The sequence below is a fragment of the Mixophyes fleayi genome, chromosome 3, assembly GCF_038048845.1.
Source record: "Mixophyes fleayi isolate aMixFle1 chromosome 3, aMixFle1.hap1, whole genome shotgun sequence".
Classification (NCBI taxonomy): Eukaryota; Metazoa; Chordata; class Amphibia; order Anura; family Limnodynastidae; genus Mixophyes; species Mixophyes fleayi.
In genome coordinates, this window is record NC_134404.1 from 302108197 (window position 1) to 302180285 (window position 72089).

A 72089-nucleotide genomic window follows, 5' to 3' on the forward strand; every position below is an offset into this window, starting at 1 on the left:
TCTGTTTATATTTTGTTGACACTGCAGATTCTCTGGTGCCAAATAATAAAATATGATGATGATCCAAACACTTACATTTCCACGTCTGTATTTTGAATTCTAGGCATCTAGCATATAGATGTGAATATAATGCAATTGTTATCAGTATCTCAAACCTGCATCTGTCTTGTGTGCGGACAAAAGGTATGCTTTACAAGCAACGTATTTCAAAAGTACGTGTAACACAAAATAATATGCATCATAAAGCAGGGGGGGTTTCCAGTTGTACTGAACCCCCTTCCCCCCTCCAGCCAGGAAAGTTGTCAGTCTGGTCCCCTTCCTCAGGACTAGCCATGGATCTACAGATCTATTCCGATCTGTTCTGTTCCCTGTCGACAGTATGCGCTCCGCCCCCCTCTTTCACAGGGTGGGCAGCGTGTCGAACTGCAGGAAGTAGGAGACAGAAGAGTTTATTGGTGACGGTGGGTAGTAATCATTTAATAATGGGTGGGAAATATTAATTTGTTGGTGGGAAAGCTAATTAATGATGAGGAATATTTAATTTAATAGTGGGGTCATAGTAATTAATTTAAGGTGGGACTGAGTTTAGGTAGAAGGAGCGCTATTTATTATGAATACCAATTATTTAATTTTGAGGCAATTTGCAAGGAGATAAGTTTAATTATTAAATAGGAACACTAATTATTTCATGTTGGAGCTGTTAGGGGGGAAATACGAGTATTTAATAAATGTAAACTCCATTTATGTTTGTTGGTCGGATGAAATTAGGTCCATTTATTAAATGTAAATACTATTAATTTATAGTTGGGATGGTTTTTGGGTAGGGAGGCCTGATTATAAAATGTAGGTGCTATTGATTTAACATCTAGTGTGGATGGGGGAAGGAGGCCTAAATGGGCTCACTCACTGCTAGACTATCCATATTTTATGTATCTCCCTTTTTATCAAACAGGGCCTCCAACATTCCAGACAAGCAGCAACCAAACAGCTTAAGAGACCAGCAGCCGCAGGTAGTGAAAAAGACAAGAACAGGTAGGAGAGCGCAGCACCATCTGCTAACTGTTCTGATTCTGGTGGGACATTCCTGATTTTGTGAGACTGTCCCACTCAGTCAGTATCTTGTCCCGATTGCAACGATAGTTGGGAAGTATGTTCCGCTCTTAACAAGCAACATGCACTACAGTTAGATTAAAGCAGCTCGCCCTTAATAAGCAGTACAGTGTGAAGCAGGACATATATCACAACTATCCTTGCAGTTGGAACAAAGTCCTGATTGAGCGGGACAGTCACATAAAATTGGGACTGCTCCACTAGAATCAGGACAGTTGGCTACCATTGCATGTGTATTTGAAGGTGATGGAAAGAGATGGAGCGCAGTCTAGCTCTGTTTCAAATGATCGCCAACTCCCCTTTCATACACTGGAAGTGTGAAATGGAAACCAGTGAAACCCTTCTGGTCTGGTGTTGTGCAATCATTTACTTGGGGTGTCGTGTTGTTGCATATTACCCCACTCATTGTCGCCCTCCTTTATTGCACATCATGGCACCTGCGACCATCCTGCTGGGGACCTGGGACCATCCTCCTCCTTTTCGGGTCCCAACTTACTAAAGACGGCTGCCCCTCTTTGAACGTAGGAAGTCAGAGTTTTTATATACACTGGCTCCCACCTGACCACTCTGTACTGTTGGTCACCCCCCCGCGATGACGTGGATGCCTGTGTTATCATATAGGGCTGCTTACCTGTGATGCAACTACTCGTATCATCAGAGCCAGCCCCACAGTATGAGGCACGCGCCTCTCTTGTAGACATCCCCACTCCATGACTTTTTCTGCCGTCAGACAAAGCTGCAAGCATTACACTGCATCTCCAAGTGCAAGAAGCTACAGATGGCGTTAGTTTTTAAGGGCAAGCAACAAAAAGTTAACCTATTCTTTGCTTGAATTGTGTTGGTTCGTAGTCTTCATAGAGGTTTATGTAGACTTCTTTAAACAACGTAAAGTAGAATAAGGCAGGAGAAATTTCTCCTGCGTTAAGCCCTTGGTAAATTAACAGAAGAGCTGCGAAAGACCTCTAAGGTGTCTATTTATGAAACTGCGATAGAAAAAAAATCGGGATAAAACAATTTCTGCAGTCGGGCTATCGCAGCACCTCTTTTAATTTATCAAAGGGTTAATTTCTGTTAGTTTATCAGAGATTTCTCCTGCCTTAATCCAATTACCTTATGTTAGTGCAGTCCCAATAGACCTCTATCCCATACTTGCCAACTTTATAAAGTTGGCTTCCGGGAGCCTGCCGAAGGTGGTGGGCGTGAGGGGGGCAGGGCTACAAAATTTGCGTCATTTTGGCCCCAGGAATCGCGGCATTTGGCCCCGCCCCCTACTGTCAAATGACGCGTTTGCATCATTACATCACGGGAGTTGGGCCAAACGCCGCAATTCCCGGTGAATCGCGGCGTTTTGGACCTAATTCTGCCCACTTCACTAGGAAGTGGGCAGAATTCTGCCACATGCGGGAGATTGCCACACTCTCCCGGGAGACCGTGAGACTCTCGCAAAATGCGGGAGTCTCCCAGACATTTCGGGAGAGTTGGCAAGTATGGTCTATCCCAATTCATCAAGCGGAGAAAAACAAAGCTTTTTCCGTCAGCCTTTAAAAACTAACAACCCAGCATGGAGTTAGTAAGGTTTTTCAGCCACAACAGAGGAGAAACAGTGAAGAGACAGCTTGCCTGTTCCTGAATCCTCCTCCATCGGCTGCCTGCACCTCCACTCCTGTCAATCATGGTTAGCTGAGCAGGCACAGGAATGTTCGGGGCTAGTAATTGGTACAGCAAGTAGTAAAAGGTTTAAACAGGAGACTCAAATTTAAACCCTTTAAAAGCAGAAATCAATACAGGTGCAAAAATAAAAAATCTTTAATGTTAAAGGCTGAAGGGGTTAAAATTCCCTTCCTGTCTCTCCCTCTGCATGAAATAGCTATTTCTGATCACTTGCCTGTTCTCTGCTTCCCACACTGAAGAAATTCCCTGTTTGCTGCATTGTAACAGTGCAGAGTTAGGCAGATATGATAAATACTTCGCTGGGATAGGTTGTTTTCACTGCCACTATCCCTACCAGATATTCTTGTTGAATACTGGAGGAAGCTTATTTTTCTTTGCTGCGATGAGCAGCGATAGAAATAACAGTTCTCCAGTGATGGGCAACACAATATTTATAAAACACATTGTTCATTGAAATCCCCTGAAAACTGCATATTTAAGTATTCTCTTAATTTATGATTAGGGCATTGCAGTAGATATCAGAGGTACCTGCTGCTCTCCCTATCACTTCGAACGCAAAAGCAATCCCCATATGTTTCTATGGGGCATATTTAACAACTACCGATGGCAAAGTATCGTACACTTACTGTTAAAAACACATCCCTCTGTGTGTCCTGAATATTTAAGAAGGGTGCATCGCAGCAGATATCGTGGATATCTGCTGCTTTGCATTGCTTTTCGTTTTTGGGAGCAGTCACCATTCTACGGTATGGTGACTGCTCCCAACCGCAATCTAGCAAGTTACGAATACAAGTTTTTTTCAGTAACTTGTCATGATAATGTACGTAAGCTAGGGATGAGCGCGCTCGGATTTCTGAAATCCGAGCCCACCCGAACGTTGCGGATCCGAGTCGGATCCGAGACAGATCCGGGTATTGGCGCCAAATTCAAAAGTGAAACTGAGGCTCTGACTCATAATCCCGTTGTCGGATCTCGCGATACTCGGATCCTATAAATTCCCCGCTAGTCGCCGCCATCTTCACTCGGGCATTGATCAGGGTAGAGGGAGGGTGTGTTAGGTGGTCCTCTGTGCTGTTTAGTTCTGTGCTGTTTAGTGCTGTGCTGTTTAGTGCTGTGCTGTTTAGTGCTGTGCTGTGCTGTGCTGTGTTCTGCAGTATCAGTCCAGTGGTGCTGTGTGCTGTGCTCTGTCCTTCTGAGGTCAGTGGTGCTGCTGGGTCCTGTGCTGTGTCCTGTTCAGTCCAGTGGTGCTGTGTCCTGTGCTCTGTGCTTCTAAGGGCATAGTTATTTCCCCAATATTCCCCTGTGTTTAAAAAAATAAAAAAAAGTTTTTTTTATAAAATACCAAAAACTACTTTAATATTTTTTAATTACCACAAAATTTTCACAACCAATCCTGCAGTATAAGCCCATTGGTACTGCAATATTACCAAGTTCACACATTCAGCAGTAAAAGTCCAGTGGTACTGCAATATTACAAAGTTTACACATTCTGCAGTATCAGTCCAGTGGTGCTGTGTCCTGTGCTCTGTCCTGCTGAGTTCCGTAGTGCTGCTGGGTCCTGTGACGTGTCCTGTTCAGTCCAGTGGTGCTGTGTCCTGTGCTCTGTGCTTCTAAGGGCATAGTTATTTCCCCATTATTCCCAAGTTTGTAAAAAATAAAAAAAAAGTAAAAAAAAATAAAAAATTTTAAAAAAAAAAAAATATATAATAATTATAACCAAATTTGCAAAACCAATCCAGCATTATAAGTCCATTGGTACTGCAATATTACCAAGTTCACACATTCAGCAGTAAAAGTCCAGTGGTACTGCAATATTACAAAGTTTACACATTCTGCAGTATCAGTCCAGTGGTGCTGTGTCCTGTGCTCTGTCCTGCTGAGTTCCGTAGTGCTGCTGGGTCCTGTGCCGTGTCCTGTTCAGTCCAGTGGTGCTGTGTCCTGTGCTCTGTGCTTCTAAGGGCATAGTTATTTCCCCATTATTCCCAAGTTTGTAAAAAATAAAAAAAAAGTAAAAAAAAATAAAAAATTTAAAAAAAAAAAAAATATATAATAATTATAACCAAATTTGCAAAACCAATCCAGCATTATAAGTCCATTGGTACTGCAATATTACCAAGTTCACACATTCTGCAGTATCTTGTGCTACATATAATGGAGACCAAAAATTTGGAGGATAAAGTAGGGAAAGATCAAGACCCACTTCCTCCTAATGCTGAAGCTGCTGCCACTAGTCATGACATAGACGATGAAATGCCATCAACGTCGTCTTCCAAGCCCGATGCCCAATCTCGTAGTACCGGGCATGTAAAATCCAAAAAGACCAAGTTAAGAAAAAGTAGCAAAAAGAGAAACTTAAAATCATCTGAGGAGAAACGTAAAGTTGCCAATATGCCATTTACGACACGGAGTGGCAAGGAACGGCTTAGGCCCTGGCCCGTGTTCATGACTAGTGGTTCAGCTTCACCCACGGATCTTAGCCCTCCTCCTCCTCCCCCCCCCTACAAAAAATTGAAGAGAGTTATGCTGTCAGCAACAAAACAGCAAACAACTCTGCCTTCTAAAGAGAAATTATCACAAATCCCCAAGGCGAGTCCAAGCGTGTTGGTGGTTGTCAAGCCTGACCTTCCCATCACTGTACGGGAAGAGGTGGCTCGGGAGGAGGCTATTGATGATGTAGCTGGCGCTGTGGAGGAACTTGATGATGAGGATGGTGATGTGGTTATTGTAAATGAGGCACCAGGGGGGGAAACAGCTGATGTCCATGGGATGAAAAAGCCCATCGTCATGCCTGGTCAGAAGACCAAAAAATGCACCTCTTCGGTCTGGAGTTATTTTTATCCAAATCCAGACAACCAATGTATGGCAATATGTAGCTTATGTAAAGCTCAAATAAGCAGGGGTAAGGATCTTGCCCACCTAGGAACATCCTCCCTTATACGTCACCTGAATAACCTTCATAGTTCAGTGGTTAGTTCAGGAACTGGGGCTAGGACCCTCATCGGTACAGGGACACCTAAATCCCGTGGTCCATTTGGATACACACCAGCAACACCCTCCTCGTCAACTTCCTCCACAATCTCCATCAGATTCAGTCCTGCAGCCCAAGTCACCAGCCAGACTGAGTCCTCCTCAATACGGGATTCATCCGAGGAATCCTGCAGCGGTACGCCTACTACTGCCACTGCTGCTGTTGCTGCTGTTAGTCGGTCATCTTCCCAGAGGGGAAGTCGTAAGACCGCTAAGTCTTTCACCAAACAATTGACCGTCCAACAGTCGTTTGCCATGACCACCAAATACGATAGTAGTCACCCTATTGCAAAGCGTATAACTGCGGCTGTAACTGCAATGTTGGTGTTAGACGTGCGCCCGGTGTCCGCCATCAGTGGAGTGGGATTTAGAGGGTTGATGGAGGTATTGTGTCCCCGGTACCAAATCCCCTCGAGATACCACTTCACTAGGCAGGCGATACCAAAAATGTACAGAGAAGTACGATCAAGTGTCCTCAGTGCTCTTAAAAATGCGGTTGTACCCACTGTCCACTTAACCACGGACATGTGGACAAGTGGTTCTGGGCAAACGAAGGACTATATGACTGTGACAGCCCACTGGGTAGATGCATCCCCTTCCGCAGCAACAGCAACAGCTGCATCAGTAGCAGCATCTACAAAATGGCTGCTCATGCAAAGGCAGGCAACATTGTGCATTACAGGCTTTAATAAGAGGCACAACGCTGCCAACATATTAGAGAAAATGAGGGAAATTATCTCCCAGTGGCTTACCCCACTTAGACTCTCATGGGGATTTGTGGTGTCAGACAATGCCAGTAACATTGTGCGGGCATTAAATATGGGCAATTTCCAGCACGTCCCATGTTTTGCCCACACCATTAATTTGGTGGTGCAGCATTACCTCAAGAGTGACAGGGGTGTGCAGGAGATGCTTGCGGTGGCCCGCAAAATTGCTGGACACTTTCGGCATTCAGCCAGTGCCTACCGCAGACTAGAGGCACATCAGAAAAGCTTGAACCTGCCCTGCCATCACCTCAAACAAGAGGTTGTGACGCGCTGGAACTCCACCCTCTATATGCTGCAGAGGATGGAGGAGCAGCAAAAGGCCATTCAGGCCTACACAGCCACCTACGACATAGGCAAAGGAGTGGGGATGCGCCTGAGTCAAGCGCAGTGGAGACTGATTTCCGTGTTGTGCAAGGTTCTGCAGCCATTTGAACTTGCCACACGAGAAGTCAGTTCCGACACTGCCAGCTTGAGTCAGGTCATTCCCCTGATCAGGCTGTTGCAGAAGCAGCTGGAGAAAGTGAGGGAGGAGCTGGTAAGCCATTGCGATTACAGCAAGCATGTAGCTCTTGTGGATGTAGCCCTTCGTACGCTTTGCCAGGATCCGAGGGTGGTCACTCTTTTAAAGTCAGAGGAATACATTCTGGCCACCGTGCTCGATCCTCGGTTTAAAGCGTATGTTGTGTCTCTGTTTCCGGCGGACACAAATCTACAGCGGTGCAAAGACCTGCTGGTCAGGAGATTGTCCTCTGAAGAGGACCGTGACATGCCAACAGCTCCACCCTCATTTTCTTCCACATCTATGGCTGCGAGGAAAAAGCTCAGTTTTCCCAAAAGAGGCACTGGCGGGGATGCTGATAACATCTGGTCCGGACTGAAGGACCTGCCAACCATTGCAGACATGTCTACTCTCGCTGCATTGGATGCTGTCACAATAGAAAAAATTGTGGATGATTACTTTGCTGACACCATCCAAGTAGACATGTCAGACAGTCCATATTGTTACTGGCAGGAAAAAAAGGCAGTTTGGAAGCCCCTGTACAAACTGGCTCTATTTTACCTGAGTTGTCCCCCCTCCAGTGTGTACTCGGAAAGAGTTTTTAGTGCAGCGGGGAACCTGGTCAGTGAGCGGCGAAGGAGGTTGCTTCCTCACAACGTTGAAAAAATGATGTTTATAAAAATGAATAATCAATTCCTCAATGAAGTACAGCACTGCCCTCCAGATACTACAGAGGGACCTGTGGTTGTGGAGTCCAGCGGGGACGAATTGATAATGTGTGATGAGGAGGAAGTACACACTGTAGGGGGAGAGGAATCAGAGGTTGAGGATGAGGACGACATCTTGCCTCAGTAGAGCCTGTTTAGTCTGTACAGGGAGAGATGAATAGCTTTTTTGGTGTGGGGGCCCAAACAAACCAATCATTTCAGTCAAAGTTGTTTGGTAGGCCCTGTCGCTGAAATGATTGGTTTGTTAAAGTGTGCATGTCCTATTTCAACAGCAGACCTCTCAACTGCAGCTCATCCCTCCTCTGCGGGGATAATGTCTCCTGTGCTCTGACACGTCACTCTGTGTACTCTCAGCCTCAGGATCTGACACTACAGCTACCATGCCTCTTGTAGCAGCCCTCACTCCAGGGCCTCTTCCATGTGCAGTGTCCCCCTCTCTCTTGGGTTCACTATAGTGGCATGGAGTTCTCCCCCTCATCCAGGGCACACATTCCTTGCCCTGGCTCAGTCACCACGCTCAGACTTCCAGGCAATGCTGGGGGAGCCTGGGAGCTTCCACCCCAGGTCCCCAGCTACAACTCTCCTCTCCTGTGTCTTCTCTCTCTTTCTGACACTTGAAAGATCGTGCCTTTAAATGAAAAAGTCAGTCTTGATTGCACGACTATGTGCAAGTGCAACAGGGACATTTTTTTGGGTTTACAAAGTCAAACAGTAACACTACGACCCTGTCTGTCTGGGGTCTGTCAATGACGAATTGTCTGGAGCATGTTTTGAGGAGGTATTGTGGCCCCGGTATCAAATTGGGTACCGGGGCCACCCCACTATGCAGTCCAGATACTTGTTTGGTGGAATTCCGACACGTGGAGGGTTTTTTAATTATATTGTGGCCTCGGTACCAAATTGTGTACCGGGGCCACCACACTACGCAGTCAAGATACTTGTTTGGTGCAATTCAGACCAGTTGAGAGTTTTATTATTATATTGTGTGGACCACTCTATCTATACCACACTACAACTCTATACCACTCTATTTCCTACTTTAATTCTATTTAATTCTATTTCCTACTTTAATTCTATTACTAATTAATTACCATAAAGAGGAACCAAAAAAAACAATTTTACCAAAAGTATAATATGACTTAGACTTACAAACACTACACTTGAAAGATCGTGCCTTTAAATGAAAAAGTCAGTCTTGATTGCACGACTATGTGCAAGTGCAACAGGGACATTTTTTTGGGTTTACAAAGTCAAACAGTAACACTACGACCCTGTCTGTCTGGGGTCTGTCAATGACGAATTGTCTGGAGCATGTTTTGAGGAGGTATTGTGGCCCCGGTATCAAATTGGGTACCGGGGCCACCCCACTATGCAGTCCAGATACTTGTTTGGTGGAATTCCGACACGTGGAGGGTTTTTTAATTATATTGTGGCCTCGGTACCAAATTGTGTACCGGGGCCACCACACTACGCAGTCAAGATACTTGTTTGGTGCAATTCAGACCAGTTGAGGGTTTTATTATTATATTGTGTGGACCACTCTATCTATACCACACTACAACTCTATACCACTCTATTTCCTACTTTAATTCTATTTAATTCTATTTTCTACTTTAATTCTATTACTAATTAATTACCATAAAGAGGAACCAAAAAAACCAATTTTACCAAAAGTATAATATGACTTAGACTTACAAACACTACACTTGAAAGATCGTGCCTTTAAATGAAAAAGTAAGTCTTCATTGCACGACTATGTGCAACAGGGACAGTTTTTTTCTTTACAAAGTCAACTAATAACACTTGGACCCTGTCTGTCTTTAACATACTTAATGGGATCTCAATGACGAATTGTCTGTAGCATGTTTGGAGGAGGTATTGTGGCCCCGGTATCAAGTTGGGTACCGGGGCCACCCCACTACGCAGTCCAGATACTTGTTTGGTGGAATTCTGACACGTGGAGGGTGTATTTATTTTATTGTGGCCCCGGTATCAAGTTGGGTACCGGGGCCACCCCACTACGCAGTCCAGATACTTGTTTGGTGGAATTCTGACACGTGGAGGGTGTATTTATTTTATTGTGGCCCCGGTATCAAGTTGGGTACCAGGGCCACCCCACTACGCAGTCCAGATACTTGTTTGGTGGAATTCTGACACGTGGAGGGTGTATTTATTTTATTGTGGCCCCGGTATCAAGTTGGGTACCGGGGCCACCCCACTACGCAGTCCAGATACTTGTTTGGTGGAATTCTGACACGTGGAGGGTGTATTTATTTTATTGTGGCCCCGGTATCAAGTTGGGTACCGGGGCCACCCCACTACGCAGTCCAGATACTTGTTTGGTGGAATTCTGACACGTGGAGGGTGTATTTATTTTATTGTGGCCCCGGTATCAAGTTGGGTACCGGGGCCACCCCACTACGCAGTCCAGATACTTGTTTGGTGGAATTCTGACACGTGGAGGGTGTATTTATTTTATTGTGGCCCCGGTATCAAGTTGGGTACCGGGGCCACCCCACTACGCAGTCCAGATACTTGTTTGGTGGAATTCTGACACGTGGAGGGTGTATTTATTTTATTGTGGCCCCGGTACCAAATTGTGTACCGGGGCCACCACACTACGCAGTCAAGATAGATAGATGCGTATCATAGATAAAGTACATTCAGTGGTGTGGGGCAAATTGAAAAATATTCAAAATGCACTGACATTATCAAAAACAAGAGGTTGTCACACGCTAAAACTCCAACATGTATATGATGGAGAGGATGGAGGAGCAGCCGTATGTGTAGTGTAATGCAGACCTGTTGAAGGTTTTTTATATATTTTATTGTGGTGCCCAGTGCCCACTCCTCTACGCAGTCCAGGTACATTTATTGGTGCGAATCAAACAAGTTGATGGTTTTCTTATTATATATATTGTGGTGACCCACTCCTCTACGCAGTCCAGGTACATTTATTGGTGCGAATCAAACAAGTTGATGGTTTTCTTATTATATATATTGTGGTGACCCACTCCTCTACGCAGTCCAGGTACATTTATTGGTGCGATTCATAAAAGTTCAGGGTTTTTAAGATATTGTGGTGACCCACTCCTCTACGCAGTCCAGGTACATTTATTGGTGCGATTCATAAAAGTTCAGGGTTTTTAATATATTGTGGTGACCCACTCCTCTACGCAGTCCAGGTACATTTATTGGTGCGAATCAAACAAGTTGATGGTTTTCTTATTATATATATTGTGGTGACCCACTCCTCTACGCAGTCCAGGTACATTTATTGGTGCGATTCATAAAAGTTCAGGGTTTTTAAGATATTGTGGTGACCCACTCCTCTACGCAGTCCAGGTACATTTATTGGTGCGAATCAAACAAGTTGATGGTTTTCTTATTATATATATTGTGGTGACCCACTCCTCTACGCAGTCCAGGTACATTTATTGGTGCGATTCATAAAAGTTCAGGGTTTTTAATATATTGTGGTGACCCACTCCTCTACGCAGTCCAGGTACATTTATTGGTGCGAATCAAACCAGTTGATGGTTTTCTTATTATATATATTGTGGTGACCCACTCCTCTACGCAGTCCAGGTACATTTATTGGTGCGATTCATAAAAGTTCAGGGTTTTTAATATATTGTGGTGACCCACTCCTCTACGCAGTCCAGGTACAATTATTGGTGCGAATCATAAAAGTTCAGGGTTTTTAATATATATTGTGGTGACCCACTCCTCTACGCAGTCCAGAAAGATACCTTGTTGCAACGTTTTGGACTAATAACTATATTGTGAGGTGTTCAGAATACACTGTAAATTAGTGGAAATGCTTGTTATTGAATGTTATTGAGGTTAATAATAGCCTAGGAGTGAAAATAAGCCCAAAAACTTGATTTTTAAACTTTTTATGTTTTTTTCAAAAAAAATCCGAATCCAATACCTTAAATCCGAACCGAGACCTTTCGTCAAGTGTTTTGCGAGACAAATCCGAACCTCAAAAATAACGAAAATCCGGATCCAAAACACAAAACACGAGACCTCAAAAGTCGCCGGTGCACATCCCTAACGTAAGCTGGCGCTAGCGTACATTATCATGATTGAAAGATTTCAGTGCTCTCAGCTCTGCTCCGAAGAGCAGAGCTGGACAGCGCATGTGTGGAGGGATCCAATGATCCCTCCCTGTCACTCACCGCTCACTCTCTGCAATTATAGTTGCAGAGACAGAGCGGAGATGTTTGTTCTTCAAACTGCACATGCACAATTCCAGTGTGAAGAAAAATGAAGAGGACCAGGAGGAGATCCGGAGACAGCGCATTCCGAAGAGGCGGGGTAAGTATGTTTTTTTATCACAGAAACAGCAGTTTATCGGAACTGCTGTTTCTGTGTTGCGTTTTTCATAAATTTGAGATATAGTTCAATCCTTATCAATGTGATAAGGATTGGAAACTATTTTTCACTGTATGAGAAGATTGATAAATGTGCCCTAATAGGGACTGCTATTTTGCACCATTCAACAAGTTCCGAAAATCGTGACTGCTGTTCCTAGTGAAGATTTTTAATAAATAGTCACAATATCTCAATACTTATCTTTGCGATAAGGATTGAAATGGATTGTGTTAAAAAAGCAGTTAATAATAAATATGCCCCCCAGTGAGGTGACCGAGAGCCAGATAGGGAAGAGATAAACTGAGGGTTGATGAGGGAGACTTGGCATAGACAGTGGGCAGGAGGGAGGGATATTCTGACACAGTAGGGTGGGAGGGAAAGAGGGAAACTCTGTTGCATCAGCTTCAGCTGCAGCTCTTAGTGATTGTGAGAGCCTTATGAGTTGAGCATAGTGTCTAGAGCCGGCAGCAGCAGCACAAAGAGCTGAGAGCAGCTCGCTCCTTGTCATTGTGTGAAGCCTCGCACGCCCATCTGTGCACCCAGCTGGAACTGCTGCAATCACTCTTCATTTCTACCACGCAAAAAAAGTGTGACTCTGACAAATCATGGAGAAATCCTGCGAAACTAACGGGCACATTGACAAGTACCCTGATTATACTGCATGCCAGGTGGATGATGGCAAATCTGCAAAGAAAGGAGTAGGGCAAAGATGTGCCCAGTTCCTCAGGAAGAATGTCATAGTGATCCTCACAGTGTCCGGGGTGCTGGTAGGGGTTGGCATGGGCACGGCAGTGAGGAGCATGAACTTGACCAAGGCTCAGATGACCTACTTTGCCTTCCCTGGAGAAATGCTCCTGAGGATGCTGAAGATGATTATCCTCCCATTGGTAGTGTGCAGCTTGATCTCTGGTGCTGCTAGTCTAGACACCAGGTCACTGGGTAAGCTGGGTGCTATCGCTGTAGCCTACTTTTTGGTGACCACCCTTATGGCCTCGGGTTTAGCCATTGCCCTGGGCTTCATCATTAAACCAGGGGCTGGGGCAGGTGCCTTGAACTCCAACGCACTGGGAATAGAAGACACCATCACTACAAATAAGGAGACAGTGGACTCTTTTCTTGATCTCGCAAGGTAATTTTTTTCACTTTTATCCTGCCAGTGCATATTGATAGATTAAACTATGTTACTGCAGACCCTCTTAGAAGTAGCTATTGAAGTAGCAAGTGTTGAATGTTTTTACAGTCTTATAGGGAGACAAAAGACCACCCTGTAGCATTCCAACTGTACTTAAATTACATGCCCTTCCATACAAAACCAGGTAAGGCATGCTGGATCTTGTAGTTCCTTAAAACCTATAGCAAGACAGGAAGCCTGCTTTAATCAAATCGGCAGTTGCCAGTCGACCAGCTTTTCCTAGTTATACTGCATGCCTAGAGGTTGATAAACTTCATCATTTAGCTATTGTTCTTTATGAAGAAACATGGAGAAGACATGCAGAGGGCTTTACTAAGATATAAGTCTCATATAGATCACCTAAGTCACTTTAGGTGTTCTTATATTGTCAGCAAATTACCTGTTGGCCCATAACAGCTCTTCGTATAACCTCTACTAATATAATGAGTTACTGATTCAAATCTACCTACTTTGTAACTTAAATTATATTTTGCCTTATACAGCATTGCACCACTGAATGGTATGCTGCTTCATTTAGTACTGCTATATAAAGAACATTATCTTAGCTGGCATGTGTAAGTCGCTCTCATATGATGCAATCCCACCATAGATTTACATGCCTACTGTGTGGCTACAGTCTGCATTGTTATTAGTAAGTACCATTTATGGAACAGGCAATAGACCACGTGGAATCAGTCCCTGTGCTTTAATATAGTAATAACATTTAAAGGTTCTGATCTCCACTAACCATATGTTGAAAATATATTTGTTGTTTCTTTCGTATGGGCTACATTCCTTATTCCTGCATATATCATACCATCATTGAGGCTATGACTAACAATGAGCACATTTCCAGCAGGATAATCTGCAATACAGGTCCACTCGTTCTATTTTCAGAGAATACAATAAAAATATTTATTTTTAACATTTTGAGTTATTTTTAATATTATTTGTTGTTACAAAACAACATTTTCCAAAGATATTTTTGTTCAAACTTTCTCTATATGTTGTGAGGTGAAGGAGTAAACTTCATGCACGTTTGTTGCTTATTGAATTCTAGCCAACAAGTGTAACTATTTATCAATGAAGAAACATTTTAATACTGCCAGACAGGCATTCCGTTATTGGCACCGAGTTGGCCACACCTGCAAGCTAGGAGGTCCAGCCATTTGGCCGTTTGGGCCAAGAGGTCCGGTCACTTCTGGAATCACTGCAGATGCTGATAGCTGTCATCTTCAACTGCTTTATCCAACATGTCCATAATGATCAATTTTTCATATTCAGTCCATACACTTCTGTAACATGTGCCATCAGCATTAGGACACAAATATATATGCATATTTACATAATGACATCTATACTGGCTGGGCTACCATCAGATACTACCATTGATATGTGTGACATATACATAGCTCCCAGAATATGACCAATAGACCCACAGTGGGTTGAGTTCCACAAATATTAAAAAGTGTAAATGTACAGTAACTTATTGCAAGAAACTGAATTTAGGACTACTCAAGGCAGTTATATAAGAATATTGCCTCTGTCAGAGAAGAATGTCATCAGATTACAAGCTTTACATACTTTCTTTTATCGCTAAAACTGGGCATCTCCTTTTTGGGACCGTTACAGGTTAATGAACTTTCACATAAAAACTAGTTGGATCGGTAATTGTAATGTTGATGGGGTTTTATTCATGGTCATAGCTCAGTGCACAGTACTGTGTAGTAATTGATTTTATAAGTGAACCTACACTAGAGTCTCGGAATGGAGGTAGGAATCCCAGGAAGATTGTCACATTCAGTAGCATTAAATTATTAATCTGCTTCCTGCAGTCAGTGGCCAGCTATCCCATGAAGCGTTTCTTACATCAGAAATGAACTTTTTCATTAAGTGGAAATGGTTTAATATTTTTGGTTTAAAAGATCGTTAAAGCTAAAAATGTATTTTAGAGTAAATATACTGTATATGAAAATAGTCCTGTTTAACACCACAGGAACAAATATTATGATGTCACAAAATATCCATATACAGGGGAAAACGCAAGATTTGCAGAAGGGGGTTTCCACACCACGCCACCAGTGGGTGTGACCAGCATGCATGGGGGCGGGGCTATAATTTTAGAGAGTGCTTGGCTGCTTTCCAAATCTCCCTATCCCCATAATATACATGGGCAATGCTGTGTGCATTACTGTTAGGTGCATGCAGGTCTCTCTTTTTGAGCAGAGTTATGTGAAGCGGGGGCAGGGTCCAGCCCCCTCAATTATACAGTGCCCCAGGCTTGGAGGGGGTTTCCAGGAACCCCCCCCCCCCTTCTCGGTTTGCCTATGATATAGACAGTCAATTGGGATATGTATTTAACTATTTTCATTGCGGTTAGGCACATTATACTAAGATTTCAGTGCCTATTGTAACACTATGGCAATTATGATGTCTGAATTAGACCATTTTTTATTCCAGCCCAGGCTGCTTAGCGCAGCTGCTGGGTATAACAGGTCTGAATGGTTGGCCTATTTGCACTATGTTGAACTAATAAGGGGCCAGAGCTTCTCTAATCTACAGGTAATAGAGGAGTTGGCATAGTTGGTATAGTATAATTATCCTCGTCACTGCTGCAGTAGTGCCACTTTAGACTGCTTTACAATTATCAGACAACATGAATCATTAAAATGATTAACAATACTCGTCTAAAGCACCACTATTGTTTTTTCCATATTGGTTATTGCTAGTAAGAGTTTGAGCTTAGATCAGCAAACCTGCATTAATTGTGACCCAACTGTGGTGCTGATTGCAGCAGGGGCGCACGGAGGATTGTCGGGGGGGGGGGGTTTTCTCCCCGCTGAACCAAAAAAAAACTGAGAGAGAGCTGCTGCGCATGCACCGGCGCAGCAGCTCCGTTTCGCCAGAGCTGTCCTATACAGCAGCCACGGCGCTGTCTAAGAAGCGTCACCGCCGCGGACGCTTCTTTGACAGTGCCGCGGCTGCTGTATAGGACAGTGGCCACTTAGTTAGCGCAGGGGGGGGGGTTCTAGAGACTCAGAAACCCCCCCTGCGTGCGCTACTGTGCAGGGAAGCAAAATTTTCCACCTTCTGATAGGCAGGAAGAAATGCAGGATTTCTAGAGGGGGTGTTTCCTCCATGCCACGCCTCCAGAGTGTGCATGACCAGCATGCAAGGGGCGTGGCTATCATTTTAGACAGTGCTAGCTCACTCTCCACTCTTCAAATACAAGGGCAGTGGCTCCTGGAAAGTCTAGCAATGAGTGAACCCTCATAATTTAATCTTATGACATTGATCAGACACCAATGACCATTATTTCTAAGTAATTTACTTGTCAACAGTCTCAATTTTTGGTGGATAGTACTGATTTATGGCAGATTGCATGGGTGTGGCATTTTGGAAAAGGGCATGGCCTTGTATGACATGGGCATGGTTTGGGTGGAGCAGGACGTGGTTTGGGCAGGTTGAGGGTGTGGTTTGAATGGATCTTGGTCATAGCCTAATTTGTTCCAATTTTACAATTGGGAATTGTGGCAGGAATTTATTAAATAAGGGGGTGGTCCAAAAGTGTTAACAGGCAGTCATAGGGTTATATTTACTAAACTGCGGGTTTGAAAACGTGAAGATGTTGCCTATAGCAACCAATCAGATTCTAGTTATCATTTATTTAGTACGTTTTACAAAATGACAGCTAGACTCTGATTGGTTGCTATAGGCAACATCTTCACTTTTTCAAACCCGCAGTTTAATAAATATACCCCATAGTGTGTGGGTGGCTGGTTTTTTTGCAAGAGGTTTTCCCCATTTCAATTATGACCAATCAAGAAAAGGTAAAATATGTTATTTTCTAGTTGGATTATGATGACTAAGAAGGAAGACATCTTTTTTATTTATTGAAGTGGTTAGCAAAGGTTTTGGGGAGTCTTTAATTTCATTAAATGTTATTTGAAAGCTATGTATGTGTTTTTATTCTTTTTTTCTTACTCTTTTGGTGTAATGGACAGGGTTTGTATGGACTCCTGCCCATTATACTGGGACCACTGGGGAAGCAAAGTTAAATTAATCTGCTATATTCAAACAGAAACCTATTTTAAAACACCCAATGTGCTAGTCACAGTATGTCAGTAAAGAGCTTTAATATATATACTGTAACTTGCCAGGGCACGGACCAGCTACATTTATCATATAAAAATGAATATTTGCTATGTGTGAATTTGCAAATAATACACCCCTAACGTCATAAGGAAAAATATAAAAAAAAAAAAACAATCCATTGAGTCGCTAACAATGGCAAAAACTGTTGCATTCCAATACCTGGTAGTACAAATTTCTCACAACTTTGCTGAATGATTTTAAAATGTCCAACATGTTGTGGCAGATATCCCTTACGGTATATGAGTATCACTGGTTGTTTGGGCTAACTAGCCAGAAATGTGCTGATACACATTTCATCAGATGGATTTCACAAGATTGCAGCAGACTGTCAGTGTGTCACCCCCATAACCTGTAGTCACATGCAGAGAGTGTTTCTCTGACACCAGCAGCAACATATATATATATATATATATATATATATATATATATATATATATATACATATATATATATATATATATATATATATATATATATCTAATATATAAATGCTTAGTGGCGTCTGTCTGTGTGTGTGTGGAAAAAAAAAACAATTTGCAGCGCCACCTGCTGGGCAGAGTTATACACTGACCTACTAAATTCTTAGTGTGTGTGGGAAAAAAATTCAAAAAGGGCTGAAATTTGGTAGGGCTCAAACTCATTTTCGTGAGGTTATTTTACCTCATAAACACACATGTGTAGAGGCGTGCGTTAGTGTGTGTGTGTGTGTGGAAAAAACTATTTTCTCAGAAAGGGCTCATCCAATTGACCTAAAATTTGGTATACTGACATTATTTGACAAAAAAATTAGATTAGTCAAGTCAGTTAACTTCCATCATCCCCCCTTATCCCCGTGGGAGGGGTAGTAAAGGCTAAATTTACGAGTTGAGGGGTCAAACTCATTTTCGTGAGGTATTTTACCTCATGAACACACATTAAAAAGGGCGCTTGCGTCGGGAAGTAACGATCTTCCCCTGAGGAGGCCTGGGCTAGGCCCAAATGCATGACAAGAACCTTTTTAAGACCTTAAGTATCTTGATTTGACTAGAATGCATGAGTATCATGCACGGGTTAACTTGTGTATATGTATATATATATATATATATATATATAAAGAGAGAGAGATAGATAGATAGATAGATAGATCCTCTGAGGGCTGTATATGGACTACAGCCAACTTTTCTTGCAGCCATCTTTGGTGATATATATATATATATATATATATATATATATACACCAGTTAGCTGACAGTCCATATACAGCCCTCAGAGGATTTATTTGCTCCTGACAACTCCCACACACTCTGCAGTCGGTGACCCTGTGATCCCTTCTCTTGGAGATACTTGAACTGTACTCTGGAAATACTCTTAGTTCATGACTTCATGATCTCATCCAGGGGAGGGCTGGCATATTTTAGGGGGGCAAGACTCGACTCAGCAGCCTATTATGATGATTTTAAAGAGAAAAAAATGCAGGTGGCCCAGTGACCCGGCCCATGGTAGCCCACTATGGGACCGGGGGCAGATGCCCCCATGCCCCCAGCCCAGCCTCTCCCTGATCTCATCACATGAACATTGCATAACCCTGAAGCGAAAAACATTTCTAGTACACATATGTAAATTGTAAATGTGACGATTATTTTGTTATTATTAGAGCTGAAAACATTGACCTATAACTGTTTATTAACTTTCTGTGCTACTAATAAGCATATATTTAACTTGGTAAACTCCGAAGAGACCTACAGATTGTTGCCCTCTTCTACCATATATGACTAGTCATAAAAAGAATCTTTGCAATATCATCATCATCATCACAAAACCACATTTTTAACACTATTTGCTTTTAATACTTATGCTTCATATATGCAAATCAGATTTTGACACAAGTCCTTTCCCTCTCCAATTATATGTCTGCTTGTGGAATAGATTCCTTTCCAATAGTTTTTTTTATGTATTTTGTTCACTGCAGAAAGAAAGTAGATGTAAGAGTCTCATGTTATGACCAAACTGTAGCATCCTCGAAAAAAAAAGAAATGAAAAACTAACCAAAATTTTTCATGTTGAATACATTTTGCCATTCAAAAACTTCTTACAACCATATACACTAAAGAACATAAATAAAATGGAGCATATATCTATTAAAAGGGTAGGAAACATTTATCACTATGAAGGACCGGACAGTAACAGAATGTAACTGGCTGAAGGGATCATCCCAGGATTGGATGGGAGCATCACATGACCGGCTCATAACCTACCCTGGGGCACATATATCCCAACAATCATATTCACAAAGGTTGTGTGATGCGGGATTTCCGACCCACGTGTGGTTTGTCAAACTAAATCAACATTTTTACATGCAGCAAGAAAACCTGTAAAAAAGTAAAGTTTAAGTAACATTGAACATTTTTATTTCATACCAGAGTCACTGTCTCTATTGCTGTGTGAGTCAGTGTCTAATTCATTCATATATCTGGACCCAACGGCATTGATCTTTTAATGTCGGCACTGTGATAGGCGACATTGTCAACGACTAACCCTGTCTGCATAATGTAAGTGTCGTCATTTAGCTGTCTGCATTACCTCAATCCGAATTACGTGCTCTACCCAAAAATAGATTGATACAGTCCCATAAACAAGTGCAATATTTTCTGTATCCTGTATTGATATATTTTTGTGACCTGTATTGATTCAAATATCAGCATAAGGAAGCCATGACCTGTGCAGCGTTGAGAGGAGAAAATGTGTTTAAAGGAGGCTCCAATGAAAACTGCTGCATGGTGCCACAAATGGTTCCAAGTTATAACACAGCAAGAGCCAGGCAACCGAGAGAAAGCCTCAAAGAATGGGATTCATGCCAGATTTCTCCCGAGCTTCTGTTCTTTGTTCTCTAGAAAGCAAACTGCTACTGTATGACTAGACTTCCAAAATCCTGCTGGGGACTGTTGAGAGCTTTACTTAACCAAGGGAACACTACATTCACGTTGACACAGATTTGTGATGACAAAGAACAAATGAAGAAGAAACAAGAAACACTTTTTTTTCTTTAGTATTTTCAAATAAAATAATAGAAAAGTTTTATCTAATTCTTTTAATTTTGCCACTGGATTGCACCAGCAAATCTAACGTACTGGTCTCTTGTTTCTCTTCTGTTCTAGCTGCATCCAACAAGGACTAAATGTTTGAGGGCCCCGATATTGAATAAGACAAGTACCGTTCATGTCCTGCTTTATTTCTCAGGGCTTTTTTGTTTGTCACCAGAGGGACACAAAAGAACACTCCCTATCTTCTATCTGAAAAGGGGGTTTATTATTTTTGAAGTTACCAACCAGTAACAGGAAGTCAAGGTAAAATATACGCAGGACACATGATGCAAATGTGCCACATATAGAAGTTGTATATTAAATTACCCTTCAATGGGTGGATACGACTATGCACAACTGAACATAACTGAGATTCAGACAAAAGTGACCTATTTACCCAATATTCAACTACTATGAAAGAAATATTTAGCATATTCCCAACCATTTCATATGGGTGGCACATTGTATAGCATTGCTGCCTCACAGTGCTGGGACCATGACTTCCATTCTGAACAGAGCACCAGCTATATGGGGCAGCACAGTGGCTTAGTGGTTAGCACTTCTGCCTCACAGCACTGGGGTCATGAGTTCAATTCCCAACCATGGCCTTATCTGTGTGGAGTTTGTATGTTCTCCCCATGTTTGCGTGGGTTTCCTCCAGGTGCTCCGGTTACCTCCCACACTCCAAAAACATACTAGTAGGTTAATTGATTGCTATCAAATTGAACCTAGTTTGTGTCTGTCTGTCTATCTGTGTGTGTGTATATTAGGGAATTTAGACTGTAAGCTCCAATGGGGCAGGGATTGATGTGAGTGAATTCTCTGTACAGCGCTGCAGAATTAGGTAGGTTAATGCTACAGGTGGGTTAATGCTACAGAATGTAGACTGCAAGCTCCACAGGTGCAGAGATTGATGTGCGTATTTGGACATTTTCTGTAAAGAACTGTTTAACGTGTGGCCTTTATATAAATATCAATAACATTCATTGCATAAATATATGCGCCATAAGGGTTACATTGTATCTTCCCAATCCTTGCCAAGGGTCCCTCCTTTTGGACTCATTAATTTGTGCACTGGAATAATGCATCAGAAACTGGGGACAGCCTTGAGAACCTGGTAAAACTGAGAGACAACCCTGAACCCCATTGCTTCATCTTACAGATGTAAGCCGGTTTAAAGTTCCAGTAAGATATTTGCTCGGACTTTGAAGTCTATTGGCTGAATGATGACGTCAGTAGCATATCACTGCACCAAATCATGATTTGGACTAATGCTTAGGGTGCCCATGACTGAAAAATGTTAGGGCCTCTCCCATGCAGAAAATGAGAAGTTGCCAGGTAGGGTCATCCAGCTTGGCAGATTTAAAACAAATTGTTCCAAGATCACTTCTTTGTGTATTGATAACCACTGTCTCGTAAAGTTGGCTAAGACCAATTAATATCCATTCTGAATATTCTGTACCTGGCTTAAAATGAAGTTGGGCAGTGACCACAGATTCTATATTTACGGTCATAGGCCAACTGCACTAATTTGGCCTTATGGCATTCAGCTTTATGTTGTTTGCCAAATGACCCAACCTTTCCAATTTGGTCATCTATGTGTGGCTAAATTAGATGGTGGTAATCCTAATCCCGATGAACTAAACCCCGACACTACTTACACCGTCAGTGGAATAGCGATACTGACATTCCTGATTTACTCTCAATTCCGAAGATGTCATTTCCCGATAAAGTCTTGGTTGCGACTGTTTAGAAAACTGACGTGAAACTATTGCGGCGGTTTAAGATCCCGGCAGCCGCATGGGCGTCACTTTTAACAGCATAGTTAGTAGTGCGGCTGAAAAGTGTCGTCCATGCAGCTGCCGGGATCTTAAACCGCCGCAATAGTTCCACGTCAGTTTTTCTAAACGCCTGCTAACCAATTAATGCACTTGTAAATTGAGTCCTCTCCACCTCTCAATTAAATATCTAGTACCTTAGAACTGGTTGTTCTTTACAGATGGACACAAGTAAGGAGCATGTGTGCACTCAGCTACTCCTGATTGTGAAATTTTGACATGAGGATACCTGTGTTTTCCATAAAGCATAGACACAGGCACATTTGCACACAAATATACACATTACATGACCCTTATTGTGTACATTTCAGGCAATGTAGTTTTAATTTTAAATCAAGGTTACAAGTAAGTAAATGATAAACCAGGAGACTCTGCAAACCACATGTCGTTCCCCACAATGTGGGTGAAGCTTTGTGCATGTGTTGTAATTCCCATGAGGATAGTTTTGTTTCATGAGTTGGTTTTGGTTTTGATGTATTAAGATAATATTTTTGTTAACTTGGTAATAGCTAAAACCCAGGACAGTACTGTTCATGAGTCAACAGACAGAAGGCTTTATTTTCATTTATCCTTTTTTTTTTCACTTACTGACTTATGTGCCATCAAAGCAATATGGTAAAATTATTGGACAACGTATTTGGATAGTATTGAGTCTAAGGATGTGAGGAATACGCTCACTATGCCTGTGATTTAGACATTACTGTAAGGGGTTAGATAGGGTTCCAGTACTAAATCTTGCATTCACCTATAAACAACTAAATCTTGCACTTACTCCATACACAACTTAGTCGCTTCGTCCACTTATTGTATTAGATCAGTAGGATCCTAAAACTCTGGCACATTCTACCCTCTCTGGTAGCCAAATGGGTAACATTTACACCTTTAAATACCAATATTCCCCTGTCTTTACAAATTAATTTATGTATCCTAAATGTTAGAAAGGAGCGATACATTCAGTCTCTGAATAGTAGCCATATTCCCCGGTGGTCCAATGGAACCGGAAATGGGGCAGGACGTCAGCTCCCGATATGCACTACTGTGCATGTGCAAACAGCGCAAACAGGAAGTTCAGCTTTTACGCCATTATACTGTGGGAGAGACGGACGCAGCAGTGATAGCTGCGTACCGTTATATCAGTAAAAGACCATCAAAGCGCACCTATGGTGATCAGAGACTCCCGATAGTAATAGGAGAGCCTGTGCCCAAAAAAATATAACCTGCACTGACGTGCAGAGTGTTATAACCAACAGTCTGCATGTAACAGTGTATAAGAACCTGCCTTTATATATATACACCAGTGTATACCTGCATATAACTGTTATTGCCTGTTGCTACTACAATAACAACTGTGAGTACCTGCATAAACTGTTTGTTACCAATTTTAATAAACCAGCAACCTGGTTAAGTTAAAAACGTCTGTGGTTTCACATCCACCCAACACCGCTGACACCTTTCACAAACATCAAATGGTATAACCAATAAATAGGACCCTAAAACGCTGACACATGCTCACCTGCATACACAAGTTAGTCACTGCTACCACTTATTGTATTAGGTGAATAGGACCCTATTTTATGTAAGCCCCACCCCTTTATAGATGGGGACTGTCCCACCACAATTGGGACAGTTGGGAGGTATGATTGTTGGGGTTTTATATATTTTTTTCTATCAAGCAAACCGTTATTTATTTTGAGGATGTGGTTTGTGGATGGGCACAGCAGGATATATGTGGAATTCTGATTTCGTAGGTGTCTTTATGACTCAGCAGCTAGGGTGTGTGGAAGTCTGAGTTTGAATTTTGTTCAATGTTGATAAAGCTATTCACTGTTTACTGATTGCTATATATATCTTTAGGGTCATACTGCCCTGATACTCAGCTCTTTTAAAAATGTTGCAAAATCAATATAATCACTGATAACTGGGCTTCATAACGTGAGACTACAAGCATTTGTATTGACATTGTCATATTGATCAATTTGAACAGGGAGTCCCTTCTCCTAAAAGATGGAAATCTTATTGCAACACTTGGGATATTCGAAGCTTATCTCAGCCACATACTCTTATTTAATAGATGAATATGATAACAATAATCTTGTACGCTTAAGAGAAAAATGGGAGGAAGACCTTGGCCCCTGTGAGATGAAGACTGGGGTACAATTTTTAGAAGTTCTCGCAAGGTGACTACTTCCTTGAAACTCCAGATTCAGATTTACATTCTCCATACAACATATCTCACTAGATGCAGACTGGCCAAATTTAGTCCTGATCAAACTACCAAATGTCCAATATGTAGAGCCCCCTGTTGCTATTACTGGCATCTCCTATGCCAATGTCCTAACAATAAATTATTTTGTACCGGAATCATTTGTTGCATCAAAAAAACTGGGGTAAAAAAACCATTATATTTACCTACCATTTGCCTCTTTGGTCTTCAACTAGAGGATACAATGAATAATCTAATACGTCAATATTTCATAAATGTTTTTATACTAGACAAGGTCAGCATAGTTAGACAATGGTTGACTTCCACAACCTCATTCGTGCATGATTGGATTAACTTAGTAAATGACATAATTGGACATGAATGATTTGTATATAGCAGCAGGAAATCGCCTTTAAAATATGAAAACATTTAAGGTCGTTGATTAAACTCCCCTTATGCTTTACCCTTTTATTTATAATCTTTTGTCTATATTATATGCATTTTGTATTCTAGTCTTTGGGGCCGATTCAATTAATTCTTGTAATGCTATGCTTAAAACACCGCTCTGCATTAACTCAGAACCCGCTGCCGTTTTCACTTTCCGCTGTGTTCAAAATAGTGCAATTCAATTAAAAAACTAGAAATGCCTCCCCCGTGCGTTAAACATAGGAGAATGCGAATGTTATTGGAGGAGAGGGGAGGGTTTAACGCTTCCATGTTGAAGGCATAACAAAAATCTACAGCAATCTCACTGTCATCTCTGAGATTCCCTTGTGACTCCATAGGATCTAGCAATGTTTTGCAGTGAAAATTTAAATTGCATTACATTACACTACCCATTTTTTTATTATATTTTAATTACACTACACTAATTTACAGTTATATTCATACCAAAGTACCTCAAGACACATTACTACAAACATATATACATAATAGGGTAGATTTGCATTTTTTGTAAAAAAAAAATGTGTGCTTTATAATGGGTTTTTTCAGTTATTTGTAATTTTATTAAAAAAAACCAATCAATTATAACATTTTTAATATGTACTTTGTTATTTCATTAATTTTAGGGGGTTTACAGCTTTTTACCCGGCCAGGAGAGGGTCGAGATAAAACTGTCTCTTTAACATATAATTGAATTGCTCACTTGTGTTTTAGCCTATACTTTTATATCAGGCTCTAACTCGCAGCGATACGCTGTTTTCAGTAAAAAAACAAAAACTTTGATGGACAATTAAATTGCGGGGAGCATTATCGTGCTCCGAAATCACACTAAATAGTGTTGGAATTGTTTTCCGCTGTGTTATGCTAACAATTGAATCGGCCCCTTTATATCCTATTATTCTGTAAGAAATATGAATGTACAAGCTGTCATATTACCTCACAATATAATACCATCTTTATAATCAATATTATATTGTATACTACTTTGTTATGTATAATATGTGATGTTTGTTTTGATTTTCTCTATTTTTGTTGAAAATTTAAAAAAAACACTGGATGAAAAAAATAACATTGGTTATTAGCTAATTTTCTCACAGTTGGTGTTTATGTAAGTGCACATCTGCTTCTCAGTGCTTGCATCCGTCTGTAATGATGCACCTATCTTCTTCTCAGGATACCTTTGACTAGCTCAGACTCTCTTCATCCCGGTAGAACTAAAATCCTACTATACACCAATGTTGTTACCAGTCGCTCAAACTTCAAGCCTTGGGGATAATCAAATTCCCTCTATTTCTGTGTAATGTCCAATGGAGCAGCTTTCTCTGATGAATTCCTACTACATTTCTTACACTTCTTTTCAATGCCCCTAGCACTTCACTTTCAATTTACATAATTCTCATTCTCATGCCCCAGGGTCCCCAGGCTCTTATTTCAAGGGTCTGGATATCTATTACAAGACTACTCACTGCTGAGGCTGAGTCAGCAGTTTCAGACTTAGCACACAACCGGCAAGCCCACAAATGTGCTTAATGTCTCTGCAGCTCCTTGTAGCTCTCACTAAGCTCACTTTGAACGTTGTAGAACCTGTTTGCAGTCTACACCTTGATTATGGGCTCCACTGTCGGCATACACCCCTGGTCTGCAATTTGACACGGTCAAACCTATCCTGAAGCTTCAACTTGGCCTAAAATGTACACAACTCACTTTGCCATTAGCTTTTCAGGTCTCAGTTAAAGATGAGTAGAAAACTTATTGTTATGCAGATCTCTATCTACCTACACAATGTATCCATTAGTAGGTGCACACAGGCTCCTCACTGGAGTGTCTCAGATCCCCTCTCTGCACTCGATCTCTGAGATGCAAGAAAAAATTTCACTCTGGAATTTTTTAGCCACTGTTTCAATCCTTCAATCCCAAATCCTTCCGAGGGTGGTACTTCTAGTTAACCCCTTAAGAGATATGAAGAGCAGGTAAGTATGTCAATCTGTGCTATTGGGGTCTATGCTTCTTTCACTACTCAATCCCAGTCTCCCAGTTCTTGTGTGCTCACATTCCTCTTCTGGGGCCTGATTCATTAAGGATCTTAACTTGAGAAACTTCTTATTTCAGTCTCCTGGACAAAACCATGTTACAATGCAAGGGGGTGCAAATTAGTGTTCTGTTTTGCACATAAGTTAAATAGTGACTGATTTTTCATGTAGCACACAAATATCAACTTTAAATTTCAGTGTACAAATAAGCTATCAAGTATTTGTTTGCTACATGAAAAAACAGTCAGTATTTAACTTATGTGCAAAACAGAATACTAATTTGCACCCCTTGCATTGTACCATGGTTTTGTCCAGGAGACTGAAATAAGAAGTTTCTCAAGTTAAGATCCTTAATGAATCAGGCCCCTGGACATCATGCCCCTATGACATCTTCAGTAATACATACTTTAACTACTTTCTCGGAAAGTTCGGAAATGTAGCATTTTCTCCTAGACTCCTGGGAAAGTAGAATAAACAATACATTACAAAACCTTTCAGCGCAGGGTATGTAGTTATTGAGTTCAGTTTGCCAGTCGCTAGGGGTCTGTTATCCCCTAATCAGAAATTAAAAAATATAGACAAAGTTTGCGACAGCGCACAAGAACCACTAAATAGTAATGAAAGTAGTTCTATAGAATAATGTTATCACTCCTATAATACTTTTGTCTTTTTTGACACAAAAGTATTTAACATCACATAGATTTTTCTGGCTAACACGGTACTGCAATAATAATTTTTAAAAATATTTTTTTTGCTACACATCTATAAAACTTATACAAATGTAACACTCAAATGATCCGTGGGTAAAAGATTCAATTCCTATATTTATTCACAAATCACATACAATATACATGTAACAAGAGCTCTTGTATAAAAACTTCAAATGTAATACCATTGCAAGCAATATGGCCAATTGCTGAATTGATAAGGCATATAATGCTAAAAAGCAATTTAATTTAATTTATGAATGTGTCCATAACATTATTGCCAGAAAACATATGATATTGCCAATCTTTCAAACAGAACTGCAATATAACTTGGAGATGAAGCTGTAGATTGTCAATTGTATGTATATACATGTGAAGGAGTCCTGCCAACAATTATTCAAATGGTAGTGTGTTCTAAGTTGGTTGAATGGATGTATAAAAAAAGTATAAAAATATGCATACAGTCCTTAGCAGATATATAACTGCAACTAGATTTTGCAACCAACAATCACAATCTCAAGGATTGAAAAACAGCAATAATAAAAATATAGTCACAGCCACACTTCACGGTTAGATAGACAAACTCAGATAGGGCTCTATGCATCAAGCATTTTTGACACTTGAAAGATGCTGAAACAGTAGTTTCCGCGTCTTTTAATTGTAGTTGCTATGCATTAACTGCCTAACGGAGGAGATTTCACAGAAATCTCCTCCGTTTAGGCAAATACCGTTCAGCATCGCAGTCCCCATAGATTTCTATGGGGACTGCGATGTTCTGCAATGCATGAAGCTTTGAAAAGCTTTGCATTGCACTGACAGATAACGCCATCTCAGGATGGCGTTATCTGTCATTTCCTATGGGATTCTGCTGAAGTCTCTTTGACTTCGCAGAACCCGGTACTGTGGAAGTCCTGTGCTAATGCGCGCAGCACAACCTTCTGTCACCGGCAGCACTAAGCTGCTGGTAAGCAGATAAATACTTTGATACAGATGGGTCACTTTGCCGGGGCTCCTAGAGTAGCCCCGGCATGGTGCATCTCAACGGTACATAAATATGCATCACTGCGATGTGCAGCGATGCATATTTGGTTGTACCGCAGTGAAGTTGATGCATAGACCCCATAGTGTTGCTTTATATTATCAAGAAATCATTTGCAAGTGTAGAGGAAGAGAGAGATGTTTATCAGACGTTTAGCCGTTATTCAGCTTTCAGATCTCAGATTCTCCTGTGCATGTGACGAGCTGCAACTTCTCCCTTGTATGCTCGTGAACTCACACAATAGAAAGAGGATCCTTGCTGGTAAATGAATTTTACCTTAGCAGAACAGGCAATAAGTTGCGCATGACGATAAGGAAAAACTGCTCTTGTCAAGTAAAACATTTACCCAAGTTTTACTAAAAATGGAATAAATAATAGTGAAAGAAACTCTAAGTATATTATATTTTACCAGTCACCTACACACACAAGTCATACATTTATTGGGTACCCACATTATACAGCAGCAGCAAATTAAATAACCCATTAATTAGTTATTTGATCAAATGCATTCTCATGGATATTGAATCAGCATATACAATGTCTGCCTCCACTGTGTGTAGAAGGTGGTACACTTTTAATTTCTCCTCCTTATGATAGTCATACTTACCTACTTTCTTCAGCTCCCTTCCGGGAGCCAGCCAGTGGAGGGGGGCGTGAAGGGGCGGGGTGGCCGAAATCGCGTCATTTCGGCCCCGCCCCCTGTGACGTCATGACGCAAATTGCGTCATTTGACAGCGGGGGCGGGGCCAAACGCCGCGATTCACCGGGAATCGCGGCGTTTGGGATCTAATTCTGCCCACTTCACTAGGAAGTGGGGCACTTCCTAGTGAAGTGGGCAGAATTCGGGAGATTGCCACACTCGCCCGGGAGTCCGGGAGACTCTCACAAAATGCGGGAGTCTCCCGGACATTCCGGGAGAGTTGGCAAGTATGATGATAGTTCATAAAAATCTTTGAAGGACTGGGAAATTCAATGTTAATTACAAATTTGAAATCCATTTATAAAAACGTAAATGAAAACTCCAGTCAGTTTCATTCATATGTTGGTCTTGGCTAAATTATTTATGTAGTAAAAAAAATCTTCTTGCTTTTATTTACAGAAACCTGATGCCTTCAAACCTTGTGGCTGCAGCTTTTCGATCGGTAAGCAACATAAACATAGAAAAATTAGGTGTAATTATATATAATAAAAAACTCTGGCAGTCTGGACCAACATAGCTATACCTGGGTCACTCAATTATTGTGATATGTCAGGTTTCCTTGTGCCTCATTATCTGATGAGTGCAGAATGAGAAACATTGACTTCCTCTCTAAAACTATGTTTTTCTACACATATGTGGTTAGCTTAATAAAGTTTAGAAACATCAGGGAGTTACTTCATTAGAATGTAGATTGTTAATCTGGTCTGTGGTACAAAGTACAGTTTTTTACAAACATCACAGGCAGACAACTTTTATTTCCAGGACAATTTCAACTATCCATTTGCATCTCACCTACATTCTATTTCACAACAGCTATATTGGCATACATATACATAGTATAAATAAATAATTGTTCTTGTAATATATTACATCTGACTATAATAAATTAAATTAAGTAGTAAAAGTTAAGCCCGATTTCCTAGTACAGCATGCGCTTCAGGTGTGAACAGAATTTTGTTGACACAAATCATCTGAAAGGGGGAACATGTAGGATTTTTAAAATTGATATTTCTTAAATGATTTGGAATGCCTCATATGACCAATTGCTGGATGTTGGTAAATAAAGAGCTGAGTACTGTTTGTTGTTTTAGTCTACTAGGCAGAGCTGCCCAGTGCCCACCTTGTCTCAGCCAGCACAATTATACGGACAGCAGAGGCAAGATTTTCACCTCGCTTACCCATCTCCCCCAGCGCTCCGGTCACCATCTGCTTTGCAGTGATCGATTGCAGAGGGGTACAGGATGCAACAAGCATTCTGTGGTCATTGCTACAGTCACTGTATTGCAGTATCCGAAGGGATTGAAAGGGGTAGGCACAGGAGGTAAAGAGGATGAATTCTCTCTCTCCTGCCCCTTTTTCATTCAGTGTGTAGGTCACTGTGCTACAGCAGTGAATGACCAGTGAAGGGACCGCCAGGAAAGGGAGCCACCAGATAGGCAGCAGTGCGATTGTCAACTCAGGTAGCAGATTAGGATGGACCACTACTGCCACTAGGGCAGTGGTTCCCAAACTTTCTCAGTTCGAGGCACCCTTAGGGTCTCCATCATTTTTTCAAGGCACCCCTAAGCCAAAATAATTACCAAGTAGCCCCCTACCTTGCTTGCTACCGGTCCTGGCCGCAGCACCCCTGTGAGATCGCCGCAGCACACAGTTTGGGAACCACTGCACTAGGGTATGCATTTTATTACACTTACTGCATTTACTTTCACAGGAATCCAAATAGAAATTTAAAAGAAAAGTTTTCAATGTGTGTACGGTTGTCACACAGACCTCTAAGGTTAAAGATGCCCATATTTGACCATACATGATCATACATGTATGGCCAAATCTGAAAGATCAGCATCATAGTGGGTACAGAGTTAGCAATATTGGACCATGGTCTCTTACACAGTTAAATGTAGCTATCAACCTCCCTGGTTTATTAGCCATCCCTGGCAGCATGTCAGCATTTGTACAATCCAGATGTTAAGGAAGATCTGCATTTTTGGGGTACATACACATTGCAATTTGTGGTCAATTAGGCGTAAAACATGTTAATAGGTCAGCAAAATGACAGCGTGTATGTGTATGATCACCACCAGGCACCAGCCTAGCGTGGTCTCCTATAGCAGCCACGTTTCCCTCAGAGCAAGCAGGCATTGTCTGTGAATGGAATCCAAGATTTAAGCTCACAAGAGCAAATTTATCAAAGTGAGGTGTTTCATTCTGCCCTATATATACTTTAGTGTGATGTTAACCCCACTGATGTTAAGAATAGACAATGCTCGATGGCGAAAGCTTCCCCATACTTTTATATTGGGGAGCCTATTATCATTTATTGGTGAATATTTTTTTTTTATATCTTGTTTTTTTAAACGAATATCGCTATTGCTCTGCCCCCCAAAAAAATATTGTTTCAGATATTCTCTAAAGGGTCAGATTGAAAAAAAACAGTAGGAGAGCTAAGGAACAAATCACATGTAACCTCCAGGAACAGGACCTATACAGGCAGTGTTAAACAGGCTAGGCATCTGCCAGAATAAAAAGGATAGAGGCATTAGAAAAATAATATAACACATAATCTTGTTAGAAATGATTGTTTGAAGATATTAATCTATACCAAGAAGCAGTGTAGTCACGTGACTCGTTGCAATAGTTGTAAATGTATGCTAAGTTCTGCCCTTTGAGAAGTATAACATTTTCAGGAACAATCCTGCAGTGCAAATATAATGTTAATGTTTGTTTTAGCATGAAAAACACAGCCACTCTGTTTTCCAGGTAAATGACAGTTTATTGAAAGGATTGCTGTCATCCACATAACAGGGTTGCCAGCCTTTTCTATAAATAATTTACAAACAAATTTGTTAAGGGCACATTATTTCTGTAATTATAAAATGTAGCGAAAAGTGAAAATAGCAGCATCTAGATGAGAAAGGAGAAAATAGCTCTGTCCAGGCCTAAATCATTGATGTGGTGATTACTATGTGAACTATCAGAGTTTGTCTTGTCATATTGTTTATTGATCTCTTTTTATTACTGAATGTCAATTTACTGACAGTTGGAAAAACAATAGAAAAAAGCTGATCTATACACAAATGGGTCTTTTTGGTATAATAGGTTAAGTACGGACTGTGCTGGCGCTATATAAATAAATGTTGATGATGATGATGAAGTTTTGAAACAAAACTGAGACAATAGTTAAGTCTCTGAGAATATGAGATGATATAATAAAATATGATGTTTAAGATCACAGGGAAGATGCAAACACTAGTCACTAAATGAGCATCTTCTCTGCTGTATTGAATGGTGAGTAAGCCTTCTACTGATCTGGTCATCAGAGGTTGGACAACACATTTAAAATTGGCTCCAATCTTTGTCACAGCAACGTTTACCTTTTACATTCATTTATTTTCCTTGATTTCAAGGGTGGCTGAATAGAAATTTCCTAGGAGTAAAATACCAACCTTTGTATAGCATTTATCAATTACATTCTTACCAGTCTTCATTGAGTGGCAGCTAAATGGCCTCCTATATCATTAGAAGTCTCACATATTTGGAACAGAAGAAGCTACAACAATACACATTGGGCAGTTGCACTCATCTTAAGACACATACAACTTAACAAAGTGCTCTAAACTTTAAGGGGGAGATCCAATTGCTGGCGATGTGGTGCGCGGACATCGCACTGCTGGCAATTACGGTAGAAATATCTGCTAATTTTCCACAGAGGTGCAAGAAAAAATGAGTGGAAATTTCTGTTAAATCTCCGGACATTCTGGCGGATGTTCTGGAGACACCTCGCGGCTAATTGAACCTCCCCTAAGTGTATCATGATTTGGCCGCATACTAGAGGCACCAGTCATTGATGATGATTGTCCTTCATGTAAAATTAAAAAAAAGAAAGAAAAGAAATAAATAAACAATGTGTGCCACTCTCCCCCCCCCCCCAAAGAAAATCATATGTATCAATGAACCTCATGGCTACAATGAATTTAATTGAGTGGGTCTAGCCACAACTATCCAATCAGAGCGATTTTCTCACACAGACTATTCAGAGAGAGGCCACTCTGGATTGGTTAGTCATTCGCAATTTTTGTGGGCGGGAAGGGGGAGTACCATTTAAATAAAATATATTTATTTTACACTGCAAAAATCCATGCGGATGATCTTCAGCATCTTCATGTATATTTGTACAGGAGTGACACAGGCGTGTCTGTGGATGTGTCCACCTCTGATTTAGTCACAATTATGTGAACATGGCCGTACTACCCTTGCACGCCCATTCCTCCCTTAACACCTCTCTAAACGTCATTATTATTGATGTAGTGAGGTACTGTTCTCCAGCATTTGTAGCTTTACAATAAGGGGTGCTACAGGATTCCCATATACATAAGTAAGGTTTATTTAAATGTGACAATCTGACTATGCTAGTGTTTACTTTTCACTTTAGGTATGGCCATTATTCATTATGCTGTTATTGACCATTTATTAATGGTATTAGGCTCACATATCTTTTTCAAGAGCATCTGGCATCTATACCTATATTAGAGGCAGCCATTTTATGGCTAAAAATCTAGAAACTTAGAAATGATATAAATTCACCTGGACTAGTGACATCATGGTGCTACTTTATAAGCAATAAATATGAGCCACCGGTTCCTAATGAATAAGAGGTGTTCTCATGAATATTGATCCATCCCAATAATTGGCTACCCACAGTGTATAGGTGACAAGTGCATAAACAGTATTGTGATTACACTATTGTATTATTAAATAAGTCCATTCTTATGTTTCCATTAATTGTTTCATTGTAATGCGTACCTAACTATATGGTGTTATCCTAATGCTTATTTCTCATTTTGTGTTTTTCAGCACGTTACAGAATATATAACCTACACAAGGAACACAACCAATGGAAACATCACCATTGAACGGGTGAGCTAATACAGGACTAGTAAGTTGCAGGAAAATATTATAGAATTTTTTTTCATATAACAAAGAAAACTAACATAAGAATCCAAGTGGCCTGGTATCCATGTTCTATCGACTTCTATTAGCTCACGGACAACCCAGGAAAAGATAATTATATACTCAGATGTGAGGAGGATATAGGGGAGACCTTAGAACTAGAGGTCCAAAATAAAGGAAAGGACCCGAGAGTTATATCTGTGTTTGGATTAAAGAAAACAAGTATACTTTACTCTACAGATGGTATTTGGACCCCACATGACTAGAAACGATTTACCCTAATTTTTCAAAACCTTGGTGAAGAAATTATACATATTTGGTGGAGCTGCCTAAAAACAAATTTTTGTTGTTGAGATATCTATGGCTTAATAAGGAATATCACTGACCAGATTGTCCTTCATATACTTGTCTGCACTGCTCTCACCCATACACCGCCAGGTGTACAACCATATTGGTGGGGCATGCCCTCAGTGCAGAAGATGTTTAGTTGCCACCAATGGGTAACAAGCTGAACCCCTGCCACAGCTGTGGTAATTAGCAGAATATGGCAGATATGCCAATTTGAATACGTTACAAGTAGCATGAACACCCAATTAAATTTAAATCTATATGACCTCAATTATGATGATTAAGATGATGATTACATTGATGATTATGATGATTACCTGATTAAGTTTTTCCTCTGGTTGGGCATTTCTATTCTTATCTTTAGAGGACTAATCAGGGCCGGATTAAGGGAATGGAGACCCCTGGGCTAAAGGGGCCTCCATTCTCCCCCGTGAGGGCCCCCCCGGCACTTACCTACTTCTTCCCTGGCGCGCTGTATGCTCTTTACTGAGGAGATCTCGTGAGAGTGAGACTCAGCTGAGAACAGGTACACAGGGCAAAGAGGTATAAACCTGTGCCCAGCAGTGTGGGCGGACTAACAGGATCGAAGCAGTAATGGAGAGAGGGAAGAGGAGATTTTGAGCCTTGGTGGTATATTTACTAAACTGCGGGTTTGAAAAAGTGGAGATGTTGCCTATAGCAACCAATCAGATTCTAGCTGCCATTCTGTAGAATGTACTACATAACTGATAACTACAATCTGATTGGTTGCTATAGGCAACATGTCCACTTTTCAAACCCGCTTTGAAAATAAATTCCAAACTTTATATATAAAGAAGGTGTAAATCCTCAATCCCTTACCTTAAGGGTCGGTGGTGATCCTAAATCTATGGTCTTATCCCATTATCAATGCAACTCACCGTGTAAATTATTCAGGGTAACACACAATAAAGACAGCCAGAAGTATAGTTATTATACTATTTAGAAAAGAGCGCATCTCCATTTGTGGCTCCCGACGTCCTGTGTAAAGATATGTATTGTTGATTATGTGCTGGTTCTCACTAAACCAGGGGGTAAATGAGCGTGGAATCCTTTGCAAAAGCGGTTACCAGCACCAGACTATGCGGGGAGGGTTTTTTCAAACTATTACAGGAAGACCCTTGTCACAATGTGATACTCTACCAGCAATGTCAGCACAGGGTGACATCCTCTAGAAGAATCAGAAAGGGGCCGGTTCTCCGGCAGGGCATAACCGTCCCTTGTTAAAGAGCACTCAGATTCATCCTGGCACCACTTGGGTGATTGGTGCCAGGGTAATTATTTATAATGCTAAAATTATTAACCTGTAAAACCTGTAAAATGGCTGCCAGGTTCCAGCAGTCCCTGGCAGCCATTGGCTGCTTGGGCATATTGGCACTTGTATAACTAAAAGCACCGCCATGCCCATGGGTGTCAGTAGCTGCAAGGGCAGGCTGGATATTGCGGAACTACAAGCACATAATGCTTTGATGCTAGGGCTCGCTGGAACATGTAGCTCCACAAACATACATAACACTAGGGAAAAAAAAAATTTTGCTATTTTTTTATGTTATTAACGAGTACCTGTTCCTGGCGGAGCTACTCTGTGCTATTTGCATGGTATATGTAGGGTGGATTGCCCCAAGGAACTGCCCTGTACTATTAAAAGGTGAAGATGCACCCTAAACTAAACGTACACTTGTGCACTCCCTTTCTGTAAATAATGTGCGCTTGTTAGCCCCCTATACACCTCCCCCATCGTAGGAGGCAGCAAGGTACAGAGGTCTCACAATTCTGCCTTGTGTTATTGCAGCCCGCATTTCATCTTGCGTCCAACTTTCAATTTAGCCCTTAGTGTGCCTGTTGGATGCAGTGAGCCTATGGTGACTGTAGTATGATTTGCAAGTACAATGATTTACGTCAATATTTAAATTTTTACATTTTACTGACATAAGCAAGCTGATTCGTGACATTATATAATACAATATTACTCATGGAAAACAAGTTGGGTTAGAATAAATATTGAACTTTGCATTCATGTAATCCCTCCATTATTTATTAAGGAATCATGGTCCATTAGTACAGAGAACATGATGTATATTTTTTAGCTTTGAGGTCATTTCCTATAAAAGTTTATTTAAAATAATGTGTCCCTTGACTCACCTCTTAATCTCAGTAGTTTCCTTGTATCTGCATACTAATGAATACTGTAGAGTGCAGACAGACATCACAATTATCTTATTAAGCCTTCTCGGCTGTAACTAATGAACCAATGTCTGGTGCATTACAGGAAACAGGGAATTAATACCATCTAATACCAGTCCATGATGTTCTTGTTGGATATCCTTAGAGATTAGCCTGTCATTTTTATATTTCAGATATTAAAACAGTTCAAGCAAGATGCAGAATTGATCACTTGTACCAGCAGAGAATGTACAAAGGCTTTATTGCATTGATCCATTAATTAATTGACATTTCCATATGAAGCTACATTAGTATCTTTAAAACTTCAAAAACTTCACTGCTTGACAGTGTCAAAAAGAGAAAAGAAGTCATGTAATTACCTAGTTCCAGTTTCTTACAGTCATTTGTGATCCTGCTTCCTACATCAAGGCTCATCCATGAGTTTAACGGTTCCAAAAGGGGCTCTTACATTAAATTCAGATCACTTGTGTATCACATCAGGCTTCTCCCTGTAAAGATCCTGGAGATTTGGTGTATACAAATGAAAACTGCTATCTGATTAGTCATGTACTGAGGCCATCAAGTCAGGTGTCACTTTTCATTTTCATTATATCGCCAGACTCATGAGGAAACCATAACAACAGACTCTCTAGTGCACAAAAATAATTAAGATCTATATAGATCCAATATGTCGGAATCAATCTTAGGGCTGCAAATTCCTAAACAAAACAGAAGGGCTGGAAAATATATATAGAAAGGTGCGTCAACCATGAAATAAGAGAAATTATGCATAAAAATATGGCAGAGAACCTATATAAAAGAAACATAAGAAAAATTGTGTATAAAAATATGGCAGAGAACCTATATAAAAGAAACATAAGAAAAATTGTGTATAAAAATATGGCGGAGAACCCATATAAAAGAAACTATCGTCCATCTGTGTGCCTACGAACTGGATTGTGGACATTATTTTGGCTGAAAAATCCATCAGAAGAGGGATACTCTCTCCACCCATCAGCCACCATACAACACAAGATCTATTGGCACGATTTCTCCATTACACACTCCACTGGGAGGGTCTTTTGTCCTTGATATTCATTCAACTTTCAGAGGGCAGAGAGTAACCCATGCCATGTATTAAGCAGTATAAGAGGAGACATTAGAAGAAAGTTTTCTTTGTTGAAAGTATAGAGAAGTAGAGAAGTATATTGATGGTACTGTGAATAGGTGCCATATGAATTACAGATAATTAATATATATGAAATATGACATTTTTGTATTTGATTTAAATACATAAATGTGAATAATAAATTCCATATGTTCAGTCCATTCTTACATGTGATTCTTGTGTATAGATGTTTTTTTTCTTTTTTATGTTTGTTTCTTTCTTAAAAAATATGTCAGTATTTCTAGAAAAGTGTAGTTGTATATATTCTAAAATAATTGACCTTCTGTATGGCTTTCTATGGGGGGAAATCAATTGGCCGCGTTACGGGTAAAAGCAACGCGGCCTGCGCAATATTACCGCTATTACGGTAATAATGCGCTTTATTACCGTTATTACTGTAGTTTCAACGCCGGCTTTCTGCTCGCAGCTCCCTGAACTACCGTAATAACGGTAATAGTTTTAACGCCGCGCAAAATCGGGGCGAATTGAATTCCCCCTATGTGGATTATTTACTAAACTGTGCAAATGGCAGTAAGACATAGCAACTAATCAGATACTTCCTTTCAGTATATAGCTTGTACTAGATTGATTAAATTGGTTGCTATGGGCTACTAGACATACGTTTTAGTGATCAACCCATTATTGTCTCATTGTTATTCAACAAAACTTGTAAAAACCTTCCTACGCTTGTGTTAGTCTAGTTATACACTAGCAACAGTGTCTGCAAATTGGCCTTGTATGGTCACAGGAGGGCAATTGTGTGTGGCCCAACATGACTTCTACAACCAGTAATGATTCTATCTGAATCAGTGGAATCATCACCAGGCATGGCGAAGATACAGTCAGAGGATAACTGATACCAGTCTTTGTATGAGGTCAACTTCTGACTGCACTAACAGGCTGCAGTAAGGTTGGAAATGATCCAGCCACATGGACTGAAGACCAGTCGTTTGAATCTCATCCAATGTAACCCCCTACCTGTGTGGCCAAGTTGTACAATGATCCTGTTGTTTGGCTCACTCGTGGCCAGTTTTATTCAGTAGTCAGATAGTTCAGCTGCCCCTGTAGCAAGTCCAGTAGGGGACTCGAGTTCAGGAAAGTCACAGGTGATATTGTTCCATGGTAATATGAAACTAGTTACATGGCACAGTTGCCAGTGTAGACGAGTCCTTAAAGCTCTTACATGAGGTCTATTATGACTCTAGCTGTAACCAGCCACATGAATATCCTAATTCTTTACAGACATGTTCATGTAATGACTAGAAAATACTCTTTTTGTTCTATATTATGGGGTCAAAACTTCAGAATTGAACATTATATATAACACAATAATGTCCTTTTACAGGTGCCTATAGGTACAGAAGTTGAAGGAATGAACATTCTGGGACTGGTACTCTTTGCACTTGTATTAGGAGTAGCCTTGAAAAAACTTGGGCCAGAAGGAGAAGAACTTATACGATTTTTCAATGCTTTTAATGAAGCCACGATGGTCCTTGTGTCTTGGATTATGTGGTAAGTCATCAGATGCTTCAACTATTCACAGAACTAGATACAAAGAGGCATATATTTTAAAATATTTTAATATAAATTTCAGATTGAAATAGATACAGTGTGAAGCCATTGTGAGAAGCCATTCAGAGACTGCAGCCTATCCATTGAATAGGAACCAATGTTGCCACACAGTTCTAGTAAGTTGATAGGCTGCATTCTCATGAATATTGTTCATGTCTACAAAATGATTCTCTCTGCTGTGTGTATGTACAGGTCCACTTTAATACACCTTACTTTTTACTGTTGCATTTATTACAACTTAAAGTGATATAAGATGTAAACCGTGTAACCATTTCAGAGGTTTACTGTGAGAAAGCAATGATTTTCACTATGTCTGGTTTCATATGTTACCATTATATGACAGCATAATTTACAGTCTTGTGTTTAATACTATGCCCCAGTTATAATAATTGATGTATCATGACTTAATAGACCTCTACAAGCTGCTATTTAGCAGTCTACAAGTTTCAGGGACTCTCTGGGATACAACACTATTCTTTCATGAGAAATTCTATTAGCTGATGTTTTGCTAATGGTGGTGGAAAATCCATATGTCCAAAACTGATTACGTGTTTACATTAAAAAATTACTGATTATGTATTTCCCTGCAAAATATAACTCATCAGCAAATTAAGCAGTCTTCAGTACTGTTGTCGGGGTCGTTCTTCCTTGGAGGCGAAGAGAGTACCTCATCCCAGGTGATATCATATTAGGGATGGTAGAGAGGAGAAGCTCACTTCATCTCCTGACCCACCACCTGCTTCTCATAGACTCCATACCCTCCACCGGCTTCCTCTAGTCCTCTGGCTGTCCAAATGCTCCTTCCAGCATCTTGGCCCACTACCTGCTTCTTCCAGCATCCTTGCCCACCACCTGCTTCTTCTAGCCATCTGGTCCACACCTGCTTTTTCCAGCATCCTTGCCCACCACCTGCTCATTCCAGTCTTCTGGCTCACCACCTACTTCTTCCAGGACCACTCTGTAGTAACTAATTGCAGAGAGAGGCGGGGTGTCACAAGTCATCTGTTCTTCCTGCAATCAATGTATTGGGACCCTGACTGCGTGAATGAAGTAGCAGCAACAGAATAGAATGAAATACTCAATCTCTCCTTTTCCTTCTCCATCAACACTATTACTCACCATTGTCCCAACACAATGATTGTAGCAGGTAGGAGAGTAGATTACTTGTGTCACCTTGCACCTTCTTGCATTCAGTTATTGCCCAGAGTGTTAGGGGGTGGCATTATATTTGCCAACTTGGGCGGAACAAACTGGTGAAATACCCAGATTAAATCTCCTTTCAAACATGCCCCAACAAGCATCACTCTCTAAATGTCAGTGCCCTCTCTTCCTACAGCCATGGTAGACTCTGCTCAACATAGCTACACATGACCCTAACCAAGACTGGAAATAAATCTGTGTTGAAACACATAATTTCAGAATATTTTGCTTTGAATATTACATATTTACTCAAGTAGTCAATTTGGAACATACTTAGACATTTATTTTGGAAAGTAGACATGTTTGAAAAAAGGTTGTGCAGCCACCTTAAAGTTTAATTAATTTCAATCCCCATATATTTATTGGAAAAGTTGCTAGTCAAAGACTGTATGGAGCATTCATAATGCATTGATTTAACAATATTTTAATTGCAAGGTTGTGGTAATAACAATATTCTGAACACATTCAGCCATGTTGTATTGTTATTGTATTGTTGTATGGAATTTATACTTTTTTGCACTTTGTTTGCACTGCACTGTGTTTCTGTACTACCCTGTATGCCATGTATTGTTACTCTGTACTGTTTTCCTTTGATCTATGTATGGCGCTGCAGACCCTTTGTGGCGCCTTACAAATAAAAGATAATAATAATAATAATAATAATAATAATAATAATAATTATTCACCAGGTACGTCCCTATTGGAATTATGTTTCTTGTTGGAAGTAAGATTGTTGAGATGGGAAACCTTGTGCTCTTGGTGACCAGCCTCGGGAAGTACATCATGGCATCTATTTTGGGTCACATTATCCACGGAGTAATAGTTCTTCCACTTATTTATTTTGCTTTTACACGCAAAAATCCATTCACATTCCTACTGGGGCTGATAACACCTTTTGCAACAGCATTTGCAACATGCTCAAGGTAAGACGTTGCTCGCTGTTCAGTACTTTGCTGATTATGTTCAATGTAACCCACTGCTCACCCTTCAGTACTTTGAAATTATCTTTTTAACAAACACTTCTTACAGTTGTCTTCATTTTCAGTTGTGCTGTTGCCGGGCCTTTGATTATATAGATCAAGTTGCCTTTACTTGTATCTGCATTAGTACAGTAAAACATTAGGACAAAGTTAAGACTAAATCTGCTTATTAAACAATTGAATAATATAACATGACCCCTAATCTAAATATCATATTTGCTAAAAGAAACCATCTACTTAACTACTATACTTTTCAAGTAACAGGAACCAGTAGGTACCTGAAAAAGCTTAACCAATGTTAACATTTGTAGCTCGTTGGCCCAAGCAACCAGTAATACTCATATACCATAAGGGATATCTGCCACAACATGTAAGACATTTTAATATCATTCAACATAGTTCAGGGAGGGCACAACTTGGCTCAGCAGCAGGCAGCCCAGTGATCCAGCCCAATATAGCCTACTATGGGACCTGCCCCTGATGCCTCCCCGCCCCGTCAGCCCAGCCAGCCCCTGAAATCTGGATTCACATTATGTTTTATAACTGTATGTATTCTCTTTGTCTAATCTCTCCTTGCATATGTTTATCTCACCATAAAGGGGACCGATCCTTTCTGTTAAATAGAGACACTTCTGCATTTTATTGTGAATTTTACAAACTAATCTTTCATAGCAGAACTTCTGCTCTAACTTCCCTTTACCTCCTTGCAATGATCCATTCATGATTATTAAAATTAAGTTTTACACGTTATATTAACCAGTACATCAATGCAGCCCTGTAATTGTTTTTAATCCCACAGTTATCCCCTGCTGCCCAGTGATTATTTACTAATATATGTTGATGATTTGTTTTAGTAGTTTTATTTCTGATATATATATTTTGATATTATTTTCTATATAGCTCTGCGACTCTTCCGACCATGATTAAGTGCATTGAAGAAAACAATGGAGTAGACAAAAGAATCAGCAGGTTCATACTTCCCATAGGGGCCACAGTGAATATGGACGGTGCAGCTATTTTCCAGTGCATGGCAGCAGTGTTCATCGCCCAGATGAATAACTATGACCTAAACGCTGGACAGATCTTCACTATTCTGTAAGTTACCAAATCATCCATTGTACGTGAAAATTCCATCATACATGAACAGTTACTATGTGCCAGTATAGCAGCCTAAGCATTTATTAGGAACCAGTGACACCATAGAGGCAAAAGCTACGTCAATGATGGCCACAGATTCCTAGTGAAGTAACATAATGCATTTTCAGGACGCATAAAATACCTTGGTGGGAGTCACTATAGTTCCTAGTGAATTGATAGGCTGCAATAATTATTGGTTCAACTCGCAAAATGGCTTTTTTGAGTTATTCTTGGTTTCCAGGTTTGTAATGAACCGCAAAAAATAACAATAGATATACGTCAATGGATAGATGGAATAGGACAATGTTCTGCATAAATTGGTTAGTAAACTAATCAAAGAAAAGATTATTTAAATATGTTTGAAGGGGTGGAGAAGGCACATTTAAGGGACATTCCATGCTTCGGTAGGGGCCGTGGAGCATTTTTCTCTCTAGAGGAGTACATAAAACTCTACTAATCTCTACAGATACTGGGAACCAGGCAGAAGCCAGTTATTTCAATAGGGCGACTTTTCATACCATTCAGGTGCATTTGTAGATGCAATTTGACAAATTTAATGATTGTTGTTATTAACATTTAGCTCTACAGCACTTTACACTATGAGTACAAACACAGTAACAAAACAAGACTGGGGTATTAACAAATAAAGAGGTAAGAGGGCCCTGCTCACAAGATTAAAATGTAATAAAAACATTCAAATACGCAAATAAAATTACATGTAATATACCATCATAAATAATTTAAGACATAAATTAGGTTAACAAAGAGACAGTTGTCAGCGCTTATCCTTTACACTGCATATCTGTGTGCATCTAGCAAAATAAAAACATGAGGTATTAGTTCATATTTTTAATATATTTAACCTTACATCCCAGCGTCAATGGCACCTTATTATATGCAGGCCCTACACTGACCTATATGCTTGACACACTTTTAAAATGCAGTTAAAATCAGATGCACTCACCTCCCAGGTATAGAGGTTTACATCTAGCAAGGGCTGGCTTGTGGGCCACACCCAAATGTGCCTTAAATAGGATTGATGGACAGCTAATATTACAATAAGGCAATATTTTGAAACCAAACCAGAGAAAAAATTAGCCCGCGCTCGGTATATATTGTATATGAAAACAGCTGCGTGGCAATACAAATGCCCATAAATGTATACATAGATGTAGACAAGCACCAACGAATGCGCTAGCAGACAAATAGGCACATTTGGGTTAATAGTAATGCTCTGAGTGCCTGCAAACCTTGCACATTTGAAAATTACACTCTCCAAAAAAGAGTGATATTTACATAAATAAATAAAAAACTACTGGCACCTATTTTCAGTAACACAGAATGTACGCTCCCAGTTTCTGAAACCAATCTGCTGACAATTATTCATTTATCATTCTCAGTGTGACTGCTACAGCTTCCAGTGTCGGTGCAGCTGGAATACCTGCAGGGGGTGTCCTAACTATAGCAATAATTCTAGAGGCTATTGGGCTCCCTACAAATGATTTGTCGCTGATATTGGCGGTGGACTGGATAGTGTAAGTATCAATATAATAAGCTGCTTTACTTTGAATTCAGTTTATTATTTTATTCATTATTATTTAGTCATTAACAGCACAATGCATTGTTTACTCAAACAGAGGTTCGGCTCGATAAAATAAGCAGAATTTGTTACTTATTATACCTTATATTAAAATAAGTAGTGAACCACATTTCTTAGTCACAAACACAATGTAAACAATTTTAAACCACAAATAATACAATTGCCTTTGATTATAACCTTGCAGTCCACAATTTCATCATGTTTTTAGGACTACATAAGGTAAATCTACATATTTGTCTGTAATAATCCCATATATTTTCAGAGAAGGACATGCTGTTACATGACCTGTTGCCATGTTTACTCTTCTGAAAACTCAAAAATCACCTACTTGAATAATTCTGCATCATTAAATGCAGTTGGATAGAAAATATGTTGCATTACCTAGATGGGAAACAAAATTACCTAGATGGCAACTTCTACCCCCTTCCCCTATTGGCTCTTCTCCAATTATATAAATCTTGTCTTTAGTTGGTCACTTTGTAAAGTCCTTAGCACTAACAAGGGGCCTGATTCATCAAGGTACGCAAACTCATACGCATCTGCTAAACGGGACTTGAGCTACGTAAAACACCACATACGCAGCGCAAACAGAGCAGATACGGCACTCAACTCAATCTCAAACTCAATCTCAAACTCCAACGCAAATATAAGGGTTTGCGTCACTCAAAGTATGAAACATGAGTTTGCGTACCTTGATGAATCAGGCCCAAGGGTACTAAAATAAATAATTTAGTAACTTTCATAGACACATAGATATATAAACTTAAGTGAGGTATCATGTACTGTTTTTATTAGACTTTAATGAGACTTTTAGTTAATACATGTTTGAATTACTATGAATGACTTTAAAGGATTACATTGAGTTCTTATGAAGTGGGCCCCTAATGTAAAACACAGCCGGAGACAAGAACAACATGGAAACGTTTACAAATTCCAGGGTAGAATGTACTAGATAAATGATAGCTAAAATCTGATTGGCTGCTATGGACAACACCTCCACTTTTCCATTTTAGAAGGTTTGTTAAATCTACTCCTACATTAGATTTCTTAGCAAATTCTATTTACTGGTCTTTTTTTTATTTTATTTTATATTTTGTAATCAAAACAGCTGCACGTCAATAAACAGAAACAGAACACAGAACTTGAACTTAAATAAATATCTCTACCCCAATTTCTTCTAAAGTCCAAGCGTGCTGTCATCCCGAAAGCTGGCAGGGTAAATTGGGAACTTTAGTAGTAACTTTGACAATAGTAAATTACTAGTATTATTTGTATGCAGGCCAGGCCAACTGTGTGAACAGGCTCATAAATGATTTCCTTGTGTTTTACAACTGCTTTATCAATTCTTATTTATTCCATCCTAATAAAGGGATCGGACAACTACAGTGGTAAATGTTGAAGGAGATGCTCTTGGTGCAGGAATTCTTCATCATCTCAACCAAAAGGAAGCAGCAAAGAACCAGCAGGAACTAAATGATGTTTATGTGGAAGCTGTGCCAAACTGCAAGTCAGAAGAGGAAACCTCACCCCTTGTAATGCACAGGGACCAAATCTCAAATCCTCTGAGCATAACCATACCGGAATCAAAGGAATCCGTACTGTGATGTACCAAGCATGTTATGCTACTTTTTTGGTTAGACTGCTGGTCGGTCCTTAAGACCAGACATTGCTCACTGCCAGTATGAGCTGCTAGAGTCTAGAATAGTGACTCCTTATCCTTTCCCAACAATCCTCAGACAATTTAAGCTGTGCTGACAGGCGCTAGTAAATAATACAATAGCTGGATGATGCCCATATTGATTTTTTTTATGTAGATTTCAATTCCCAATTCGTTTAGTGCAGGGAAATGCAGAGCCCAATGTTACACAGGAGTTCTTTTTCTTGTAGAAGTTTAGCACCTGGTACAATCACATACTTATCAGGAACCTTGGAGACAATGGACTGGTACCAAAGTCAATAGTAGGTATCTCTGCCATACCAAATTGCTAAAACAAATGGGCCTTACTTGGCCTTGTAAGAATAATTCACCTGTATTAATCTATATAAAATAATCTAACTGGGCACTCACTGAGAGTAAGGTTTAGAATTAATGGACTATGGGACCTGGGATTTAGGGAAATGCTGTATGTTTATCTGCTTAAGTTTATCTTTAAAAATGGTTTACAAATGTTGTTTTCTGCATTCCTGTGTGTTCCTGTGTCTGTATTCATCTGTGCCAGTGATTCCCAACCTTTTTGATGTCACACCCTTGTCAACACACGGCACATGATCATTTTTTTGTGATATGCCCCCCATTGGCTCTAAAAGTGTTTGTCCTAGGTATATTGTAGTGTACATAATTGCGTGTCTGCTAAGTTGTTTTTTTGTCTATGAATGCATTCATTTTTTTTATATATAACAAACCTTACAGGGGAACTTCCCCAACTGCAGATTTCGCTGATTTGCAAATCAACTGTGACCTCTGCACTGTTTCTGTGGATTAGTCAACCGCATTGCACGTTCTCTACTGTTTTGTGATTGGCTGCACCAAAGGAGACAGCTACTCATCATCCTCATCATCATCAACAGCAGCTATTTATATAGCGCCACTAATTTCCGTAGTGCTCAGAAAACAGCAATGCATAAGGTTGTGCTGCCGGCTGCATCATGGGAAGTGTAATTATTCCTTATCGGGAATTCAAAGAAATTTGCAGCTATGTTCCCCTTTGAAAGTCCCTTTGGTCATTGCTGTCAAGTATGACAATATATCCTGTAATGCTGGTTGGGAATCACTATGCCACACACAAGTCTTTAATTTTACAGTAATAAACGGTAGTAAAATTGTAAATAAGAGTTGGAAATAATCAAAAGTAAAATCACGGCTGATTTGATATATGAGGAAGTTTAGAGATTCTGGACAGTATTTACAACATCATTCCGCTCATTGCTGGGCAAAGTGGCATCTAACAGTAAGTAGAAGCATACGTAAACCACCTCCGAATAGCAACAATTTTAACCATTAGGTTCCCTTCATATAGACAAGAAATAGAAATTCCAATCTGAAATGAGTGCTGTTGTATATTTCTAACGCCACATGTGCCCAGGGCCGGATTTACCACTAGGCAACCTAGGCAATTGCCTAGGGCCGAGTGGTCCCCAGAGGGCCGGCGGTGAGACCAGCCTTTAAAAATGGGCCGCTACTTATGGGCCAGTGCAATGTGCTTGCCCCCCTGGGCTAAAGTCTGCCAGCCAGCCCCTGAATAGGGGTATATGTTATGCTAAAAACTATAGTGCTGTGGATTTTTTCGGGGAGGGGGCCCCAAGCCAGTATCTTGCCTAGGGCCCCATGAGGTCTAAATCTGGCTCTGCATGTGCCAGTATGTATAATTTAAAACACTGCAAAGATGATTGATCAGGGCAATATGGCATTAACCAATAAAGCAGATTCTAATACTTACATGCTAGAATTGTCTTCTGCAAACAGGTTATTCCAGTTTGAATTTTGTCTGCTGAAGTGCAGAACATGGCAGTTGTTGGCAAGTCACAGAGGGGGATTGCTGTGGGCTAGATTTACTAAGCTGCGGGTTTGAAAAAGTGGGGATGTTGCCTATAGCAACCAATCAGATTCTAGCTATCATTTTGTAGAATGTACTAAATAAATGAAAGCTACAATCTGATTGGTTGCTATAGGCAACATCCCCACTTTTCCAAACCCGCAGCTTAGTAAATCTAGCCCCGTGTGTTAAAAAGTTGGCACTATTTAATTTAATACATTATTCTGTAGAAAGCTAAACAGAAATAAGGAAAAAATGTATCTAAGTGAGCATCTGCATCTTAAAATAAAAGTTATTAGTATTTCATTCCTGTAAAATATGTATAAAAATGTTTAGGCCAGAACAGCTACCACACTATCAGACTAATCTAAACCAAAATGTAACTCAACGAAACCATACTCTTGCAGTGTATTTATTTTATACATTTTACACATTGCTGGGACCTGTTTTATTTCAATACCATGTTAAAGAGGCCTCTAAGTGGCAAGACTGAGGGGTGATCATGTGATATACAAAGATCTAACAGACGGCACAGGGTAAAACAATGCCTGGAAAATGAGTTCAAGCATTTTAAACTACAAATCACTGTTTAAGAAAGACTAATGAGAGACATGATGGAAATACTCCTATCACCCTTTCAGGATGCTCCAGCCATTCAGCATGTGTGGTTGTATGTGTGTACATCCCCTTTGAATACTGAAGTGGTCGACCCATACTTAATAATACCATTTTTTATATCCTTCACATTGAGGCTATAAATATATGTGGATTTGTCTATTATTACCAGTGAATGACAGAAAAATAAAAACTTAGTTTATTTTGAATTAAGTAAATGCAAATGTTTTGATTAACCTATGTGAAATTGGATTTGTGTATGTCTGGGGAATAAATTTAAATGTACTTTTTATTGCCTTACTTTCGAAAACGGTTTATTATGGGGCAGAAGTAAGTAATGTATGGTTATCTATCTGTTGTGAGAGCTGCAATCCCTGCCAGCCATCAGAACTCCTAATTTCACAACAGGTTGTCTATGCCTGTTCTAGAGAGTATGGGTTAAGCTGGGTACACACTACTGAATTTTCCACCAACTTTTTATGCCAATCGATTTTACATGCGATCGATGGTCCGATCGCTCGGTCCGTGGACTGCATACACACTAGCCTTGTTTAAGACGATAAAGGGAAGAGCGGACGTCCCTTTAGCGACTTTTTCCTGCAATAAAACTGTTGCATGAACACTGTGTGGTTTATTCATGGTATTTTACAAATATTAGTTAATAAAGGTTAATATGACTTTATAACTTTAATAGTTTATAAAGGTTAAAGTTTATAAAGGTTAAATGTGAATAGATTGCCAACATAGATGCAAAGGGTAATAACATACGTGCTTTATACACGTGTAATGGGCTGCAGCCAGACAGGTGCAATATACATCTATACAAAACACAAGCCTGTTATGTGCGGATACCGCACCACGTGGGGACTGGTACAGACATCACAAATTTACATAAATTTACATATACACGGCCCCCAGATCGAGGAAGTATCGGAGGATTGTCGTGGATCGGTCGGAAGTTTATACACACTACACAAGGGAAACGAGATTGGAACGAAAATATTTAACGGTACGACCAACCAAATGAGGCGACAATCGTCCATTTGAGCAGACTTTCGACCATCGTGTCACCCAACTTTTGAACGAGCGGTCGTATGGTTGAGCCGATTATTGGACGAAAACTCTGTAGTGTGTACCTAGCTTTACTGAGCTTCAGGTTAGATATTGATCATAAAGAGGTAGATATGGATGGCTATTATTGGCACAGGCTAAAGGAAAAGCATCCTTGCTTAAGTATGTTTGCCTGTAATAAATCACACAGTGCCTCAAGCTTACCTTACTAATTAAAACAATCTTTTGTAAAGTGTTTAAGTGTATTATGTAAGCAATTAAAAAATTAAAGTACCCAAATGTACTGATAACAGTTAATAAGTGTTAAGTTAAACATATGTGGAGTTGTTATGTTGTAAAACTGAGAATCACATGCATTTTAAAGCCATATTGATCAGGATTTTTCTCTTTTTTGTTGGACTGAATACAAAGTATATCCACTGTGTTTTTGTACAACTGGAAATAACCATATCTATTATCATAGATAACAAAGTGACCATACAGGATAATTTCACTACAAAATGAACTTGTAAGTGGATAATCCTACGTGAAACATACTGCAGTCCCTAAAGGTTACTTGTATGGGGTCCAGTATCTCTGGGGTTCCGTGACGTCTTGTCTGCTCCTCACCCACACTTCCTAGCTCCATTGTGCTCCCTGCTTCCCACCTCCATCTTTTTTCAGATAGTTAGCATGTGGTTGACGGCTGCCTGGAAGAGCAATGGGGGGAAACACACCAGCCACCTGTAGGATGTTGGGGGATCCAGACGAGAGTCTGAATGCCAGACTTCAGGTAAGTAACCTTTGGGACCAGGTTTCACTTACAATATTTCACCTAATACTGGAAATTCAGTTTTGTTTGAAATAATCCTTTAAAACATATTTAATCAGGATTGAATGATTACGTTGCGGGATGCATGTTCAGGCATTTTAGCTATTTTGTTGTAGAAGAAACCCTTGTCTGTAATGTGTGTACAATGTAGCAATATGTAGCAAAAAAGGATTAACTATTGCCTTTAAATAAATGTCAAAAAATTTTATGGCTCGTTTTTTTATTTATAAAACAGAAACCCCTTTGCTAAATTCAGTGTAATGGTTTAAGCAGCTGTTTACAGGAGGCTGCAATCCTCCACATATAAATGAAGCAGCTACAAAACAAAATACTGTGCTGAAAAACCAAGACGAGCACCGTATAGAATATATGTTATACTAATGGCATTGAAAAAATCTCCCCCGAATCACCAGTATGTCTATGAATATATTTAATGTAATCAGATAACGTACATAAAATTACATAAATACATTTCAAAAACAATAACTTAGATGCTTAATGATCATTAAAAACTAATAAATCTGGAAACAGATGACATCACAAGAACACGGTCTTAAAACCCACAAATGACTGATGTAAGGCTTCCATGTAGAAGAAGAAGGTAGAATGATGTATATCTAATTGGCTTACCTGTGCTCGCTACAATTGCATCTACACCCAAGTAGCTACAATGCAGCACTCCCCCCCCCCCCCCAGGTGTTTTCAGGTGTTTTCTCTTTTTTTTTTTCAAATACCAAATAGAAATCAAATATGAATATATATATATATATATATATATATATATATATATATATATACAAGTTAACCCGTGCATGATACTCATGCATTCTAGTCAAATAAAGCTACTTAAGGTGTTAAAAAGGTTCTTGTCATGCATTTAGGCCATAGCCCAGGCCTCCTCAGGGGAAGAGCGTTACTTCCCGATGCAAGCGCCCTTTTTTAACGTGGTTTTGTCCACATGTCACCACCTCATCATTCTTCTCCATCACCTCATCCTTCATTTTCATCGCCACATCTATCCAGATGTCTATCCAGACACAGGGATCTCTCTCAGCGGTCCTGAGTATCACACTCCTCTCACTCTGTCACCCCTGGCAACCACCAACCACTCCCCACTGTCACCCCCGGCAACCACCAACCACTCCCCACTGTCACCCCCGGCAACCACCAACCACTCCCAACTGTCACTTCTTCTTCAAGAAATATATATATATTTTTTTTAAATCTTTATAAACACTTTTAACAATTAACAAATTAAATTAACAAATTAAAAACATCTTAGTATACCAAATTTCAGCCCTTTCTGAATTTTTTTTTCCACACACACTAGGAATTTAGTAGGTCAGTGTATAACTCCGCCCAGCAGGTGGCTCTGCAGCTTGGTTTTATTTTTTACACACACACACACACACAGACAGACTAACACACGCCACTAGGCATTTATAATATATATACATATATATATATAATGCTTTTTCATTTTTGTTGCTACTATTCAGTAATGAAAAGAGATATGGAATATCCCAGGCGTGATGGTGATCTTTTTGGGCCTTATATTCTTTTGATTTGCAAGCAAAATCAAAGTGGCCTAACTGGACTCTAAAATAGCAGTGTATGGACAACTTAAGTTATAGTGGGACATTTACTAAGGCCCCTATCATTTGCCTCCTGTTCATCAATGTGTGAAAGAAAGGCTTTAGTAAATCATCCCCAGTTGTTTGGACATTGTACTGAGCATGCTGTGCGGAGCTCTCGACTCAAGCTCTCATTCAGGTTACAGAAGCAACCCTCCCTATACAAGGAAACCTCCCCTCATTTGAAGACAAGACCTGTATTGAGTTATGAGCTCACAACACTGGAGGATTCAATCCATTCAGTCTTTGAGAACACACATTATATTAAAGCGCATCTTGAGTTGCTGAGAGCTATATGACTCGAATCATGCTCAATTTCTCTATAATGACGCGGTAGGCAACACAAGCAAGCTGCAAAGTCATTCATGGCTCTTAATAGAGCTATATAGATCAGAGATGTAGAGCTATAGCTGGGCTTTATTGCTCCAACACAAGATCTGCTGTGTGAGCCATCTCAGGGGGCTTCCCACTAGATGCTGTATGTGGGGGCATATTGAATTAGCTACTGCTCCACTAAAAGTGTAGATGTCATTTCAGAGAGGTTTGTTCAAAAGTAAAAATGTTTGCCACCCACAATTCCAGGGCCAAAAATGAAGACTAAATTGACCACTTTCCCAGTCCATCCAGGTGTTCATGTCATAAGTCGTAGTTAGCAACTTGCCTCAGAATGCAGGAACTAGGACACAGGAGGGTGAATCTATCCCGATTGTAAAGTGCTATAGAGTGTGCTAGGGCTATATAAACAAATGTTAATAAATCCACCAACTCATTATGCTAAGCTCACTAATACTTTCCCCTGCTGTTATTCACTGCTGAGAGAAAGAGACAGCAATTGGTCCCTTCCTCGTGGCTGTGTAGTGCATTTCTGCATTCGTTAATAGAGGGAAGTGACCAGTGGCCTGGTCACTCTCTGACCAATCACACTGTCACTTCACAGTGTCAAAGGAGTGGAAGCGGCAGTGAATGACATTGGGGGAATGTAATAAAGGTGGCAAAGTGAGCCATTGTGAATCTATTATTTATGATAACCTTTCTATGCATGGGGGCTGGGGTGTCGTACATGTTACAAGTGACCACAGCCGGTGAATTGGCCAGTAACTGCTACATCCATATTACTATTATAATTATTATTGCCATTTGTGAGTGGAAGAAACAGCTGTGGAACAGTTTCTGAATCCTTTATCACCAAAACTATGCACAGTCTGCGATAAGTGATATTTCTAATTCAAGGTTAAAGCTAGTAACCAAAACATAGAAATTCACATACTCCTGTTCTCAAAACAAGATTTTACAGACAATATCAGCTTTGAAACAGCTCTAATGGTGAATGATACATTCCCAGAAGCATAAACAGTTAGAAGATAATATTTAAAGGGAAACTGAATGGGAGATGTAGCTGTACTTGTAAATGCTGAGCAGGTTTATACTATGTATTTGTCAAAGGTCTCTTTAAAGACAGATAATAATTTTAAATGACCTAGTTTTTTTTATATTGATTCAATGACACATTTCTCAATTAATGGTACCATATTTCTGAGCCAAGTCATCCCAAAAGAAAACATAGAATTGTGATGGTAAGAATTCCAAGGAGTAGATGAAAAGGCAGTTTTCATGGTGGTTTCAATTTTTTTTATTTACTATTGGCCAAATTACCAGTAAAACAGCTGAAAACTACAGTTCAGCAAACCACTACTTTACAAATCGCCATCCAAATCTGTGATCTTTTAAACCAAAATTGTTTCAACATTAAGTTAGCACAGAGCTGTAACGTAAAATGTTAGCGCCTGAGACGAGAAGAAAATCTGACGCCCCTCTCGCCTGCACTTTTTAACCAAATTAACTTAAGATATTCATAAACTGCGCTCCCCCTTCAGCATTGCGTCCTGGGGTGTGGCCCCTCTCGCACAAGCCTAATTATGGCACTGAGTTAACATATGATATAAGTAAAGTAAAAGTCAATGATTTCATTTAACCATAAGTATTAAAGAAGGAAGAATATGTACTGGCAATTTTGATAAATCTACAGATTCCATCTCGCATATACCAATAACAAGTAATCATCATAACTGGCTTATCAGCATTCCAAACACTCAGCTTGGTTGGGTAGCAAAGTATTGCTCAGAGATGGAAACATTTTTTTTTTTTTATTCTAAAAAAATGAAGGAAAAGTATTTGAGAAAAGGGAAAAACAAAACATTGTTAGAACGTCAATAACATTTAAAAAAAATTAAAGACAAGTTGGGCGGAGCATATCCCAAATCTAAAAAAATGATATGATTTACACTCTTAGTCAGCCCATTGTAAGGAGAAACAATTGTAGTGTTAATTACGCAGTTACATTTTGAGGTATCAAATGAGTGGAAGGGGATTGGAAGAATAAAATTAAGTTACACAGTTGATACCTTACACCCAAAAGGTTTAAATAATGACTTTAAATTAAATGGTTACTTGACAAATAATTATATTCCTAAGAACATCTAGGTAACTTGTTTATGTAACTTTGTTATGTCATTTGACAGTCTAAAAATAAAGAAAACAGTGAAACATGATTTTCCATTAATGTATATACCGTTGTAATAATAATATTTTTTTACTGGTAAGGAAAGGTTTCATTTCATATGAAAGACTTGTCCTCAGAGTATGGCTGGCAAATTTTAGCCCAGGGGGCAACACTGGACTTGGCAGCCTATTAGAAACATTTTAAAGGAAAAATTATGAGGTGGCCCAGTGACCCAGCCCAAAGTAGCATACACTTATTTTTATATTTCGCTGTTTTTATTTTGAATACAATTTTAATAACATGCATTAAAAGTTAATTTTAATATAACAAAGACGTCTCCTAATAATAGAGAGGGGAGGACTGGCAGATTTAACCCGGGGGGCAAGACTCAACTCAGCAGCCTATTAGGATCATTTTAAAGGCAAGGTGGCCTAGTGAACCAGCCCAAGAAAGCCCATTATGGGACCGGCCTGGGATGCAGATGCCTCTCTGCCCCCTAGCCCAGCCTGCCCCTGATAATAGATATCAGTTATTGAACAGATATGGGAGTTATAGTGCACCAGCTGTTAAACAAACTTCTTGCCTTTCTAATGTTATAATCTTTGGTGGCACCCTAAAGAAAAATATAAAAAAAAGTGAATATTTAAAAAAAAACAAAACCCATCTCTCTAAATCATAGGGTATATAACTTCCAACAAATGTTGCGAAAGGAAAAAAAAAATCTCTAAGTATATATGATTCAATGATAATATTACTATACTAATAGATACATTGTTCCATTTATTCTACTCTATACAGGCCCACCTTCTATAGTTTAGACTCTAGATGATACCCAAAAATGTCTATTTCAGACTAAAGACTACAAATTCCAAACCCTATGGGCTTGTCTATTATACACTGCCATCTATTGGGCAAAAATGCATATAACATACATGTAGCATATTTAACAGTGCAATAAAACAATAGTACAACTTTATACTTTTTAATTATGAGTTTGTTAAAGAATCTATTCTCCATTTATGAAACAGGTAAAGTCAAAGCACCACTAATATCTATCAATAGTAATTCATTTTCTTGTATTTATATTAAATCACCTAATTCCTAAAGGGTAAGAATCATAGTTGTGCAGTTTTTCAGGTTTCTATTAATAAAAAAGATGCAGATTAAACTTAAAGTAAATAAAACATTTTTTAAGATCATTCAATGGGGTTAAAATGACGGTTATATCCCTAGTACAATTCATTATGGTAGGAATATAAGATGATATCAATTTCTCAAATAAGTAATAATAAAAATAGAGTCATAATTCAATAGATCATTCAAGGAGAAGACCTTCTGCTTCTTAAATTTAACCCTATTAATCTTATTTCCAGTAATAATAGTCCTTGTAGAGTACATAATATAAAGATGATTTTTGTACTAAAAATAAAATATCATCTTACATTCTTTAACTTCAAATGACATCTATATTCATCAAAGATAGGTATCTGACATGATTTGCAATACAGGCTATTAGGCAAATACTAAAGACATTATCAGATATATTTGGCCAGTAATTTTACGTTTCAGGAAATTATTATTGTTATAGCCTAACCATATGAGTGTCTCTATTACAAAATACTGGACCTGATTAAGGTTTCAGGCCACCCTAGGCTAACATGCTCATAGCACCCCGCGCCTTCCACGCCAGGCTCATACGTGGTAGGTGAAAATGAACTTGCCCTTAATTTAAAATCTGGCTTCCTTCACCTTACCCCAACAATGTTTATTTTCCAGTGTTTGACTTTTTAATAGGGTCATGGCAATCCCTGTCACTAACTTTATTTTCATTAAAATCAGAACTGTATAGCAGAACAGAGACATGAACAAGCGCTACTGGGGGGGGAATGAGTGTCGCAATCCTTGTGAATCCTACTCCCGTATCCTCATTCGCACACCCAAGGATGACTCATCGTCTTCAGCATTTACCATGGGGATACGTAAAGATTAAAAGCATACTACATTTTTCTATTTACTTTGGAGAACAACTATTCTTTTATATTTTAAAATTAATTTCAGTTTATACCTCTCCCTGTCACAATTTTGCACTCCCAAAAATTGTGCACCCCACCAAAGTAATGTGCTCTTGGCTGCAGCCTAGTCAGCCTATGACAAAATACTATAATGTAAGAAAGCATCTCATATTTGTAGATCCACATGTAAACATTTCAATATTCTCTAGATGTAATAAAAGAGATCTTTGGATCCACATATGTACATATCCATGGTTCTCAATCGTGATAAGTAAAAACAGACTTCTTAAATGTAAATTCATTAAGGTATGGTTTATAAATATACCATATAGTTGTTATTATCATTTAAACCCATCCAGAAAACCATTTTGGCCTCTCTCTTGAATAATTATCGCTGAAGGTCACCTCCTCTCATCCATAAACGTACTTTTTTCATTACATTGTTTTAGAAATTTGGGATTTCCTTCATGAAGTGTTAGTTATTGACTTAAATTTGGATTAGTCTTTCTGGGCATTTATAATGTTACTTAAAAATGTTCAAAAAGATCTCTCTTGAATGATTTAATTGTCATGTCTACATATTTCATATTACATGGGCATAAAATACAATATATACATTCCCTGGAATTACAATTTAAAAATTTTGTTATATTTGTCCTCAAATTTCTTTGTTTGTGTTCTGAATTGACAAGGTTAACACGTGCCACATTTTAAAAAAATAACTTAGGTCTATTTGTGTCTTTTTTACAATGTACTATATGTACTATCCCATTCTTTATCATCAATAATTTTTTATTGATTTTTTTCAGAAAAATATATGTGATACAGAAAAAAGAAAAATGGGAAAATCAAAACAAGGGGAAGCACATGGGGGGAAAAGAAGTCAGTTGGTTGAAACAAGGCTCAAAATAATCAACAATATACAAACAGAGGAAAGTAAATGTGCATCAAACTAAAACATATTATCCTTCATTTAGACAGTCTGAAAATACTCATGGTATAGCAAAGGTGTCAGAGGTTATAGCCTGTACATTGGGCTGGGGAGATTCAATGAGGGACGCTAAAGAAGGGGGTGGTGAGGAGTCAGAGGGGTCTCGAGGTGTGCCAGGGCCATCTGTAACATATTCATGCCATCTAAACCATCTCATAATGGGTGCTGATGCAGATATGGAATAGGGCATATCAATTCTCTTCATCTCAAAGCTGTACTGGATCTTTGAGATAATTCAGATGATAGTAGGGGGGGTGGGGGACTTCCAGTTTTGGGCTATCCTTGCCCTAGTGACTATCAATATATGCCCCAAGAGATATCGGTCTTGCTTAGGAATGGAAGTTGGATAAATATGGAGAAGAGCTAAGACAGGGTGTGGGCAACTGTGGTTTTCAAAACAGTAGAAATCAAGTCAAAAACCTCTCCCCAGAGCAGCTGAAGCACCTGGTACGTCCAGAAGATATGGAAGATATTAGCTGTCTGGGCACAGAGACACCAGCAAAATTTTGATTGGTTTGGCTGGATCTTGTGTAGCTGATCTGGGGTGAAATACAGCCGATTAAGGACTTTGACTTGCATATCAGTGTGATTAATGCCCTTTGACATGCGGTGGGAGGTTGAATAGATTTTTTTCCCTATTGTTGCGGGGAAAGAGTTAGGCACACATCTGATTTCCAACGGAGTTGGGCTGGGACTTTAGTGGAGGGGATCACAGAGTAGAGATACTGATACCAAAATGTTATTCCGCCTTTATTGCCCCCCTTTGTCAATCTATGTAAAACAGAAGCTGGAGGCGGAGAGAGAGAGAGAGTAGGGGATCTTAGAGACAGTCATCACCCAGTGCCTGGCTTGCAAGTACTTGTGTGTCTCCGATGGGGGGGGGGGCTATATCGATCCAGGAGCTGAGAGAAGGGAACAAAAAGTTTGGGAAAGCAAATCTGATAGGGAGACAACCCCCCCCCCCCCTCCAGGTGGTAAGGTTCAGGTCTGGGATGAATTTGGATACGGCTTGAAGGGAGTGATAGAAGAGCAAAATCTATATGCAGCCTGATGACCCTGTCCCACACCTGCATGGCATCTTAGAAGGACAGTAGGCTAAGAGCAGCTAAGGGCCGGGCAGGCTTGGGAGTCCAAAGAAGGCTGAGTAGGGGAAAGCTTGGGCACAGGGCCCTTTCAATGTCTACCCATGGCTTAGAGTCTCGGGGAAGAACCCAATCCCGCAGGTGGCTCAATATGCAGGCTTCTTGGTAATGAGTTAAGTTTGGGAGCATCAGACCCCCTAGCAGCTTAGGAAGAGCCATACATTTATGGGTGAGAAGAGTGCGTTTCTGTCTGCACACGTATGTCATCATTAGTGTGTGGAAGCGGGCCATCAATCGTTTGGGTACAATATATGGTATAGTGTGGAAAAATGTACATAAGTTTGGGTAACAACATCATTTTAAAGGCAGGTATGCGAAAGATGGAGGAAAATTGGTGAGAAGTTGGTTTCAAAAATAGTAAATAAGGTAGGGGGAATGCAAATGCCCAGATATGGCAGTGAGTTCCTTACCAGGACAAATGGAAATTGCTTTTGCAGATTCGATAGTGAGGATTGTGGTATATTGATAGGGAGGGCCTCAGATTTGGTGATATTCAATTTGTAGAATGAAGCAGCACTATAACTGTCCAGGATATATTTCAAGGCTGACAACAAGGTCTCCGGCTGGTAACGAATAGGAATACATTGTCTGCTAACAGACACAATTTGTGTGTGTATGAGTGAAAAGTAATACACGGGAAGTCTGAAGCCTGTCTAATTGTATAAGCTAGGGGTTCTACAGTAAGAACAAACATCAGAGGGGAGAGGGGGCACCTCTCCCTGGTGCCATTGGTAATAGGGAAAGAGGATAGGAAACCATTACTAAATATTTTTGCAGAAGGTCCCTGATATAGGGCCAATATGGAGTGTAGTATATTCCCCAGTATACCAAATTTAAGTAGGACTTCATATAGAGCCAGTGAAGCCTATCAAAAGCCTTCTCTGTATCCAGAGAAAGCATAACCAGCTCCTCCCCGGTCCCAGACAGGAGGTCCACAACGTTCAAAATGTGACACGTATTATCTGACACCTGACGGCCCAATATGAAGCCCACCTGGTTAAATGGCCAAGCCTCGAAGGACTGTTTTCAAAGCGCACCAATGAGTGGAAAGTGAGGTATCATTTGGGTTGTTAAACTGAGTATATTGTGACAATGCTTCCGACAGATCGACCCTGGGCTCCAGAGAGGTAAGTAAATAATCCGGCATCCGCCAAGGTCTCGGGGGGACTTTAGTAAGATGTAGATTCCAGGACCACTCTATCTGGGCATGGTCTGACCATGTCATGGGAAGTATGTTAATAGTGTTGGCATTTTGAAGTGTCCATTTATCTGTCAGGACCATTTCTATTCTAGAGTAAGTGTTGTGAAACCCAGGGTGATAGGTATAGTCTTGTGCGTTTGGAGATTTAACCTGCCAGATGTCATATAATTTATGCAAAGCGGTAGAAGGATCAAGGGTAGGGTCAGGGCCCGCCGATTTTTGTGGTCTAATTTGGGGTCAGGTTGAAGTCTCCCAGTATAATCAGGTGGCCTCTACATACTTTCTGTATCTGGTCATATAGTGACTTAAGGAAAGGAATTTGGCGGGAGTTAGGTGCAAATATGGAGACTAAGGTCACCGGTTTGTCCTCTAGAAGTCCAACCAGAATTATAAATCAACCAGATTTATCCTCTCTTTTTAATTGTAGGTGAAAACAGACACGTGCACTGAACAACAAGGCCACATTATTCCTTTTGAACGGGTCATTAGCAAAATATCACAAAGGATATCTTGGGTCTCTCAGCTGGGGGGTGCACTGGACGAAAAGTGTGTTTCTTGGAGGGCTATAACATCTGCTCTGCGACTGTGGAATGTGGTGAGTGCTAATCGGCGTTTATTGGGGGAATTAATCCCCTTAACATTCAAAGAGTAAAATGGAACCATGAGTTATGGAACCTGAAAGGGGAGATATATATAGCTAGAGAGCCCATTCTGTTCTTAAGGTATAATGTTTGAGTGACAAGGAGGGAGGGGGAGGGCCAGGATGGAAGGGTTTAAGGGAAGAAGATAGAAAAAAAGCTGAACTGGCACAAGGAACGAGGTCAGAGCATTTTCTACAGGGGAAAGCGTTTGGAAAACTGGGTATCATGTGGAGGGTGGTGGAACTAGATCCGACCCACGGAGTACCCAGAAGAAGGAAAGAGGGGAAGCAATAGTGTAGCAACAACAACATAACATCAAGTTATGTGACTAGAATGTTGTAGGTAACAGCAGCATATCAATACAATATAAGCAATGTGAGGGGGGACTGTCACGGTTGGCTTATAGTAAATTGATTCCTAGGTCTGCTGGACATTGGTTAGCCCACCCACAGGCGCGCAGTCTAACAGGCCGGTGGTTTTCGCCAGGAACCCCCCGCAAGGAGGTATGGACTTTGCGGCACCAAACCTGCAGGTCGCGGTCCTGTGAGTGGGTGTACAGCAGTACGGTGTGGAGGAGCCAGATGACACGGGCAGCTACAGATGAGGCACAAGGAGAGTAAATGTCCTGTGGTGCAACCAGAAGAAACAGAAGCTGTCACAAGGGTGATAGGTAGAGGTACTGGAACAGCTGGAGTACAGCACTGGAATTGTGCAGACCACACGGGGAAGTGGAGATAACTGGGGAATCAGGCGATGAGTCACCGAGGCAGTTGCGGTCCACAGTGGTAGCGGTCAGAGAACTGGGGCTGTCACGATGAAGTACAGAAGAGGTGGTATAATAGTACTGGAGCAGCAGTAGTTCAATACAGCAGGAGACCGAGAGCAACTGAAGTGGCCGAGGTAACTCGTAGCAACAATAGATGAGATGCAGTAGTAGCGGCTCTGAGTGATAGCAGTGAGAGAACGGAAGCTGTCACAATGTAGTACAGTTGAGATGGTAAATAGCAGTACTGGAACAGCAGGAGTTCAATACAGCCAGAGACTGAGAGCAGCCTGCAGCAGCAGAGGTGACTCGTGATAACAGCTGATGAGTCACAATAGTAGTTACGACTCTGAGTGATAGCGATGAGAGAACTGGAACTGTCACGATGAAGTACACTGAAGATGGTAGTAGCAGTACTGGAGCAGCCAACAGTTTGGTCAATGACGGTACTGCACATTGGCTCTAGGTCACTCTGCACAATGCACAGTGTGTCCATGATGACATGAGGAGTGAGCCGATAACGACGGACCACCTCAGCATCTGACATCCCAAAGAGGCTGAAATGTGGCCTGAAGATGCGCTCTCTTGGCCGGTGATATTGGATCAGTTGCTGGTTTTGGATGCGTGGACGTCAATACCTCTTGTTTTTGACGATGACAGGTCATTTTAATTAATTTTGGATTTGGCAGCATCAGTCAACGTTTTTTAATATCTGATACGCATCTATCTGGACTGCGTAGTGGAGTGGCCCCGGTACCCAATTTGGTACCGGGGCCACAATACCTCCCTCAACTGTTCTAAATTCCACTGCACATATGGCTGCTCCTCCATCCTCTGCAGCATATAGAGGGTGGAGTTCGAGCGCGTCAATACCTCTTGTTTTCGATCATGACAGTGCATTTTAATTATTTTTGGATTTGGCCCCAACACTGAATGTAGTTTAATATCTTATACGCAGCTATCTGGACTGCGTACCCAATTTGGTACCGGGGCCACAATACCTCCTCCAACTGGTCTGAATTCCACTGCACAGATGTCTGCTCCTACCTCCTCCAACTGGTCTGAATTCCACTGCACAGATGGCGGACACCGGATGCACGTCTAACACCAACATAGCTGTTAAGGCCGCAGTTATTTTTGGGTACAGCAGCAACAGTGAACGTAGTTTGACTTTTAAATAGCAGTACCTAGTATTTTTTGGTACAGCAGCAACAGTGAATGTAGTTTGACTTTTAAATAGCAGTACCTAGTATTTATTGGTACAGCAGCAACAGTCTAACACCAACATAGCTGTTAAGGCCGCAGTTATTTTTGGGTACAGCAGCAACAGTGAACGTAGTTTGACTTTTAAATAGCAGTACCTAGTATTTATTGGTACAGCAGCAACAGTGAACGTAGTTTGACTTTTAAATAGCAGTACCTATTATTTTTTGGTACAGCAGCAACAGTGAACGTAGTTTGACTTTGAAATATCAGTACCTAGTATTTTTAAACTAATTTTTTTATGTTTTTTTTCAATTATTTTTGTATAATTTTTTTAAAAAATTGTAAAAAAAAATTTACATTTTTTTTGTATAAGTTTTTTATAATTATTTTTTTAGTTTTTTATAACTTTGGAATAAATTTGAAATAACTATGCCCTTAGCAGAACAGAGCACAGGACACAGGCAGCACCACTGGACTCAGCAGGACAGAGCACAGGACACAGCACCACTGGATTCAGCAGGACAGAGCACAGGACAAAAGCACCACTGGACTCAGCAGGACAGAGCACTGGACAAAGCAAAAAGAACAACTAAACTGATTAGGAGCTCCCTAACTACAACCTCCCTCACGAGTGATCACAGCCAGAATGAAGATGGCGCCCGCAAGGTGAGTATTTATGACATCCGAGTCTCGCGAGATCCGACGCGAGACTTGGATGTCATAGCCTCGGTTTGGCTCCGTTTGCCGCCCGGAAGTTCCCGAACAGTGCTCGGATCGGCCTCGGATCCGCACTGTTCGGGTGGGCTCGGATTGCGAGAATCCGAGTCCGCTCATCTCTAATAAAAACCTATTCTAAATGCAATCAAACATTTCCCTGGCCACATAATTTGCTCCAGGTACTAAGAGGTTTTTGCAAAGAGCATGAGGTTTTTCAACCTTATGTCCAGGGGCGGGCTGGGCCGGGGGGCAGGGGGGCATCACAATCACGGCTGTTAGGGCCGGCCGCCCCCCCGGAAGTAATATAAATGTGATGCGGCACATGACATGTGATGCGGCCGCCTGTGAGGCGTGTGCCTCCTGGGCTGACGTCCGTCAGCCCGCGCCTGCTTATGTCCAACCTGCAAAGTCCAATACAGCTTCCCCAAATCTTCCTGCTGAGACTGAGCTTCAGACACATCCATCTGCAAACTTTGTTTCTGGCACACTTTATTCTTTTTCTTGCCCATCTTAGCAGAAGTAAAGACTTAGCTGAAGAAAAGACTGCTTCGACAACAACGTTTCTTTGTTTTATTGAAGCCTTTAAACAACAATCTTGATCTTTACATACATCCAGCACTTTCCACAGGCAAATAGCCAAGATTCTTTGCACAGGTTTGTGGACCACACCTAACTCACAACTTAGTGAATCAGCAGATATGACACTACAATAACCAGCAGTTTTTTAAAATGTTTGCTTTCTTTGCAAAGGAAACAGCTGCTTAACAGTTCACAGGTATATTTTTCTGCCTCTCCGCAGACAATAACGTTTGCTTTTTCTGCAACACAGCAATTTTTTTCTCTTCTGCAACTGACAGCTTTATAATAGTTTGTCAGTTAATAGCGGTATTCAACACGTTTCACCCAACTCCATTGCTCCTGGTTGGTTGAGCGGTCAGCTGTACTTTGGCTGACCTTAGAGATCTCGCTTCTGACACCACTTGTGACAATAACACTCAGCAGATGACAGACACATCGCCTACTTTCTTGAATAAAGGTGCTTTTATTCTAAAATATCACCAATAATCTGCAGCACACACTTGTCAGGATGACACCAAGTGACCCTAGCTCTGGATTAGACATGGACCTCCCGCCTAGTCGTGGGCCAGCTAGCTTGGCATCGGCACCACCACACACACAACACCATCTATTTATGCTTCCTCCCCAGCACTGTTAAACAATAAATTAATCACACCCACATCTTTCAACCGTGTGAAGAGAAGTGTAAGGGCTTGAGCATGTCTGCAGCATGTGCCTGCAGATTCTTTAAAAGACTATGGGGGTTATTCAATTGACGGCGTGATCGTCGAAAATCGAGCGCTCTAAAAATATTACCGTTAATACGGTAATCTGCGCGTAAAAACCGTTAATACGGCAATTTACTTGCTGGATTTCAGCTCGCTTTTCAGCGAGTAATTACCGTATTAACGGTAATATTTTTCGAGCGCTCAATTTTTGGCGATCACGCCGTCAATTTAATATCCCGCTATCAGTCTCTCTCTGAACAATATGTGGCAAGCTGCCCTTATTGCGACTATATATACATATATAGATCGATATGTGTGTATATTTATATATACATATATATATATATATATATATCTATATCTATAATATAAATGTCTAGTGGCGTGTGTTAGTCTGTCTGTGTGTGTGTGGAAAAAATAAATCCAAGCTGCAGCGCTACCTGCTGGGCAGAGTTATACACTGACCTACTAAATTCTTAGTGTGTGTGGAAAAAAAATTCAGAAAGGGCTGAAATTTGGTATACTAAGATGTTTTTAATTTGTTAATTGTTAAAACTGTTTATAAAGATTTAAAATATATATATATTTCTTGAAGGAGAAGTGACAGTTGGGAGTGGTTGGTGGTTGCCGGGGGTGACAGTGGGGAGTGGTTGGTGGTTGAGGCCTGGGCTATGGCCCAAATGCATGACAAAAACCTTTTTAACACCTTAAGTAGCTTGATTTGACTAGAATGCATGAGTATCATGCACGGGTTAACTTGTGTATATATATATATATTGAATGCAATTAGGATTAATAGGATATTGCTGAATTATATATAAGGTGGATATAGTGCAGCCAACATGGGAATGAATTCTGGGACACATGCACACACGCACATGCACACATACATAAGGGAGACATCAAGTAGCAAGAATTTAGCAATATAAGTTATTGTACCTACCCAGAGATTGTCATATATGTCAAACTATTATATGTACCATGTGTAAGATTTTATTTCAATGTTATTTCACTTATATTGTTACATTATTATATAAGTAAAGATACTATTTATTTTACATATATATCTGCAGTGTTTGAATTTTATATTGTTTTGTTACAGGAAATATTACATATGGAACTCTTTGAAAATTGGAAGTTAATTTAGTATAAAGGACTGGAGTAGGCGTTTCATAAGAGGGAAAGTGTAAAAGCGTGTGATTATCTAATGAGTATATCCTGGAAAAATGTATGGAGATAGCATATGCAATTAAGGCATAGATATATATATATATTACTAGAAATGTCAATTAATAGTAGGATATATAGTGGGATTATATACTAGATTCTAAACCAGTGGTTCCCAAACTTTGTCAGTTTGAGGCACCTTTAGAGTCTACATAATTTTTCATGGCACCCTTAAGCCAAAATAGTTACAGAGTACTCTCGTTTTTAAGTAGTTGGATCAAAATAATGTAATACGAATTTAGGCCCCTTCATCATAATACTTGCCCCTTCCACATCACACTGTGCCCCTTAGTCAACACACTGTGCCCCTTAGTCATCACACTATGCCCCTTCACCATCACACTGTGCCCCTTCATCATCACTTTTGTCCCTCCATCATCACACTGTGCCCCTTCATAATCACTGTGCCCGTTCATATTAACATTGTGCCTCTTTGCAATCACATGCTCCTTCATAATAACACTGTGCCTCTTCATAATCACATGTGCCCTTTCCTCAGTTTCCCTTGTATTACACTGCCCCTTTCATCCTCTGTTCATTTTCTTACCTTTTAATTACCCTTCTTTCTTCTGCCTTCCTCTGTTTTCCTTTTTCTCTTCTGTCTTCTTTTCTATTGGCTTCTCTCTGCGCTGGTCCGCACTGAAAATGTTGGGCATGAGGATATCGCAGTATGAATGCAGCAGAGAGGAGGGAGGACGATGCTGGGCAACGTACTGGTAAGTTTTCGGGTGGTTTTATGTCATCGTCATCATCATCATCATTTACTTATATAGTGCCAACATATTCCGTAGCGCTTTACAATTGTGGACAAACATAATAAACTAATAAACAAACTGGGTAAAACAGACAAAGAGGTGAGAAGGCCCTGCTTGCAAGCTTACAATCTATGGGACAATGGGAGATTGACACATGAGGTTAAGTATACATTTTGCATCTTGGCTCAGCCAGACTGCAAAGGTAAGGTGACTCATAAGCTAAATGATCCTGTCACACAACAATGTTGGTCAGGGGGTAGTTGTCTTGTGTGAAATTGTGTAACAGGCTAAAGGTAGTGAGGTTAAGAGGATGGTAGAGGAATATTATAAGCTTGTCTGAATAGGTAGGTTTTCAGAGAACGCTTGAAATTTTGTAGACCAGAGAAGAGTCTTATTGTGCGAGGGAGAGAGTTCCATAGAGTGGGTGCAGCCCGAAAAAAGTCCTGTAACGGGGAATGGGAGGATGTAATGAGGGTGGATGAGAGACGCAGATCTTTTGCAGAACGGAGTTGGGAGTTGGGAGATATTTTGAGACAAGAGAGGAGATGTATGTTGGTGCAGCTTTGTTGATGGCCTTGTAGGTTAGTAAAATTATTTTATATTGGATTCGGTAGAAGACAGGCAGCCAGTGTAGAGACATACAGAGTGATTCAACAGAGGAATAGCTATTTGCAAGGAAAATCAGTCTTGCCGCAGCATGCAAAATAGATTTTAGGGGTTTAGGTCTGTTTTTGGGAAGACCAGTAAGGAGGGAATTGCAATAGTCAATGCGGGAGATGATTAGTGCATGAATTAAGGTTTTAGCAGTGTCTTGTGTGAGATATGTGCGGATTCTGTAAATGTTCTTTAGATGTATGTAACATGATTTAGATATAGAGTCAATGTGGGGAACAAAGGATAGGCGTGAATCAAGGATTTCACCTAGGCAGCGAGCTTGTGGGGTGGGATTTATGGTCATGTTATCAACAGAGATAGAAATGTCAGGTATGCTCTTGTTGGCGGGTGGGAATATTATTAACTCTGTTTTAGAAAGATTAAGTTTGAGTTGACGAGAGGACATCCAAGATGATATGGCAGAAAGACAGTCAGTTACACGGGACAACACAGATGTCGAGAGATCAGAAGAGACTAGATAGATTTGGGTATCATCCGCATAGAGATGATACTGAAAGCCAAAGGAACTTATTAGATTTCCAAGAGAGGCGGTATAGATAGAGAACAGCAGAGGACCTAGCACCGAGCCTTGTGGTACTCCAACTGATAGGGGAAGCAGAGCAGAGGTGGCTCCAGAGAAATTAACAGTGAAAGAGCGATTAGAGAGGTAGGATGAGAACCAGGATAGAACAGTGTCTTGAAGACCTAGGGATTGCAGCGTTTGTATGAGAAGAGAGTGGTCAACGGTGTCAAATGCAGAGAGAGATCCAGGAGAATTAGGAGAGAGTAATGGCGTTCAGTCTTAGCAGTGATCAGATCATTAACAACCTTGGTCAGCGCAGTCTCTGTGGAGTCTTGAGAACGAAAGCCAGACTGAAGAGGATCCAACAGGTTGTTTGCAGAAAGAAAGCGTGTGAGGCGAGTATAGGCAAGCCTCTCTAGAAGCTTGGAGGGGCAAGGGAGCTGAGAGATGGGACGGTAATTTGAGAGAGAGTTTGGGTCGGAGTTTTGTTTTTTTAGAATAGGAGTAATCACTGCATGCTTGTATAGTGATGGAAAGATGCCAGTAGAGAGTGAGAGATTACAGATTTGAGTCAGAGGTGAAATGAGCACAGAAGACAGGGATCTACCAATTTGCGAGGGAATAGAATCAAGAGGACAAGAGGTAGAGTAGGAAGATAAGAAGAGCGTAGAAATTTCCTCTTCATTTGTGGGATCAAATGAAGAGAGGGTGTCAGAGGGTAGTGGGAAGGAATTGAGCTGATGGCTTGTTGAGGAAGAGGATACCATTTCTAGTCTGATCTTGTCAATCTTGTCCTTGAAGTAGGAAGCAAGATCCTGAGCACTGATAGTAGATGGAGGGTTCGGGGTGGGAGGATTGAGAAGATGATTAAATGTATTGAAAAGGCGTTTGGGGTTAGAAGCCTGAGCATAGATAAGAGATTGAAAGTATGTTTGTTTTGCAGTGTCCAGAGCATTTCGATAAGAGTGGTAGACAGAAGTATATGTGAAGAAGTCATTAGAGGTTCGAGATTTACGCCAGTGACGTTCTTCTTTACGGGAAAGTTTTTGAAGATTTCGTGTTGCTTTGGTGTGCCACGGTTGACATCGAAGTCGACGTGTAGTATGTAGTGTCGCTGGAGCCACTTGATCAAGGGCCGCTGCTAAGGTTAGGTGAAAATGAGGTACTGCCATCTCAGGGGATGAGAATGTAGATATAGGGGAGAGAAGGTGTTGGAGAGAGGTGGAAAATTGTTGAAGATTAATAGAATTAAGATTTCTGCGAGTATGAGGAGGCTTGGTTGAGTTAGACAGTAGAGAGGTTAGAGCAGTGGGGGTGAGAGTGTAGCTGATAAGTTGATGATCCGAGAGGGGAAAGGGTGTATTAATAAAATTAGAAACTGAGCATAGTCTAGAGAAAACAAGATCAAGGCAGTGGCCATCCTTATGAGTAGATGATTCAATCCACTGGGAGAGATCAAGTGAGGATGTTAGAGAAAGTAGTTTGGATGCAGCCTTGGAAGATGGGTTATCAATGGGGATGTTGAAGTCACCCATGATGATGGTGGGGATGTCTGAAGATAAGAAGTGAGGGAGCCATGCAGAGAAATCCTCAATAAATTGTTGGTGTGCTCCAGGGGGACGATAGATCACCGCAACACGTAGGGAGAATGGATTAAAAATGCGAATAGCATGTAATTCAAAAGATGTGAACGTGAGTGATGGGACATTTGGTAGAACTGTGTATGTGCACTGTGGGGAGAGAAGTAGTCCAACCCCACCTCCTTGTCTGCCTTCAGGTCTGGAGGTGTGGGTGAGATGGAGGCCACCATGTGAAAGTGCTGCAGGTGAGGCAGTGTCTGATTGCATGAGCCATGTTTCTGTTAATGCCAGAAGGTTGAGGTTTTTTGAGAGGAAGAGATCATGAATGGAGGTAAGTTTGTTACAAACAGAGCGTGCATTCCAAAGGGCACATTTAAAGGACTTTGGAAGAGAGGGGAGACAGGTGATGTGTTTGAGGTTTGCTATAGAACGGTAGTGCTCAGATTTATGTGTGTGTGAGGAGTGAGGGGGACCTGGATTAGGTGAGCCAGTGGACCAGTGGGGAAAGGCAGGCAAAGGAGAGCGAATGGCGTCCGCCCAATATGCTTACCACACTTACTCCCGGCCCTGGCCACATCACCGCTATGAGATCACCGAGGCACCCCAGGGAGCTACGGCGCACAGTTTGGGAACCACTGCTCTAAACACAATCTCATTCATTATTCATCATCTCAACCACTAGATGGCAGGAGGGATGCAGCTATAAAAAAAAGATAAGTTTCTGAAGTCTGTTGAAAATGATAAAAACATTTACAAAAGTATTTGTTAATCATGGGTTTACTTTGCTCTTAGCATTTACAACACTACCACAGAACCACTCAGTTTGATATAGATCACAGCAGCCACCAGCCAGTAAAACAGAGGTATTGTCTGTTTGTCACAACAGATAAGTGAAGCCATACAAAATAACATTCAAATGACTATATAACAATATAACGGTAGAAAAAAAATGCTTTACGCTGAGTTTAATATACTGGACCACAGTTACAAAATGCCTTTATTGGGTGTGTCTGAATGTTCCACTCATTAGCCTATGTGTGCAGATAGGCGGAAATATTTGAATAGGAACATTCTGCAAATGTTAAATCATCTGCAACAATAGAACAACCCATTTTTACAAACGCACTTATATGCCAAACTGCAACCTGGAGCCATAAAATGTTTTTCATTAAAATTTTAGGATGAGACCTGAAGACCACCAGCCCTAAACTAGTACAAAATCTAGCCAAACTGTGAGAAGTCAGTACAGTTGTGATTATACCGACAACAATGATAAATCACATATCACTCATTGGGCTTGGCTAGCTTGATAACTCCTCAGTTGAGCTGAGCCTCATTGGTTATCCCATTGTGTTACCCACCATCTTCACCTGCGACTGTAATGACAACTTGAGAGCAGTTCTGAGCAGAATGTTAGCTCTCTAAAGCTGGGTCTTCTCTACCTCCTATCTTCTGTCCTCACCTCCTTGTCCTCCTGTATAGGTTTCATAAGTTGTATCTTCTGCTGTTGTTTGTTCTTTTTCTCCAATATTTATTTGTATTATTTTCTATTGTGTATTGCCAACTCTATAGCAATCTGTTATCTGGGGGGGGCCTCACAACTAATGATGATGATGATGTAATCTGAAGTTTATTAGACTGAGGTCTACATGTTCCATTATGGTATAGGCTGGATCTTTGAAGTCACAATAAGGAGTTACTAAAAAACAGTATTCAGTGACATCATCTTTCTCAACCAGTTCCTCACAATCCACATCTGCCTGCATTTCCTTACTAGGTATGAACAGGAGGGTAGAATTAGGGGATACATCTATTGGAATGTACCTATGTATATCTTGTGTTGTATGTGTTGGAGTAAGTCTGTCAACAGGGTCTCCTATGATTACATTTTCCCATGGTCTTTACAGGCACTTTGGGAGTATTTGCAATTTCTATAGAATCTTTTTCCCCTATCACCATCCATTGCTCTTACTGTTGTATTCCCTGTCTGGTCATTTTCTGTGATGGTGTCCTACCTGCCAAAAACCTACTATTCAGGAATGTCAGAGTCTGAATAAGTACTTTATCCCATTCCGTTAGTGTGTGGATGTGGGTGTAAGTTTATGTATCTTCTTCTTAAACAAACGATTCCTTTGCTCGATCATGTCTGCTGGTTGTAGATGCAATAAAGTAAACCTCCATTTTGTTTCAGAATACTTCATTTCTATATTAATTCTATTTTTGTTTAACTCAGCAGGATGTTTGTAACAAGAGGGTCATAGGTATGTGTGTTTTGTGAGGAGACACTTGAAGAGTTGTTAGCAATACTTAAATAAAGGGAACAAAATTGAAATGTAGGATAGACAGATTGGATACCATAAAATCTTGCAAGGTTAAAAAACATGCATGAATCTTTCAGACAATTGCATAGAGTGTGTAACAAGTACCTTTTAGAGATAGTAGCTTCACCAATCAACCTACACCACAATGACTTTGAAGAACCACATAGATTAACACTAATTTTAGCTTAAGAAGTAGAAAAAACTGTTATATGCACAATTCACAGTTCCTTTCATAAACCAACTTGT

General features: G+C 40.3%; 1 protein-coding gene across 1 annotated transcript; it reads left to right on the plus strand.

Annotated features, from left to right (window-relative positions):
- Positions 1-12618: 12618 nt before the first annotated feature.
- Positions 12619-50896, plus strand: SLC1A4 (solute carrier family 1 member 4). Its single transcript, XM_075203909.1, has 9 exons — positions 12619-13311; positions 29927-29969; positions 34379-34441; positions 39517-39683; positions 41633-41866; positions 42824-43018; positions 44461-44595; positions 46030-47715; positions 47991-50896. Exons 1-8 carry the CDS (start codon positions 12788-12790, stop codon positions 46262-46264), a joined length of 1596 nt encoding a protein of 531 aa, XP_075060010.1. The 5' UTR covers positions 12619-12787; the 3' UTR covers positions 46265-47715; positions 47991-50896.
- The last annotated feature ends 21193 nt before the right edge of the window (positions 50897-72089 follow it).

Excerpts from the sequence above, each read along its gene's own strand:
- SLC1A4 (XM_075203909.1), top strand. The coding sequence starts at position 12,788 with ATGGAGAAATCCTGCGAAACTAACGGGCACATTGACAAGTACCCTGAT. Across the intron at positions 13,312-29,926 it reads TCTTTTCTTGATCTCGCAAG|AAACCTGATGCCTTCAAACC; the intron begins GTAATTTTTTTC and ends TTTTATTTACAG. Across the intron at positions 44,596-46,029 it reads TTGGCGGTGGACTGGATAGT|GGATCGGACAACTACAGTGG; the intron begins GTAAGTATCAAT and ends ATCCTAATAAAG.